The sequence below is a fragment of the Bubalus kerabau genome, chromosome 13, assembly GCF_029407905.1.
Source record: "Bubalus kerabau isolate K-KA32 ecotype Philippines breed swamp buffalo chromosome 13, PCC_UOA_SB_1v2, whole genome shotgun sequence".
Classification (NCBI taxonomy): Eukaryota; Metazoa; Chordata; class Mammalia; order Artiodactyla; family Bovidae; genus Bubalus; species Bubalus kerabau.
Genome location: NC_073636.1, coordinates 41,161,365 through 41,233,453, shown reverse-complemented (window position 1 = coordinate 41,233,453; position 72,089 = coordinate 41,161,365). Strand labels below are relative to the sequence as shown.

At 45.6% G+C, this 72,089-nt stretch overlaps 1 protein-coding gene across 1 annotated transcript; it reads right to left on the bottom strand.

Annotated features, from left to right (window-relative positions):
* Nucleotides 1–46,746: 46,746 nt before the first annotated feature.
* PAX1 (paired box 1) lies at nt 46,747–55,761 on the bottom strand. Its single transcript, XM_055543133.1, has 5 exons — nt 55,488–55,761; nt 54,435–55,064; nt 52,754–52,896; nt 51,994–52,216; nt 46,747–46,838 (listed from the first exon to the last, which is right to left on the bottom strand). Exons 1-5 carry the CDS (start codon nt 55,759–55,761, stop codon nt 46,747–46,749), a joined length of 1,362 nt encoding a protein of 453 aa, XP_055399108.1.
* Nucleotides 55,762–72,089: the final 16,328 nt, after the last annotated feature.

The window sequence follows — 72,089 nt, the reverse complement described above, 5'->3', positions numbered from 1 at the left end:
AATGGGCCTGCTGGCTCCTGAGCTTCCACTCTATCATGGGCTCAAGCGTGGTTTCTGAAAAGCTCTCTCTTCTCAGGCTCACCATGAAAGCCTCTTTGGTCAGAGCTGGAGGCACAAGTAAAGCTTTTGAGAGTTGGCTGCACCTCTTGGTGTATTGTTTCTTGGGGTGGGGGTGGGGGGTGGATCACACATAATTTTAAAAATTGCTTGCAGGCAGTTTTCTGGCAGAGCATGGTCAAGGCCAGTGGAGAGAAGAGTTTTAGAAAAGACCATCTTTGGAGCTCGAAGGGTTTTGGCAAGACCATGTCCCAGCAGGAGCCCCATCGCTTCCGGGAAATGTTTGGAGAACACACAATGTCTTTGGCTTCCACAGATGTTTATGTAGTGCTGACTTCAGGTATAAATATCTCCCACTTTTTTAAACCATCCTATGTCATTTTGGAACATGCTTATTGCCATTTTCAATCTTCTTGCAGCTTTTAAAGTGAAAAAAAGAAGAAATGAAGACTTTGCAGACACTAAAATGAGAATAGAGAATATTTCTTGAACATCCATTAGGTACCGAGCACTTGTGTTTTTATATCTCGTGGAGTCCACACCAAAAAAAGAAAAAGAAAATCAAGGAAGTAGACAGGAATATCAGCTCCATTTTCCCAGTAAGAAAAGTGAGCTTGGGAAAGTTCAACAGCTGGATCAGGTGTTGGGATGCTAAGTTCCCCATCCATCTAAAATCAGGATTGGTTCCCTTAGCTGTGGCATTGAGATGCATGCATGTCATGAATTGTGGAGTGCTCGGAGAACGCAATGGTAACCCACTCCAGTACTCTTGCCTGGAAAATCCAATGAACGGAGGAGACTTGTAGGCTGCAGTCCATGGGGTCTCTAGGAGTCGAACATGACTGAGCAACTTCACTTTCGCTTTTCACTTTGATGCATTGGAGAAGGAAATGGCAACCCAGTCCAGTGTTCTTGCCTGGAGAATCCCAGGGACGGGGGAGCCTGGTGGGCTGCCGTCTCTGGGGTCGCACAGAGTCGGACACAACTAAAGTGACTTAGCAAAAGCAGCAGCAGCCTGTAACACCAGAGAAGGCAATGGCATCCCACTCCAGTACTCTTGCCTGGAAAATCCCATAGATGGAGGAGCCTGGTGGGTTACAGTACATGGGGTCGCTAAGAGTCAGACACGACTGAGCGACTTCACTTTTCACTTTCATGCATTGGAGAAGGAAATGGCAACCCACTCCAGTGTTCTTGCCTTGAGAATCCCAGGGATGGGGGAGCCTGGTGGGCTGCCATCTATGGGGGTCCACGGAATCAGACACGACTGATGTGGCTTAGCAGCAGCAGCAGCAGCCTGTAACACTCATCTCTCACAAGATGGGTAAGAAGAAACCATCTCAGGACAGACCGCCATCTGCAAGTGGTGATGACCCAGATCCCAGCATCAATTAACTGATAAATCCATTAATTAATCCATTAATCAACAAGGAACTAAGTAACTAAGTAACTTCTGTGTGAAAGATGCTGGCGCCTTGTAGACACATTCCTGTGCCCAGCCTGGAGCAAACTTACGTGCAACAGTAAGAATTTATAAATAGATCTACATTTGACATTGTGAAGTTTTTTAAGTTTTCTTATCCGTTAGAAGAATAAGGCAAAATATTTACAGATGAAAAGATTAGCTTCAAAATAGTCCAGATTAAAGAGTGATTAAGCTGGGTGATGACTCTATGAAGACTCGTACTATTCTCTCTATTTTAACATATGCTTTAATACTTACACAAGAAAACTTTTTCTAAAAGTCTTACAGTAGGTCTAATGGTTTTAGAAATGAGTTGAATTAAGGAAAGGCAGTTAGTATATTAAAGATAAAGCTAATTTAAATGGACAATTAAAAATAGATGCATTCAGAAACTGGTTTCTATGATAAACTGAAGACAGTGTCTGAAGTGAAGTGAAGTCGCTCAGTCATGTCCAACTCTTTGTGACCCCGTGGACTGTAGCCCACCAGGCTCCTCTGTCTGTGGGATTCTCCAGGCATACTGGAGTGGGTTGCCATTTCCTTCTGCAGGGGATCTTCCCAATCCATTGATTGAACCCAGGTCCCCTGCATTGTAGGCAGATGCTTTAACTTCTGAGCCACCAGGGAAGCCCCCTGAAGACAGTGTCTAGTTTCATATAATTTTGATGACAGAATCGTAATATGACTTTCCCATAATTCTAAGAAAATCAAATGGCGTCGGGATCTGCAGCAAGAAGCTTCTGTTCAGCTACCAAGAAAAGTAATCTAAGACCCCAGACTCTCCTCATAGTAGGATGACATGGTAATTCCCAAAAGAAGAATATTCAGGTCCAATTTCAGCCCAGAAATAGACAGCTGTGGGACCACCCAGGGCTGGCATGTATCTCCCAAAGGGAGATTCTAGGTGGCATCAAGAGAAGGGACATAGAAAGGAGAGCTTAGAATTTTCTTTTCTTTCAAGATTTTTTTTATGTGGTCCTTTTTAAAAAACCTTTATTGAATTCATTATAATATTGCTTCTGTTTTATGTTTTGGTTTTTGGCTGCAAGATATGTGGGATCTTAACTCCCCAACCAAGGATTGAACCCACACCCCCTGCATTGGAAGATGAAGTTTTAAACACTAGACTGCCTGAGAAGTCCCAGGATTTTCTCATAAATATGTGAATGCAAGTTCATGTTTGAAATACTGAGGCACGGAGAAGCAAAACATCATCTGGTTAGAAGAATAAGATAAATAGCAAAAACTCCAACAGATAAGCCAAAGCCAGATCAGACACATAAACAGTGCAGAGGAAACACTCCCCATTTGTTGAGAATGAGAAGAAGACATCAATTATCTCCAACCACTGACCCCAGAGAAGACATCACACAAAAAGGAGCAGTAAAGAGAAGTCTTGACAAAGGCTTCCCTGGTGGCTCAGACAGTAAAGAATCTGCCTGCAATGCAGGAGACCTGGGTTCCGTCCTTGGGTTGGGAAGATCCCGTGGAGGAGGGCATGGCAACCCACTCCAGTATTCTTGCCTTGAGAATCCCAGTGGACAGAGGAGGCTGGCAGGCTACAGTCCGTGGGGTTGCAAAGAGTAGGACACAACTGAGCAACTAAGCACATGATCAATGGAAATGTGGAAGGGGGAGCTTTCCAGGCTCAGGGAGCTGCATATACAAAGTTCAGAAGCATCAGAGTACAGTGCTGCTGCAGCTGCTAAGTCGCTTCAGTCGTGTCCGACCCTGTGCGACCCCATAGACGGCAGCCCACCAGGCTCCCCCATCCCTGGGATTCTCCAGGCAAGAACACTGGAATGAGTTGCCATTTCCTTCTCTAGAGCATGAAAGTGAAAACTGAAAGTGAAGTCAGTCAGTCATGTCCGACTCTTAGCCACCCCATGGACTGCAGCCTACCCGGCTCCTTCATCCATGGGATTTTCCAGGCAAGAGTACTGGAGTGGGGTGCCATTGTCTTCTCTGTCAGAGTACAGTGACCACTCACAAAATAAAGACTGGCTGATAAGCGTGTACAGAAAAGGGACCCCTCCTACACTGTTGGCAGGAATGTAATTTGGTACAGCCACTATGGAGAACAGTATGGAGATTTCATCAAAAGAAAAACTAATGATAGAGTTACCGTGTGGTCCAACAGTCCACTCCTGGGCATACATCTAGACAAAGCTGTAATTCAAAAAGATACATGCACCCCAATGTTCATAGCAGCACTATATGCAACAGCCAAGACGTGGAAGCAACCCAAGTGCCCATCAACAGATGAATGGATAAAGAAGGTGTGGTACATATATACAATGGAATATTACTCAGTCTTAAGAAAGAATGAAATACTGCCATTTGCAGCAACATGGATGGACCTGAAGAATATTACACTTAATAAAAGAAGTCAAAGACAAATACTATATCACTTATATGTGAAATCTAAAAAATAATACAAAGGGGTGTATATAAAAAATAGAAACAGACTCACAGACATAGAAAACAAACTTATGGTTACCAGAGGTGGGAGGGAAGAGGAGAAAGACAAATTAGGGGTATAGGATTAACAGATACAAGCTACCATACGTAAAATAGATAAGCAACAAGGATATACTGTATAGCATGGGGGATTATACTCATTATCTTGTAATAACTTACAATGGTATATAATCTGCAAAAATACTGAATCACTGTTCTGTATACTTGAAACTAACACAATATAATAAATCAACTATACTTCAATTTTAAAATTGCCTAATAAGAAAGAAAGAAGGAAAAAAAGAGAGATGAGGGGAGGAGGAGCAGGAGGGAATAAGGAAGGAAGATAGATAGATATAGATAGAGAGATAATCAGTGTGTTAGGTCAAGGATGTGTGAAGCAAGCTGATTGGACATCCAGAAGTTGGTACTCGATTCTGCAGGCAGTAGGGAGCCACTACAATGACCTGTGTTTCGGGAGGGCAGAGCTGGTGGCTCTCTGAGATTAAGTGGGAAGGGAGAGATGTTCCTGGAAGCACGTGGCCTAAATGGGTGAGGGGGTGCAGTCAAGGTCCAAAGGGGAGAGGACTGAAGGACTGGCTGGCCAATGAGACGGGTCCAGCAGGGAAGGACTGCTGACAGGGCAGGACATGGCGCTAATCCTCAGGCGTGCTCAGTATCCTTCTCCTGTGTGTGTCTTCCTGGTGGGGAGGCAGCTGATTTCAGGGGCTCTGCAGAATCTCCTGGTTCTAACCTCACCCACTCTCATACCAAGGTCTGCCATGGCCAAAACTGGACACTCAGTTGAGGAACTCTAGGACCAACCTTTAAAATAGATCTCTCCCCTTCCATCAGGAGTGAGTTATGTCTCCTACTCTCTTGAGTTGCCAATGTTCCTGATTCCCTATTTTTCCTGATTAAAGAAAGCCTATTCTATAGCTTGAGCAGGATGAGTAGGGTGCAGGGAAAATCACAAGACTCCCCCATAAATCCAACTTCATCCAACAATATGAAAGACAGACTGAGGGGACTTCCCTGCTGGTCCTGTGGTTAAGACTCCATGTTTCCCGTGCAGGGGGCACAGGTTTGATCCCTGGTCGGGGAGCTAAGAACCCACATGCCGTGAGATGTAGCCCAAAAAAGAAAGATGGACTGAGAATTTTATGGTTTCGTCCCCTTCTTAGTATGAAGCCCTAGTTAAATGTGTTGGACATGTGGGTGTCCAACTGCAGCAGTGGAGATCAATGAGGGCTTGGGCTAGCAGGACAGTGCAGAGATGCCCCCAATTCCCAACCAAGGAGGAACTAGGAAGGATCAACCCTCAGAGAAATCTCATACACAAATTCTGTCCTGTCCACACCCGCAACCGCCATCCCATGGAGGCCTGGATCCAAGACTCCTGTGGTCTGCATCTGGTTGAGAGCTTGGGGCAGGATCTCTGGGGGAGGGGTGGGGGCGGGGAGGGGGAATCTGCTCCTTGGTAGCCTGTTTGGAGAACTTTATTTGGCCAGAAAACAGAAGCAAGCAGGGGTGAATGGGGTAAGGATAAAGCAGGGGTGAGGTTGAAGCATGCTGTGAACTTGGCAAAGGAACCCTGTGAATTCTGAGATGAGAGCTGCAAGAGACAGATGGTGAGCTGATGTGCCACCAGAATCTTTCCAATGAGTGGCAGCAAAACCTGCACTGGAAAACCTGGCATTTCCAAGTGACTTCAAATGACTTGATTGTTTGAAAAATAATTGATAGTTTCTAAACAGTCACAGGAAATGGACAATTTAAACAGAACCCACATGTAGCTTTGGTTTCACATTTGTACTGCCCAAATCAGTAGGATAGCTTTTGTCTAACTCACTGCATACCTGGCCCCGTACATGTGGCAGGGTTAGCAGCAGTATTTAGGTAGCTGAGATGATAAAGTAGTCATTTTAAAAATCCCTTCAGTCTTCACGTGATACCAGGAAAGTGAGTTATCATTTTCTCACTTCTCAATTCCATTCTCTATGAAAGGTGTTTCCCAGGCGCCAGGCACACCTCAGCCCTTTTCTCATTCACCATAGGCTGTGATAGGAAAAAGACAAGAAATACTGCTTTGCATTTAGGATTGGATGTGTTTATGCTGAGATTGTAGCATTAATAGGAACAAAAAATACAGTTTAAAATAAAAAGTACAATTAAAAAAAAAATCAGACTAGTTAACTCCATTTTGTGTGTCACTTCAGGAAAAGACTTCCCAGCTCCAACTTGTGGGGAGATGTCAGCTAGACGTGGGGTCTGCTCTTTTACCACATCTGTTTCCCATAAACCGACGTGTCAGGAGTACTCTCATCACCGCACAGGAGAAAATTCAGTTTGATTTCTACTTTTCTACACCATGTGGACTACAGTGGAATTCTAGAAATCTGGTTATAATTTAATCCGGTGTAGATTACATTGAGATGAGACCTGATGGTTCTTTAGTAACAGTCCTCAATAAATTGATGCGTATACCGATAGCTGGTGTACTAGCCAGAGAACCAACAGCCTACGACAAAACTCTGAAATCACATCATGTGGATTTTCCCTGTGGGAGACGAGAGATTTTTGAGCCACGCCAGAGTGGTGGGTCCAGGCCACTATTGCTGTCAACCTATCACTTCTGAGCCAGGTAAATCCGATGTCTCCTGATCCCTGCGTCTCTGGAAGAGGACCCAGTACCCGGATCTGCTTTGAACATCTTCATCCGCTGTGATGGGAGGGGCCTCTGCTCACCCAGCTCCTAAAGCCCTTCCTTCCCTCAGACTTTGCTGTTGTAGGTGATAAGGGAGGTTAAGAGCAGCCTCCTTCAGCATCCCATCAACTTTCCTGCTTCTTCCCTCTCCCTGTCCTTGGTGTTTAGTGCCAGTTACACACACTCACATAATCATATACACACATTCATACACTCACTCACATTCACATACACACACTCACACAATCACATACACACCGCACTCATAAACTCACTCTCACACTCACCTTCAAACACTCACATATACATGCATACACTCTCACAATAACACATACATACACATACAAACACACACACACACGCACACACCAGCAAGTTGACAGACTGTGTCCAAGTGGGACATGAACATTTAAGCCTCTGAGACCTGGCCCTCTTCTGTGCCCCTGGTTGCTCTCCTTGCCCCTCTTCTCCACTTTCTGCTCTTCCTTCCCCTTAAAAAAAAAACCTGTGCAAACACCAAACGGTCCCCACTGCCTGGACTGCAGTCAGGTGTTTCTACACACCATGAACACTCACCATGAACATCTCCTCATGAACATCTCCTCCATCCACCCACGTGCATCCACCCACAATCTGAGCTGGGCTTTAGACATTATATTCTACACATACAGTTCAACATCACTGGAGATCCATTAAAATAACAGAAATAAATATATAATCTAAAACAGATATAAAATATGCAAATTACATAAATACATAAATTCTAAACCCACAGAGAGAAGGAAATATAATAAGAAAAATAAATCTTGAAACTTTACTCCATCTAATCAGTGGCAATAAAGGAGGAAAAGAAGCATAGAAAATTGGGCCAGAGAGAAATTCAAAAGTAGGATGAGAATAGGCGAATTTTTCAAACATATCAGTAATGACAATATACAACAATGATGTATCATCCATCAAGTGGAACTGGTGAGATTGAAATAAAACAAAAAACAGAGTCCAGCTCTATACTGTTCACAAGCCACACACTTAAGCTAAGGACATGAAAAGGCTGAAAGAAGGATAGAAAAATAAGTGCCAAGCAAATACCAATTACAAACAAGCTGAATAAATTATGTTAAAATCAGGCAAGATGAATTTAAATACAAAAATACAGTAATGTCCACATCTTCAAAAAGCTATGACAATTCTAAACTTGAAGACACCTAATAAAGTAGCCTCAAAATATACAAATCAAACCTTGATAAAACCAAAATGTGACATTGACTTATTAGAAAATTTCAAACTGCTGCTCTCAATTACAGATACGGTCCACAGAACAAAATAAACCATTAAAGACTTAGCAATTAAACAATTGCTGTTGGAGATGTTATACAGTCAATATGGTGACCCTGTGAAAGTGAAAGTGGCTCAGTCGTGTCCGAGTCTTTGCGACCTTAGGGACTATACAGTCCATGCAATTATCCAGGCCAGAATACTGGAGTGGGTAGCCGTTCCCTTCTCTAGGGGATCTTCCCAGTCCAGGGATCAAACTCAGGTCTCCTGCATTGCTAGTGGATTCTTACCAGCTGAGCCACCAGGAAAGCCCATGGTGACCTTATTGGTATAAAATTAGAATAAGGAGGAGAATGAAAAAAGAAAAAGAGAGGTAAGCAAATAAAAAATAAAAAGAATTCCTTGAAAATGTATAGCATTTATCCAAATAGCTACTGCAAAATCAAATTATAAATGATACAGTCTTTCCTAATAAGCTATGAAATATTTGATATCAAAGTGTATGGGATAAAGGACTAAGGTATACTCAGAGGGAAATGTATAGAACTATTGCATTTATATAACAAGGAGAAAGACTGAAGATAAATTATCTAAACCTTTAACTCAAGAAGCTAAAAAAATCAAAATACACCTACACGTAGTAGACGAAAGGAATGAATAAAGATAAAAGTTACTGAAACAGTAAGCTGAACAAGGTAGAATTAATCTATTAAGCCAAAAGCTGCTTATGTGAAAATCAATAAAATAGGCAGTCTTGGAAAATCTAATCAAGAAATTGGAAGTGAAGAAACAAATAATTAAGCTTAGGAATAAGAAAAATCTACAATTGTAAAAGAGACATTTTGGTTATTAAGACTGACTTAAGAAAAAGTTTAAAAGTTAAAAAGTAGATGACAAACCTTGGAAGAAATCACAAATGCAGTCAAAGATTTATTTTAAACGGAAAAAAAAAGAAAGACAAGGCCCAGACAGATTTTATGGGTGAAGTTCTACAGAACATAAAAGAAACATACCTTTCAGACCTCCCTGGCAGTCCAGTGGTTAAAACTTCACTTCTAATGCAGGGAGTGCCAGTTCGATTCCTAGTCAGGGAACTAAGATCCCACATACCTTATGGCCAAAAAGCCAAAAACATAGAACAGGAGCAATATTTTAACAAATTCAATAAAGACTTTAAAAATGGTCCATTAAAAAATCATGTTAAAAACTATAACAAAAATTAAATTTAAAAAGTTTAAAAAAAGAAACAGATCCTACAGTACAGGAGATGTTCATGAAGACAGAAAAAATGAAAAGGGACCTGATTTACCTTACTAATATAAGCAATGTTAGCCAATTCAGGAGAAGACAACTCCAGAAAATAAAATAATATACTCTTCTCTTCTGTGAATATGCTAAGTCACTTCGACTGTGTCTGACACTTTGTGACTCTATGGACCGTAGCCTGCCGGCCACCTCTGTCCATGGGATTCTCCAGGTAAGAGTACTGGAGTGGATTGCCATGCCCTCATCTAGGGGATCTTCCCGACCAAGAGATTGAACCTGAGTCTCTTATGTCTCTTGCATTGGCAGGTGAGTTCTTTACCACTAGCGGCACCTGGGAAGCCCAAATACACAGGTAAAAATATTAATTTAATAATCTAACATTGAATTCAACAGTATGCATTTTAAAGTAATATACTGTATCCTAATAAGGACTCTATTAAGATTCAAGATCAATGCAAAATTACAAGATTTTATGTTAATAAATTGTATTAATAAATTTATTAGAAAAACAATATGATAATCTCAATAGAGGTCAAAAATGATTTGATAAAATTCAAAAGGAATTTTCATTTAAAAAAATTTAGCAAATTAGACATCAAAGAAAACATCCTAACTGCCATTCCCTAGCCATTGCCAACAAGCATTCTGCTTAATGATAACACATTCAGAGGACAAGACTGACCTCTCCCATCCTAACCACTCAATATCCTGTTGGAAGTACTTGCCAGCACAAAAAATATTTTTAAAAAGACGCTAGCAAACAATAGAAAATCTATTATTTTCTGTGTATGGTATGATTATATTGAAAATTCAAAATTAATTAGCCATTTTGTGCATATAAGTGAGAGTCAAGAAGAGTGACTAAACATGAAGATCAACATGCACAAATCATTTAGGCTCCACTTACCAGCCAAACAAATAAACAGAAAAAGAGAAAAATAAGAGAAAATAGAGTAAAGAATTCAATCCATAATGGCAACACCAACTAGCAAATGTCTAGAAATAGAAATAAACAAGAAAATTCAAATCCTAGGTGAAGAAAACAATAAAATTTTCATAAAAGGAAGACCTGAATAAATAGAGAAATAGGCTGAGGTCTGACAAAGACAGATTTACTATGAAGCTAATAAGTTTTAAGCCATTTAGAGATAAAGCTCCAGATCTCAATGGAAGTTCCCATCCAACAAGTCATTCAGGGATTTAAGTCCCTTCCATCCTGTAGCCTACCCTAGGAATTAGGGGCTTCCTTGGTGGTTCAGATGGTAAAGAATCTGCCTGCAATGCAGGAGACCTAGGTTCTATCCCTGGGTCAGGAAGATCCCTTGGAGAAAGGAATGGCTTACCCACTTCACTGTTCTTATCTGGAGAATTCCATGGACAGAGGAGCCTGGCAGGTTACAGTCCATGGGGTCACAAATTTGCTTATTGCTGCATACCAGATTACTTCCAAATTTAGTGGCTAAACACAGCAATAAATATTATCAGTTTCCATGGGGAAGAAATTTGAAAGCAGCTTAGCTGGGTGGTTCTACTCCAAGTCTCTTATGAGGTTGCATTTAAAATGCCAGCCAGGGCTACATCAACTGAAGTCTGGACCACATATAAGCTCCATCACATGACTGAGGGTTTGTGCTGGGAGTCCACAGGGGTCTCAGCTCTCCACTACATGGACCCTCCATAGAACTGCTTGGTGTCTTCATGACACGGCAATTGGCTCCCATCAGAGGGAATGATCCAAGAAGGGCAAGACCAAAGCTTCATGGCTCTTATGACCTGGCCTCAGAAGTTCCATTGCCACTTCTGTAATACCCTACTGTGATACACACCCAATGTGTAGAGGAGGCGTGAACCCCAGGAGATAAGATCAATGGAGGTCATCACATAATTTGGCCACTACACTCTCCTCTTCAAAACATGGCATCCAATGTCACTACAGAAATGGAAAAAGAGCCCAGAGGATTGCCCGGCAGGTCTTAGGGGCCAGACCTGGAAGCGACCAGCATTGTTCCTGCTCACACTCCTTGGCACATGACCCCACCTAATCCTAAAGGAGACTGGGACATGAACCCTGGCTGCATGACCTCGGAGAGGACAGGGGTTTGCAGATCAGCCCATGGTTGGACTGCATGTACATAATCCAGTGGTCAGAGTAACACCAAGTGAACAGGAGAGCTTGGGTTTCCTGTTCAGCGTCAAGTTGACAGAGAATCACAAAAGCAAGTTCCAGCTCACATCTGCTGGGATGTAGGCAGAAGATGGCCACTTCTTAAGATGAGGACTTGAAACAGACCTGGGAACACAAGCTCATCAATGTTCAACCGTTGAATAAAGCTGCCCACCCTCGAGGCTTTGGGGGAAGTTGAAGGAACCCCCCATGGGAGCAGGGACTGTGGACCAGGACCTTCTGGGTGATGAGCCTTTTGCCCTGACTCACCAGGCTTCACTTCAAGGAAGGGAAGGCATTTGATGGCTCTTGGTATGGAATAGATTTAAGTCAGAGGGAAGTGAGATAAAAGATAGTCCAGCTTGAGGGTGAACAACAAGGACCACAAAAGCATGGCTGTGGGAGGCCTGAGTGATGGATGGATGCAGAAGGGGAGCAGGTGGAGATTGTGACTGGGTGGATGAACATGAGGGGCTGTGAACACACCCAGATAGCCCCATTTGGAGTTCACAGAAGGAGGCGCCATGCTCTGCCCTGGGATTACAGACCTCTCAGACCAAGGGCGAGGATGGACATGGTGGGATGAGTGGCCCGCACAGGAGACAAATCAGGGGTTTTCCTGGGGACAGGTAAGGAGGAGCAGCCAGACGGGCCCAGCCCTGGGGACACCACAGGCCATTGACAATGACTCACCAGCTTGGCTCCGTGTCCACCCAAGCAAAGACCTGTGGTTGCAGCTGCTCCTGCACTGTTAGGACCTCCATTTTTTCCCAGGTACCTTTTGTCATAAGTCTCAGAGTGTTCAAGAGGGAGGTTTTCTTGCTTTTTGTTTTTTAGAGGAAACTGGAATGACAGGCCCTGGTTGAATGAAGCCTTCCTTCCCTCTATGAACAGCTCATTCAGGATGCCTTGAATTTGCATAACTGCCAGGTGGCAGTTCCCCATCCAAAGTCCTTCATCATCTCCTAGACATCATAACCACAAGGACATCAAGCATGCCACCCACCCCCCAAACTTCTCTCGAGCCCCTGTGGACTCTGGGCTTGCTCTTCACTTGTGTGGTCTCATTAATTCTCAGAACCTCTTGAGGTAAAAATACTATGATTAACTCCACTTTACAGGTGAGGAAAGTGAGATTTTAACAAGATTATTCTGCCCCAGACCTCACAAGCCAGAAGTGACAGTGACAGATGTGGGATTCAACACCTGTCTCCGTCCCTGGACACCGCTTTCTCTGCCGAGTCCCCCATCTTTTGCAGCCTCTGTGAATAAAAATAACACCTAATATGTATTTTCACCACCTCAGTCTGCAGTGCAGTGTGTTGGTGCCTCAGACCCTGGGCTCTGGGGTAAGATTGAAAAGCTCAGATCCTAGCCTCGATTCTGTCCCCTGTGACATGGGAACAATAACACGTGTCTCCTAAGACTGCGGTGAGGATGTAATTGACTGATGGTTGCAATGTGCTTTGTGAATGCATGTCACCCACTGCCGCGGTCCTGAGACGCGCTGGGTTCCAGATCCAGTCTAAGTCCCTCCCACATACTGGCTCCTTGAATTCTCACAGTTCTTCAACAGGCCCAGAAAAGCTCCACAGAATGTCAAGGTCCCAGCCGCCCTGCTGAGGTTGGCATCAGACTGAACTAGGCCAAATTATGCTCCTCTGTTGCTTACATGGACTTTACAAGGAATAATGAAATGATTGTGAAATCAATCCAGAAAAAAATAAAAAAGAAAACTTGCTCATGGATACTTTGGGGTTAACACAGCTGCATAGCACTGTAGGTCACATTTCAGAAAGGAAAAATGAAACATTTTTGTCTTCAAAGACCTTGAGTTTGAACAGAAATGTGAGTTAATTATACTGCAAAGCAGAAAGAAACCCCTCCAGTAATAATGGTACTGGGAGGGAGCAAGGGAGGGCATGAATGAGGCTGCCTGGTGCAGGGCATCGGGCATCTGAGCTGGACCCTGAAGGCTGAGTCAGGACTTTGAGAGGCACTGGGGTAAAACCATTCCTGAGTAAGAGAACAGCTTGAGAGAAAAAACAACAAACAAATACAACTCTAGTCCTGGAGTTTGACGTGTGTTTCAGATGTCAAGTCTGGTGTGGTTAGAAAAAGTGGCGCCCGTCCCAGGAACACGAACTCTTCACAATATGAATAATAGCTGCCATTCTGTACAGGCAAGAAAGAAGTCCATGGCCAAATACATTGGGGAACACTGAGCGAAGCAAAATTCAACAGGTTTCTTTATTTCAGAACTTCTCTGAGTCTAGAATGTGCTGACGGACCTTTTGACTATCCAAGAGTGGGACAAAGTGGGCTGTGTTGTCCGAGTTCTTACCCTGAAACTCTTAAGCAGAGGAGCACCCCCAAGGTACTCACGCTCCTTGGAATACGCTTTGGAAAATGCATAGATACTCAGGCAGAGCAGGAAAAGAGGCTGGAAAAGAAGTAAAACTAAGACCTGGAATGACAGCCCATGTCATTGAAACTTGTATTTGTAGATGATGGAGGGCTTTCAAAGGTTTGAGGGGCAAGGAGAGAGGATGACATGATCAAACTCATCACTTAGAGAGACTATCCTGGAAGAATGAATGGGCTGATGTGTGGGAAGACTTTGGAAAGTTGAAATGAGGGATAAGATGGCTGAGAAGAGGCAATGTGGGGAGAGGGCTCTCTCAGGAAGACTTAGAGGACCAGCTTAGGTGGTTTGGGTGAAGAGAAAGACAGGGAGTGGAAGACAGGGAGAAGGAACAGCCTGCAGCTTGGAAGTGTGTGACTGGCTTTTCATTGAAGGAAATGATGCTGAAGACAGGAAAGATGTGGGGTTTGGGGGCAGGATGAAAAGGAGGATTACAGAGACACAAAATATGAATATTGTTCAGGGGGTGCTGAGTTTGAAACACTTATAGGGCATCCGGGTACAGGTATTGCCAATTATTGTGAGGCGTGCTGGAAAAATTCATTTGGGGCTTTGCAGAGGTGGGCTAGGCATTCAAGAGTTGTCACCGTAGATAAGAATCCCCTTGCCAATGCAGGGGACATGGGTTCGATCCCTGGTTCAGGAAGATCCCAATTGCCACAGAGCAACTAAACCTGAGTGCCACAGCTACAGAGCCCACATGCCCTAGAGCCTGTGCTCTGCAACTAGAGAAGCCACCACAATGAGAAGCCTTAGCACCACAACCAGAGAGTAGCCCTACTCTCAGCACCTAGAGAAAAAGCCTGCACAGCAACAAAGACCTATATATATACATATAGAAAATAGAAAAAAAAAGAGTTATCAACTCACAGGTGGTGAAAGAAGAGACAGAGGAGGATGAAGGACCTCCTTGAGAATGTGGAGAAAGAAGGACTTCTGAACAGTCCCCTGGCCAGTGTCTTGGAGCCCTTCAACCTCTGCTCTCAGCCTTCAGAGTTCTATTTCTCCTCATTCATCCCCTGCCATACATATGCACAGTGAATAGTATGGAGGTTCCTTCAAAAACATCCTAAAGGAAATTAGTCCTGAATATTCATTGGAAGGACTGATGCTGAAGCTGAAACTTCAATACTTTGGCCACCTGATGTGAAATACTGACTCATTTGAAAAGACCCTGACGCTGGGAAAAATTGAAGGCAGGAGGAGAAGGGGACAACAGGAAGAGATGGTTGGATGGCATCACCAACTCAATGGACATGAGTTTAAGTAAGCCCCAGGAGCTGGTGATGGACAGGGAAGCCTGGTGTGGTGCAGTCCATGGGGTCGCAGAGTTTGATATGACTGAGTGACTGAACTGAACTGAACTCAAAAACTAAAAATTTTTAGAATTACCATATGACCCAGTAATTCCACTCCTAGGCATATACCCAGAGAAAGCTATAATTCCAAAAGATACATGCACCAGTAGCCAGGTCAGGGAAGCAACCTAAATGTTCATCAACAGAAGAATGGAGAAAGAAGACATGGTACACCTATACAAAGGAATATTATTCAGCCAACACCTGCGGATAAGCACCCAGGTCTCCTCTCTCATCTCTACATCCTCTCTGCAGAAGCTGGCCTTGGGACTCAGTTCTCCCAACAGCTCTTGGTTGGCTCCTGTGCAGATGGGCCCTCCAGTCATCACCCACTCACCTGCTCAGCACAGAAGATCTTGCTCCTGGGGCTGAGCCCACAAAGGCAGCCCTGGCAGGACTAGGCAATAAAGTCCACTATCTTTATTTGGGTTCCCCCAAAGCAGAACCTGAGACAAGGATTCACATCCATAGATGATCTGGGAGGCAACCAGAGGAGAGGGCAACTGAGTCAGGGAAGGGAAGGCAGCCAGTAAAGGGTCACGTTAATAAAACAGAAAAGTTTTGTGGTCAATCGAGTCTCAGTCCCACTGGGGAGCCTTGGAGAACCGTACACAGAGCCTCTCATGGTTGTCCATCGTAAGGGGCAGCTGTGCATCAATCTGCCATCTCCTGTCCACCATGGTTCAAGGGCTACTTCCTGATGTATTAACTGCCTAGAATTTACCACTTGCATGTGGTAAGACCATCCAGGGCAAGATGGTCTTAAGTCCAGGAAAAGTTCAGGAAGAGTGACAAAGTTCCCAGTAGGAAGACATGGGTTTTTAAGTTTATCAGAGACAAGCACTGGGGAGGCAAGCATGGGACACTCATAGTGGTGCTGAAGCCACTAATAACCGAAGAAATAGTCTATCCAACAGGAGATAGAATCTTTGGGAAGAGAAAAGTTTCTCCCTTGGGAAGCTGGCCAATCCCATCCCAAAGGAGAAACCTGAGTCAAATGTGCTTATTTCATGCAGTTAGCAGTATATTTTAATGATCCCAAAAGTTCAGCAGTCACCAGCGGCACCAAATTTCTCTTGTGTTCACCCTCATTTTCAATACACAGGTCAAAGAACTCTCAGCCTCGAATGAAGGCATGATTGGCCAAAATTGTTTCAAATGTCAAATACACATCCCAAAAATGAAAACCAATCAAACCAAGGCTTAGAGAAAGTATGTGTATGTCGGACTTACCCTATAAATTACTTTTAGCTTTGATTAAATTCCTTTCTCTCTAACAAGTTTCTGGACTATCAATTATTATAATGGACAGGGCAGCCAGACTTCTAAAGGAGGCTTAGTAATTGCATTCAAATGTATTCTTTTCAAACACGCTTTAGGACCTGGCATTTGAATGCCAGCCTGGAGGAGTTAAAAAGGCATGAAGAAGACTGAACACAAAGAAATGGGCAGCCAGCTGGTCGACCAACAAGCCTGATTCATGACGGGTTATGCTTAATATTCAAATACACAACCTGGGTAAACTTCATTTCCATGGAGGTGATGTTTACCAAATTGAGCCAAGCACTTTTCTGAATTCTGGGAAATGAATATACAGCTATAGAATCTTGTAACCCATGTATCCCAAGCATCTTTGGGCTACCACTCGCTTTAGAGAAATAAATGGGCAGTCACAGGCCTCAGAGAGAGCAAGAAGAAAAACCATCCCTGTTGGGTTTTTTCCAAGTCAAAAATTTAAGTGAAAATAAGTCAATGTTGCCTTTTCCCAGTCTCAACAGGGTGCTGAAGTTTCTGGCTTGGCTTCTGGTATTTACTGCTCTCTGAAAATTTGTCTCCGGAGTCATATTTTTACAACGACAGATTCTCCATAAAAAATAAATTTTGGACATCAGCTTGCACTAAGGCAAAAAGAAAATTATTTGGAAAACTGGCCCTAAGAAAAAAGGGGCTGCCTCACCTATAAAATTGTAATAATACCTGTTGTAAAGATTAAATGCATTAACAGCACAGAGTGCTGGGCCCATCATAGGACAGGAGTTAAATAAATTTCACTCCCTGTTCTCAGGTCCCCTAAGGATCTGTATATCCCAGTTCAGGGAGCATCTGCTCTCTGAATTTAGGACTTCTGTATCAGTCAGGGTTCACTTAGGGGTCACGAGCCTCATGAGTGACATGGAATAGGGAATTCATTACAAGGATGATGTCTAGTGTATCTTGGGTGGAAAAGTCTAGAAAGGCCATTGCTCCTGCATCTGGTAGTGGGCTTGAAGTCACCCCGTTATCAGAGGGAGACATCTGGAAGAAAAACTGGATGTGCAGAAGGTACCCAGGAGGACAGACAGGAGCCCACATCACTTCTCACCATCTGCAATCTTGATGACACAGGGGACCTTCCGAAGAAATTGGCACCTTCATCATAGAGTTGCACCCATGCAACCCAGGCCTAGGAGAAGACGAAGGAAATGGGTGGGAGCTGGGAGAACCCACACCTACCAGGTGAACCTGCACACCTGTGAGCACCCAAGGACCACTACTGCGCTTCTGCCTTCTGGTCTCACACAGCCAAAAACTAGAACTATGCATGGGAGGGAGTCCTGGGAAATGTAGTTTTGAGTCCATCGTGCTGACGGGGTAGAAAGCCATCATAACTTCCCCTCATAAAGGCAATCAATGTGCCTGCCCCAGGGACTGCTGGGAAGATGAAACAAGATAAGGCATATGACTCCCGTCCCCCTATAGCATCTAAGTCAACACACCAACTCGAGCTCCCCATTATCCCCAATACAATATCCACCCCCATAGAGATCTATAGCACCCAACAATCCCCCACTTAACAAGTCTATTCTTGAAAACCTGTCCATAGTGAAAAGCCATTATCCCTTAACTTTTTTCTTTAATATTAATGCAGGGTGGGGGGGAATACAATGCCATGTGTCCTAATCCAAGTTAATAAAAAGTTACAAGTGGCACTGAAACATGTATAATATCGTATATGAAACAAGTCGCCAGTCCAGGTTCGATGCATGATACTGGATGCTTGGGGCTGGTGCACTGGGATGACCCAGAGGGATGGGATGGGGAGGGAAGAGGGAGGAGGGTTCAGGATGGGGAACACATGTATACCTGTGCCGGATTCAGTTTGATATATGGCAAAACCAATACAATATTGTAAAGTTAAAAAATAAAATAAATTAAAAAAAAGTTACAAGTAGAAAAATATATCACCTGAACCACAAAAATAATTTTACCTAAGTAATAAACAACACTGTGAAAATGACAAATTGAGTCTTTACATAAAATATAAAGTGATAAAGATTTATTACTCTTTTCTCCTTCCTTTTTCTGCACATTTTTGTCACTAATTTTCCAACTTCGGGGGGTAGGATGGTTATCTCGCACAAATTGCACTTAGAAGTAAATGCTCAGTGCAGGGAAACCCAGGGCAGAATGAAGGTTGAGCAGGAAATGTGCTTCAAAGCACACGTGAATGGGGCACACACCCAAGAGACCCAACACTTAATGAAATGCTGCTGCTTCCCCCCTTCACTCGGGCTGAATGCAGGAATCAAAACTTTGTGGGTTCACCAAATAGGGCACTCAGTTTAAATGCATCCTGTGTAATGTTCTTAGGCTAGTGACTGTGGTATTGAGTAAATTGATAAGCATACTCATTTGCCTAGAACTGTAGTGTCAAAGAAATACTTCTTACAGTATATTATTCAGTGCATTTTGGGGTAAGAAGCTTATTATTTTTTTAAGTGGGGAAAAAAGCCTAGAAAGTGATTAATTTTTCAAGAGCTGTTAACAGTGAAAAATTGACATCTGTACAGTCATTATGTGAAGGAGGCCTGCATAAGATCTTTCCACTCCATACCTCATTCAATTCTCAAAGCCCTGGTTGTACTGCCAGAAATGTCTTCTGCGTTCAGAAATCTGACCAGCAAGCAAGAGGTTGAGGAATGTGGCAAACCCTGCAAGCTGCGTCCTCAGCATCGATTCTCCCCGAAGACTTGACTTGACTTGGTACAGCAACGTTCCCTGGTGGCTCAGTGGTAAAGAATCCACCTGCAATGCTGGAGACCCAGGTTTGATCCCAGGGTCAGGAAGGTCCCCTGGAGAAGAAAATGGCAATCCACTCCAGTATTCTTGCCTGGGAAATCCCATGGACAGAGAAGTCTGGAAGGCTATGGTTCATGGGGTCACAAGAGTCAGACACGACTTAGCAACTAAAAAACCACCACTGTGTCTAGTTAAATACTATGGTTACTGGTGGGATTGAGAGGGGGAAGGAGGGGGGATGGATAAACTTGGAAACTGGGATTAACAAATGCACACTACTGTATATAAAACAGATAACAGATAATAAGGACCTGTTGTATAGCACAGGGAACTCTATTCAGTGCTCTGTAATGACTTGTATGGGAAAAGAATCTTCAAAGAACAAATCAGATAGATAGATATGTAGATGTATGTATATATATAAAGCTGATTCACTTTGCTGTACACTTGAAACTAACACAACAATGTAAATCAACTCTATTCCAATTTTTAAAAGAAGAAAAAGAACCATAGAAATGGGAGAAAATAAAACACTCAACCTCCCAGACTCTCTCGCAGCTCAGGGTGCCCAGGTGACCCAGTTCTGTCCAGATAGACATAAGCCCAAATAGCCAATTCAAGCTTCCAGGGAAGGATCGTTTTCCAGAAACTGAGATCCGATTCGGCTGATTTTTACCACTTGCCATCCTTTCTCTCCCTGCCTGGAATATATCTCCATGCCTAAAGATGAAGGGCCCATCCTATGACAGTGAGCACAAGTCCGCAGCTTAAGATACAGAACATTAAAAGAAGGGAGCTGAGCACTGACTCCCAGACGCCCACGCTGGCCCTGGACCACCCACCTCTGCTTTGCTGCTCCTTGAGAAAGTCCTACTCTGATTTATATCTTTTGTTCTTGCCACTGAATGGAGTCCCTAATTATTACAGAAAACAGATTCTTTGAGTTTGCATTTTATATTACCAATGTTCCACATATTACAAATAGGGTTTACTGTTTTGAAAAAGTAAACTGGCTCCATAATAATGTGAAAAAATGCTTCTCTTTAAAACAAAAACATCAATGTTAAGAGATATGCATAAAATAAGAAAGATCTTAAACCCGAATTAACAATTACTTTATTTTCATTGCCCCCAAAAAAACAACTTTGAAAATGTTCCTTTTAATCTGAGTGAAAATTTCATTTCAGGTTAATGTTAATAAAGTATGATAATGACCTCCAGATGAGATGGGTCATGTTTATGGGATTTCTTTGTTGGTTCACTTATTGATCCATAATTTATTTGTAGATAGAATCTTCAAAAAAAAAAGACCAAAAAATTTGCAATGAAAAGTGAACATACAAAGATGACATTAAAATCAAGATTCAAAATTAATAAAACATTTTCCTAATAAAATTCTTGATTGTTTACTGTGACAATATTTGAGTTTTAGTCTCTCTGCTGGAAAAAAATAGAATGGATAAAAGAGAATGTCATGGACAGCACGATGACTACAGTTAATAATGTGTGTGTGTGTGTGTGTGCACACACCCGCATGTGCGCTCAGTCGTGTCCGACTCTTTGAGACCCCATGGACTGTAGTCTGCCAGGCTCCTCTATCCATGGAATTTTCCAGGCAAGAATACTGGGGTGGGTCACCATTTCCTTCTCCAAGGGATCTTCCCACCCCTGGGATCGAACCCAAGGCTCTTGCGTCTCCTGCATTGGCAGGCGGATTCTTTACCACTTGCGCCACCTGGGAAGCCCACAGTTACTAATACTGTATTGCAAATTTGAAAGTAGCTAACATAGTAAACCTTAAAAGCCCCCATCACGAGAAAAATAAAACAAAAACAACAAAAAAATCTTTGTAACTATGTATGATGACAGGCAGTAACTAGACTTCCTGTGGTCATCAATGTACACAAATATTGAATCATGGTGCTGTCTACCTGAAACTAATACATTTTTATGTGTCAGCTATACCTCAATTAAAAAAACTCAATACAAAAAACTCATTAAAGCACTTCTCAAATATATAAAAATGTTTTGTAATAGAAATATAAATAATAAACCAATAATTTTCTTTTAAAAGCTGATTTTATAAATCATCAGCTGGTTTTTAAACATGCCCATTTTATAATACTGCCTTTGAATATTTTTAAATCTAATAATTTTCATCACTAACAAAATGCAGCGCTTATTAGGCATCTTTTCCAGATCATACACCTTGTACCAGCCTTTCACTGTCTCCTCCAAAGAACTTTGTAGTGAAACCATCTACCTGAAGCATGCAAGACTGACCTATTAATAGAAGATCACAGGACGCCTATCGGCTGGTCCCATCCATTTGGTATCATCAAAAAAATATCAGATGCTCAATTGCACTGACCTGCTTCAACCAGTGGTCAAAAGGTCACATTCCAGAGACCAAGGGGTCTTGACCGAAAGATAATGTAACCAGTGGTGGCCAGCACACCAGCCCTTAAGCCTGGATGTCAGCCGCCCCTGTGATGAGCACTTTCTGCCACAAAGGAAATCCAGGTAAGTGTGTTCAGAGGGAAGGCTCACCCAGCAGGCGTGTGAAACACTCTCTATTCTAGTGTGGTCCTCATTCTGCACTTTTTAAAAATTGAAACATGGTAGATTTACAAAATCTAGCTGTAGCAAAAGTGATTCAGCTATATGTATATATATATGGGGCTTCCCAGATGGTGCTAGTGGTAAAAAGAAAAATTCTCCTGCCAATGCAGGAGACAGAAGAGATGTGGGTCTAACCCCTGGATTGGGAAGATCCCCTGGAGGAGGAAATGACAACACACTCCAGTATTATTGCCTGGAAAATTCCATGGCCAGAGGAGCCTGGTGAGTCCATGGGGTTGTACAGCGTGAGACACAACTGAGTGACTGAGCATATGTATATATTCTTTTTCAGATTATTTTCCATTATAGGTTATTACAAGATATTGACCATAGTTCCCTGTGCTATAATAGTACACCCTTGTTGTTTTAAATTTCTTTTAGATTTCACATATAGGTGATACCATATGATATTTGTCTTTCCCTATTTGACTTATTTTATTTAGTATGAAAATTTCTGGGTCCATCCATGTTGCTGCCAGTGGCATTATTTCATTCATTTTTATGGTGGAGTGGTGTTCCATTATATAAATGTTCCACATCTTCTTTATCCATTCATCTGTTGACAGGCATTTAGGTTGCTTCTATATCTCAGCTATTGTAAATAGTGCTGCTATGATTATTGGGATGTATGTATCTTTTTGAATTATAGTTTTGTCTGGATATATACCCAAGAGTGGAATTTCTGGATCATATGGTAGTTCTATTTTTCATTTTTCAAGGAACTTATATACTATAGTCCATAGCGGCTGCATCAGTTTACATTCCATCAGGAAGGTAGGAGAGTTCTCTTTACTCCACACACTCTCCAGCATTTATCATTTGTAAACTTTTTGAAGACAGTCAGCTGACCGGAGTGAAATGTAGCATCTGCTACAAGTACCCTTCTCCTGGACTCTTAGGGAACCGTCTCCCCATCTCTAGGCTCACCTTAGTGAGATTAAGAACCTTCAGAAGATTCACCCTATACACTGCTGCATTCCATGAAGGAAGGAGTCCAACGTAATCCACACTCAAGGAGAGAGGACTTCAGCTCCATCTTTTGAAGGGATGTCAAAGATTCGTGGATATACCCTAAACTCTCATAATAACCATCTTTTGCTTCCACCCTCTCTAACCCTGTACTTCCGTAGTAGCTCAGATGGTAAAGCATCTGCCTGCAATGCAGGAGACCCAGGTTTGATCCCTGGGTCAGGAAGATCCCCTAGAGAAGGAAATGGCAACCCACTGCGGTATTCTTAGCTGGAGAATTTCTTGGACATAGGAGCCTGGCAGGCTACAGTCCATGGTGTTGCAAAGAGTCAGACACGACTGAGCAACTAACTCACACAGCTTTCTCTAAGCTACCAAACAAACACATCACTCTCAGCCCACATTCAGATCCCCCAGCCCTGTCATCCTGAACGTACCCACCCCAGCCACTCGTTCATACTCCCTCATACTACCCCAAGTGATCTGCTTGTGGGTCTTCACACGTGCACAGGGCTTTCCTATCTCTGAACCTTTCTTGCCTCTCTTCTTTAAACAAGAATGTTGTGCAGACATTTTGGCATCGTCCATCACCTGCCACCCATCCATCAAACTGAACTTGGCCTTCATCTTCTCCTTGATGCCTTACCAGTGCCCCCATGGAAATCCTAAAGCATGCCATACCCTCTATGGCACTAGTCATTTTCTATGCTTAAAACTGTATTAATGTCCATGCCTTCTCTTTCACAATTAGACTGTAAGTTCCTTGAGGTAAAGCCCAGGCACATCACAGTATGTTCAAGAGCGAATGTCCCGATAATCTAATCTTTATCAGGTGGACAAGAGCAGGAGTCAGCAAATACATTCTGAAAAGAGCCAGGTGGCAAATATTTTAGGCTTTTCATGCCATGTGGTCTCTTTCACAGTTACTCACCTCTGCGGTGTGGTTCCCAAGCAGCCAGAAACAGTCTGTAAACATACTGTTGTATGTTTGTGTTGTGTTTCAATCAAACCTTACCTACAAACAGGCAGCCGGCTGAATTTAGCCCATGGGCCATAGTTTGCCAACTCCTAAACTAAATATTGCCTATGGATTGTTAATTTCTACAATTCTAAAATCCAAATATAGGGATTACTATGACTATTTTTACATTAAATTTTTTTAAATAATTTTTCTATTGTGGAATTTTGTATATTCCCTACTGTTTCTATAATCTGGGTATAACTTCTTTCATAACAACAACAACAACAAAAAAGATATTTTAACTTTACAAATCTTTCACAGTTTTTGAGAGAATAGAGGCTGGAGGAGGTATGCACACACAATTATATGTTAACCATTTTCTTCCCACTCTTCTAATGCAAAGTCTCTAATTGTTTTATAGTTTTACTATCTCATCTGAAAAGCAACTTTTCATCCCAGTTATAGCAAGACTACAATTCGGCAATGGATGAACAGTAATTTCTATTTGAACCTGAGTTTTAGATCCTTGTTCTGAAGATTTGTCTTAATTTCATCTTTGACATATATTTAAATTATTAGTTTCCTGTGTAAGAAGAGAGACTCATGAATAGCATTCATTTAAGAATTAGTGATTCACAATCACATACATGGGTATAATATGATTACTTAAGCAGTGAGGTAGAGCTCAATAAATACATAACACAGAAATAAATAATTGTCAAGTTGTGTTGAGACAGCAAGAGGATGTGAAGGGATGCTAGTCTGAAAAGTCTACTTATGGGTTTTCATGAGAAAGTTACAGAGCTCAACAGAACCACTCCTAAAAGACTCAGCTCACCTTTACAACAGTGGATATGAAGCTTGGAAACCACCCCGGTGATAAAAGAAATTTGCTGTTTTCAGGGAAATGTCAGGAGGCAAACGTTATTCTTGTTTGAACAGAGCTAAAAGAGAGGCCACTGTGTGTGCGTGACAGTGACAAACGGCTTCCAAAGTAAACGGCACTGTCTGCCCACCCCCGCCAGCCCTGAACCTGTTTTGCCGGCTGTCAAATCTTTGGCCTCCGTTCCATCTGTCTCTAGTGATCATGGGAAATGATCATGAATTACTTACTGTCCTAAATGGTAGACAGACCTCTTCATTTCAAATATTTCACATCACCTCAAACTCTGTACACAAGAGGAGACAAATGTTGATGTAATATACAAATAAATGTAAAAGACTTTAAGACCAGCTTTTGACTGTCTTCTCTGCCTTTTCAGAGCACAAGCCTTCTCGAGTTGTCTGCTGAACTTTGAGGAGAGTGTTTTTAAGCCTCAGCATTTCAGAAAATACTCAGAAGAAAAAGAAAGTGGAAAAGATCCTTATCTGGCAAGTGAGAAGGTAATACTTAGGGCAGATTCTTTGACCGTTTATTTCAAAGGATGGTCCAAATTTGCTGAGTTAGATCTGGAAAATGATGGAAGGATCTAGAAAGTCTTTTTTAATACTGTGCAAAGACCTCTATCTCAATTAATTATGAGACATTATTTATAGGTAATAAGGTTTACTAAGTAGTCATTCAAGAATATGCTTGTCCCAATTCAATGATGGTTCAGTGGTTAAGACTGCACTTTCACTGCTGAGGGTTAGGGTTCAATCCCTGATCAGGAAACTAACATCCCACAAGCTGTGCTGTGTGGCCCAAAAAAAAAGTTATTGTAAAATATTGGCCATATTCCCTGTGCTATACATTTATCATTTTATCTTATCTATTCTATAGCTAGTAGCCTGGACATATGAGGGCAAGTGGGTGGTGCAGTCAGAGGAGGCCGCCTCCCAGGGAGAAGCACCCCTATGGCCCACTGTCCTTTTACCCCTTCAAAATGTAAATTCCCCTTCTTTCCTGTGTATCAACATAGGTGGCATCTGGTAGGTAAATTGCTCATGCCTTCATTCAGCAAATAGAATTGCGTGCCTGTTACCTGCCAGGTGCCGAGGACTCAGTGCCCAGATAGACCCATGTGCTCAGCAGAACAGGTAGTAAGCCTCGTATGTGGGCAGAGCTTCAGAATCACTTAGCATCATCAATGAAGAATCCACTCAACCACTACAATTTAAGTTAGAGGAATGGGGGAACTTCCCTGGTGGTCTTGTGGTTGGGAATCTGCCTTCCAATGCAGGGAATGTGGGTTCAACCCCTAATTAGGGAACTAAGATCCCACATGCCAGAGGACAACTAAGCCCATGAGCCATGACTAGAAAGAAGCCTGACCACTGCAATGAAAGATCTTATATGCTGTAATGAAGACTCCATGGACTGCAGCTCACACCAATTCAGCCAAATGAATAAATATTTTCTAATTTAGAAATTAAAATAAATTAGAGGAATGCAGTCCAGGTTTCCAAGAACAAGTAATTTCCATTACCATGACTGTAGACATATGTCCCAGGATAAGGTAATGCTTCAAGTCTCTGCCCTAAATGAGGCCATTTGACAATGCTGTGTGCGTGCTTAATTGCTTCAGTCCTATCCGACTCATCGCAACCCTATGGACTGTAGCCCATCAGACTCCTCTGTTCATAGGATTATCCCAGCAAGAATGGTGGAGTGGGGTGCCATTTCCTACTCCAGAGGATCTTCCTGACCCAGGGATCAAACCTCCATCTCTTGCGTCTCCTGCATTGGAAAGCAGATTCTATACCACTAATCCACCTGGAAAGCCCCTTTGACAAGGATGCAATGTGGCGTATAGTTTTGAAGTTCCTCCTCCAAAAACCCCCAAAGTCACTTTCTGAAGTTCCAGTCCTTGGGCCTGATGGAAAAACAAGGTGGTTTTAGGAGATCCCAGGGGATCCGCCCCGAGTTCCCCCAGAGGAACTATTTTGAAGTCTCCCATAATAAAATTTGGTTGAACGGTAACCTAAAGCCCTATACATTTTGTGCCCAAGGCCGGAAAAAGGAAATGAGGAGTGTGGGGAAGTTTTCTATTTTTATTTCTATTTCAGGTAGCCCCTTTCTCCAAGGAGCGCCAGCGGCTGCTTGAACCCTGGTCAACTTTATATATGGTGCTTCTGTTCACACATGCTTTCCTAGATTGTCCAGTCTGGCTTCTGCTGTGGTTACCTTTTTTTCCTTTCTTCCTCTTATTGCCACTCACAGTTGTAATGTTCTGGTTTATTCATTTACTTAAGTGACCTGAGACTTCTGTTTTAGAAATCTAGAATACCAAAACGATGTGCTTAAAAATAGAATCGTTTTTACGATCGCAACACGTTGATCCGGGCTTTTATATATTACATGGTGAATAAATGCATCAACACACGAAGAAATATTAACAGTGTGTCCTGCTTCTGTCAAAGGGCCAGTGAATGCATATCCAGCCGCGGGGAACAGAGTGCCTGCAAAAGTAAGGACAGATGTTCTTCCTGTAAAGGATTGGGTTCAAGGTGATTCTCCCCAGAGGATGGATCAAAATAACAGTTTTCATAGGAGATTTGGCAGTAGTTGGACAGGAGGCTGTAGCTTGGACGTGTGGCTACAGTGGGCTCCTAGGTCTACCATGAAGTGAGAAAACCAACCCACCACAGCTCTGTCATCAGCTCCAGGCGGGGACTGGGTCCCCTGCCCAGGGCTTCAGAAGGGTGGAAGGAGGAGCAGAACTTGTTCTGAGCTGCTCATGACACGGGAAACTGGATGTCCGGGCATGTTTTCCTGATTCATGAGACACAGAACAAGAGACAAGGAGAAGGCGGGGGCTTTGGCTTTGTTTTCTTGTTGCTTCTTTTTAAATTTTTATTTATTTCTTAATTTGTGGAAAATTGCTTTACAGCTTTGGCTTGATTTCTGCTATACAGCAACACAACTCAGTCGTAATCATGTATATAGATATAGATAACCCTTCCCTCCTTCTTATTGTTTTGTTAAGTTTTTGCCATTTAGGCCCAGTCACCCCACCCTTGGACAGTGTAGATCTAAAATACCAACAAGCTGTCACCAGTCATGTGAGTTCCTTCTTTGGGGAAGAGGAAGCAAGAGAGAGGCTGAAAGTTTCCTTTCCATGTTGCTCCCCCTGAAAAGTGAGGAGAGAAAATGTGAGGCTAGAAGAAAGGACTCATCTCACATGTGTTGTTCAGAAGACAGGGTCATCAAAAACACTATTCTGAGTCTGGATGATACTATTAATAATATTCCTTAATCTCGAGGCTGTGGAGGGAAGAAGCTTGAGCAAGACCCTCACCCCAGCCTCCATCTTGACACCATGAGTCAACTGCCATGGCTTTGAGGGAGAAAGAAGGGAAATAACCATTACTGTGTCATCCCCAGCCTCGAGGCATGCTGCTGCTGCTACTGCTGCTAAGTCGCTTCAGTCGTGTCCGACTCTGTGCGATCCCATAGACAGCAGCCCATTAGGCTCCTCTGTCCCTGGGATTCTCCAGGCAAGAATACTGGAGTGGGTTGTCATTTCCTTCTTCAATGCATGAAAGTAAATAGTGAAAGTGAAGTCGCTCAAGGCATGCAGGGGACACTAAAAACAGGCTTATACTGTAACCTCCTCCACAGAATAGCAGACTGGCTCCACTCATCAGCCCCCTGCTGCCTTCCCATCCACACCAGCCCTGGGTGGCATTTTCTGTTCAGTGAGGGTCAGACTTGGAAGCCTCTCTGAATCCTGCCAGCTTATTTCCTCCAGAAAGAGAGCTGGTAACTGCAGAGGTTTGTGGCTAGGACTTCCTAGTGTTCTGAATAAAGCAATTTATGCCCTCAATTCCTTTGAGGCCAAGCCAACGGTCTTCAGCCCCAAGGTGAGATTGGCCTTGCTACATACATGTCCCTGGGACAATAAAGATCCTTGCCCAGTTCTCTAAATCAGCTGACCACGGGAGACAAACATAGACTGAGAAGCCTTCCTACTGTATATATCCATGAGGCTGCCAGTTGTAGGCTGTGTCCCTGAACGATGGATGAAGGTGATAGTCTCCATCACAAGTGAGGCTGCAGCCAAGCTCAGGATAAGAAGAGCGACCAGCAAGGTGAGCGGACAAGCTGGGTGACCCTTCACTCTGTTCTTCAGCTCACTTCTTCCCTCCAGCCATGTCCAAACACTCTCTCTAGAGCCTCGACTAAGGTATCAACTCTTAAATGTGGCTGCTACAGGGTGGCATCTTGAAAGGAGCCTGGACAAAGATTGGGCTCAGATCCTGGTTCTTCTCTCAACTAGAGAGTTCACTTTGGGAAATCATTCAGTCCTCTTAGTCCCAGATTTGTGACCAGCAACATGAGGATAAGCAAGAACTTTTTCTGAAAATGTTATGTATATGTGATTCCAGCTATGGTAGACTAGCTGATGATAAACCAAACCTCTCTCTCAGATGGAATGATTTAAAAGTTTGGATAGAGAATTAAAAATACCTGAACTCAGAGGCATCAGAGAGTTGAGAAGGCAGCAGGAATTTGAGGGGCCATGATCCAAGACAGAAGAAAAATAGAAGTGTGCCTGCATTTGGTCCAGCTGTTCTCCCTGAGAGATTTCTGGTTTCCAAAGCAGCAGTTCTAAGGGCTTGGAAGCCTAGAAACTGGGTGTGGCGTGGGGTGGGTTGGGGGAGCGGTGGCAACCAGCAGAAAGTGACGATCTGAGATATGCTAGATGCAGCTTTAAGTGGCCTTGCACAGTCTCATGAAGCTGGATGGAGGGAACACAGATCCCAGCAAAGGGGAGGAGCCCTAGACGAAGACACAGGCTATGGGATGAACCATGTCAGGGGCACACCCCGGAAGTGAAGGCAAACCAGGCACAGACCAGCTGGGACACATGCTAGGACCAATGCTGTGCTCAGCTCCTGCCTGGATGAGGACCGTCTCCGCCTCCTTCAGCAACCCACAGTAAGAGAGGGAGGTAAGACTGTCCAATCCCCCAAATTACCTCTGACGTTTATCAATGTCTGGTATTTAAGAAAAATTACTTAGCACACCAAGGGTCCAGACAACATGACAGGACACACATCTGAAAAAACAGACCCAGACGAAACAGGTAACAGAGTTGCCAGCAAAGGACTTTAAAACAACTGGGATAAATATGTTCCAGAAAATAGAAGAGGGAAATTTTCAGTAGATAATTAAAATCAATTTAAGGAAGAATTAAATGCCGATTCTATACTGAAAAATAACCTGGAAAGAAATACTAAATAGTTGGGTTCAAAAGCAGGTAAGATTTGACATGTTGGAAGAAAGGTTAGTAAAAATTAAGTAAACTGAGGCACAAAGAAGAAAAAGATGGAAAATACGAAAAAGAGCATAGAAATATGGGACACAGGGAAAAAGTGTAACATCATATAATTGGAATCCCAGAAGCAGAGGTGAGAGAGAAGGTGGCAGAAACATTACTTCAAAAAAAAAATAATAATGACCAAAAACTTTCCAAAAGTGATGTAAGACATCGAATCTTAGATTTAGGAAGAGTTATGCACTCTAACGGAGAAGGCAATGGCACCCCACTCCAGTACTTTTGCCTAGAAAATCCCATGGACAGAGGAGCCTGGTAGGCTGCCGTCTATGGGGTCGCACAGAGTTGGACACGACTGAAGCGACTTAGCAGCAGCATGCACTCTAAGGGGCTTTCCTGGTAGCTCAGATGGTAAAGCGTCTGCCTACAATGAGGGAGACCTGGGTTCCATCCCTGGGTCAGAAAGATCCCCTGGAGAAGGAAATGGCAACCCACTCCAGTATTCATGCCTGGAAAATCCCATGGACCAAGGAGCCTGGTGGGCTACAGTCCATGGGGTTGCAAAGAGTCGGACATGACTGAGCGACTTCACTTCAATTCATGCACTCCAAGAGAAAAATCCTGCAAACAAAACCACATCTAGGCTTATCACAGTGCTGTTAAATAAAGCAAACAGAAAAAAAAAAAAAAAAAAAGAACAGAGGATACAGAAGTTTCAAATGAGAAAATTAGCAAACTTAACTTATTCAGTATATACATAACACTGCAGGATATACACTCTTTCTGAGCCCTTGTGGAAAGTAGAAAAGTAAATGTAAATGTGAAAGGAAGTATGGGATCTTTAAGAGAAGTTTTAAAGCACTTCAGAGGTTTTAAATCAGAGAGGGATATGTTCTGATGAGAGTGGAATTAAGCTAATAGTCAGTACAGAAAAGACAACTCTCAAAATTCCCTTATGTTTTCAAATTAAGTAATACACTCCTAGGTTCCTTATAGACCAAAGAAGAGGTCACAGTGGAAATCTGAAATTATGTAGAACTGGATAGTCATAAACGTATAACATACTGAAAGTTGTGGGATTCAGCAAAAGTCATAGTCGGAGGAAAATATATGGCCTCAAATGAATATTTTAGAAAAAAAGGAGAAAATTAATGAGCAACTCCGGAAATTAGGTAAAAAAGAGCAAATTAAACCCCAGAAAAAAGACAGAGCTGGGTGGAAATTAAAAAAGTGATAACAGAAATTGGTCAAATGAACAAATGACACAAAAATCTAGAAACCAAAGAGTTGTTTCTAGAAAAGAGGAAGAAAGGAGGACAGAGAGTACCAATATCAGGAATGAAACAGAGAGCGTAACTGCAGAGCTTAGGACTTTTTTAAAAGTGAGAGGATGGTATAAACAGCAAATTTTCAAACTCCTTGCAAATAAAAATATGAATAGTTTTATAACAATTAAAGAAAATATTAAATAAATTGACTATATAATAACAAATTTCCTCAGGGAAAATACAGACTGAAACAGCTTCACTGGTGAAATCTACCAAATACTAAATAAAGATATAACATCAATATTATACAAATGCTTTCAGTACACAGATGAAGAAAGATTTGTTGTTCAGTGGCTCAGTCGTGTCCAGCTCTTTGCAACCCCATGGAATGCAGCACTCCAGGCTTCCCTATCCTTCACTATCTCCTGGAGTTTGCTCAGACTCATGTCTATTGAGTCAGTGATGCCATCCAACCATCTCATCCTCTGTCCCTGCTTCTCCTCCTGCCCTCAATCTTTCCCAGAATCAGGGACTTTTCCAATGAATCTGCTGTTCACATCAGGTAGCCAAAGTAGTGGAGCTTCAGCTTCAACACAAATGCTATCAATACACAGATAAAGAAATATGAGTCCCTAAATAATTTTATGAAGCCAGGGTAACCTTGATACCAAAATCTGAAAACTCTATTACTAAGAAGGAAATTTTCAGGTCAATTTTACTTGTAAATATCAGTGCAAACTTTTTAACAAAATATCAGAAAACCAATTCAAGTTACATGTAGAGAGAATAATGTATCAAGACAAACTTGCATTTATTTCTGAAATGCAATGTTAATTAACATTGAAAATTTAGCAAATGTAATTCAGCACATTGTGAGAATAAAGGTACAATCATATGACTATACAATAGAAGCAGAAAAAATTCAATACCCTTATGATAGAAAACAAAAATGGTGTGCACATTGGAAATATAAGGCAGATTCTTTTACAGTCTGAGCCACCAGGGAAGCCCCAATAAAAACAGAATATAATATAAAAACAGTACATATGAAAATCTAGAACAAACATGATTCATAATGCTGAAATACTGGACATTTTCACCTGAGATCAGATGCCCATTATTAACTATTATTCTAAAAAAGATTTTAGCTTATCTCTTTGGGCGACACATTTGGGTAACCCATTCCACAACATGCAGGTTTCAGTAAACAAATTTGGTCATTTCCTCTGGGAACTTAAATCTTCCTAAGGAGAAGACAACATTGGTACATTTTTAGGTTTGTTTTCTATGATGTAAATAAGACTTTATGATTTGAGGGGCATATTTCTGGGTTTCGGAGACAGTTTAAATGCAATACCTGCCCCGTTATGTGGACTGAAAGGGGTCAGTTGAGAGGGGTGCCATGTGGGGGTCTCAAGGACTTTTAGATATGTTATCACTGATGCTAATATCTGTGCTGTAGACTAGAAAGGGAGACTTCTGGAAAGACAGAAAAGGAGAAAGGAGACTGTGTAATTGATAGGATGGGCGACCTAGTCCCACACCCAATCATCATTTCTCCAGTCCCTGATGCACACATGGGGCTTCTGCAGACAGATTCCCTCTGGAGAAAACAAAAACTGTTCTCCCACTCAAAGCATTTGAAAACCAATGGCTTAGATTGTTGGGAAATTTTTCAACATAGCTAAATTTCTTTCCTTTTCTTTCCAACTGGTAATGTTTTTCTTCCCTCTTGTCATCCCAATCAAATTAAGCTGGTCAATTATTTACTTTCTAGTTTAAATTATATTTTCCATCCTGTTGTTTTCTCTATCCTGGGTGAATAAAATGCTATTGTCGTAGGTCCTACTGATGGCAAAATGTTTGAATAGTGGAAGACTATAACATTTTGCCTTGATTTTTTTAACAAAAAAAATTCTTAAATATACTTCTTTAAAAAATCAATAACTGACTTTTAAAACTGCAAATTCCAGAGTTGATTAAAACGTTACTAACATTGATGTGTGAAATTCTTTGATTCACTTTCTTTCTCATTCTAAATACCTTCTCAATAACTTTAGCCTTCAAAGATAACCTTCTGTTTCACAGAAGAAAAATTGTATTAATAAAGAAAGTTATTCTTCTCAACATAATTCTCTATATACTTTCTTTTACTTATTTCACCTTTTTTATATCCTCCTTTATTCTTTTGCTGATCTCTTCTATCACAGTTGTGCTTCTTGAGTTTTTACTTCCTTTTTGTTGCAGACCTTCTTTATTCTTAATGGCATTATCCCACATTGTTTTAGTCTCTTATAATTTGATTTGGCAATTTTTCTTTATTTCCTAGTACTTCACTTTTGGTAGAAATTAAAATATGTTAATACTTTGTCTTAGTAAATGAACATGATCTTTATTGGAAAATTTTCAAAATGCAAATAAAGATTTCTAAAAAAAACTCCTAGGCTATCACTTTGGACAATGTGCTGTGTGTGTGCTATCTGACTCTTTGTGACCCCATGGCATGTTAGCATGCCAGGCCCCTGGGTCCATGGAATTTTCCAGGCAAGAATACTGGAGTGGGCTCCATTTCCTACTCCAGGGTATCTTCCTGACCCAAGGATTGCACCCTCATCTCTTGCATCTTCTGCATTGGCAGGCAGAGTCTTTACCACTGCACCACCTGGGAAGCCCCTTAACCAAGCATGAAGTCCTTCTAAGCACAAGACCCTGTGTGACCACACAGGTCAAAAGCCTATGAACACTCTGTCCAGAACATATAGCCTAGTCCTTCCAAATCAACACCTTTGACCAGTTAGATCAACCAAGTCAGTCCAAAATGTTTCATCATTTCATGAGCTTCTCACTTGAGTTGCTAAATGGTCGTGACTATTTTGGGATTTTTTTTTTTTTTTTCTTTTTTGGATGTGGACCATTCTTCAGAGTCTTTATTGAATTTGTTACAAATTGTCTATTTCACGGTTTGGTTTTTTGGCTGCAAGTCATGTGGGATCCCGGCCCTCCAACCAGGAATTGAACCCACACCCCCTACATTGGAACGTGAAGTCCCAGCTACTGAACCGCCAGAGAAGTTCCATGACTGTGTTCTTTATGACCAAATTAACTGAATCTACTAGGATGAGGGGGTGGAGAGGTGGGGGAGGGGGTGCGTGGGGAGGGGTGGTGGGCGTTACATAAGAAGGACAATATCAGGCTAAAATTTACACAGACAATTGGAGGGTTATATCCGAAGTCTGTTGTCTTATGATCTGAAAGACATTGCTCTAAAAATAAATAATAACTGCCAATGATGACCATCCTCTAAGATGCTGGGCATCTCCTTCCAAAGGGCACTTACAGGGAAAGTCAGTTGTAGGCCTCAAGGCAGCTCCATGGGGTGGGCACTGTACAGACCCAATTTACAGATGAGGAACCAGTCCTGGGGAGAGATAGATGGAGTAAATTCTCCAGGTAACACAGTCTGTTAGCAGTGGTATTGTTAGTTGCTAAGTCATGTCTGACTCTTTGTGACCCCAAGGACTGTGGCCCTCCAGGCTCCTCTGTCCATGGGATTCTCCAGGCAAGAATATTGGAATGGATTGCCATTCCCTTCTCCAGAGGATCTTCCCCACCCAGGGATCAAACCTGGGTCTCCTGCATTGCCGGCAGATTCTTTACCGTCTGAGCTACAGCGAACAGGGGCTAAAATCAGGTCTGAATCGCCAACCCCCTCTTGGCCTCCACGTGATTCCAGTACTGTGATCCCAGTCCCCATCTTCTACAGACACAAGCAAAGATCTGGATTTGGGAAGACGGTGGGAAGGCTCATGTGGTGGACCTGCACTTCACTCTCCCTGAAAATGGGCCTCCTGCTTGTAAAAGACCCCGAACTCTAGAATATACCTGAACTTGCAAGCCCACATCTCAGGGCCGAGGGAGGTAAAGCTACTCTGTTTTCAGCCACAGACAAGGATTTTTTTTTCTCTTCTCTGTATAAACAGCAGGTTGTTTTCCTAGTTCTTAGCTGAATGCCAAGCCTCCATAAAAAAAATAAAAGAAAAAGGAAATTCTTGCCTAGAACATGAAGGATTCAGCAAAACGAATCTCAAAAACCTAGGTGTTCAGGCTCTGTGGACATAGCCGGCATTTTGCAGACACACTTAAGCCCTGCCTCCACCTGTTTAAAGGCTGGACTTAAGGGCTTTGGAATTTGATGAACCCTCTGTTTTCAGTCCTCCTAGAAACATAGCTAAAATGACCTGTCTGCAGCACTAGGTGTTCCTTATCTGTTTTCATGGCTGCCTTCAGACTCAGGGTAAAGTCTGAAAGCAAGAATTGAACTGATTACAAGAGTGAAGTCCAAACCAGGAGGTCTATGTGTATATAGTCATGTACATATCTATATGACTTCCTTTGGAGAAGGCAATGGCACCCCACTCCAGTACTCTTGCCTGGAAAATCCCATGGATGGAGGAGCCTAGTGGGCTGCAGTCCATGGGGTCGCTAAGAGTCAGACACGACTGAGTGACTTCACTTTCACTCTTCACTTTCATGCATTGGAGAAGGAAATGGCAACCCACTCCAGTGTTCTTGCCTGGAGAATCCCAGGGACGGGGGAGCCTGGTGGGCTGCCATCTATGGGGTCGCACAGAGTCGGACACAACTGAAGTAACTTAGCAGTAGCAGTAAGTTCTCCAGTTTACTGTCTCTATATAGATACTAAGATAAAACACCGAACATCACTAACTTTTCATACTTCCCATGTTCCCTCCAGGATTCAGATAACTGGACAGAAGGTTTTTTTAAAAAATTATTTATTCTTCTCACTCAGATTTAATTTGGTTACAATCCAGGTGTGTCCCCCAATTCCATATCTCATGTTTGTTTTAAACAATTATTATCAATGCTCTTAATGAGAACCCTGCAACATGTCAAAGTGACTTCCAAGTGATTAAAGATGGCATTGCCAGTATAACATTGCAAAACCTATATTTTCTTATCATTACTTAGGAATTGGTAATCCTTTTAATATATAGCATATATTAATATAAGTGGGCTTCCCAGGTGATGCTAGTGGTTAGAAAAAAAAAAAAAAAAAAAAAACCTACTTGCCAACGCAGGACATGTAAGAGATGAGGGTTTGATCCCTGGGTAGGGAGGATCCCCTGAAGGAGGGCTCAGTAACCCACTCCAGTATTCTTGTCTGGAGAATCCTATGGACAGAGGAGCCTGGCATGCTATAGTACATGGGATTGCAAAGAGTCAGAAATGACTGAAGTGACTTATCACAGCACGTTAATATAAACATATAATATACATTATTTATAATAAATATTTATGATATATATTACATAAATGTATTATTATATATAGGCTTCCCTGGTGGCTCAGATGGTAATGAATCTGCCTGCCTACAGATTCATTGGTGGGACCAATATTTACCGCCGTTATAGCAACTGATAATATCACAACCAAAAGCAGAGCTTGCAAGAAAAAAACTTATCTAAGCAGGAGACCCAGTTCAATCTCTGGGTCTGGAAGATCCCCTGGAGAAGGGAATAGCTACCCACTCCAGTATTCTTGCTTGGAGAATTCCATGACAGAGGAGCCTGGTATGCTGCAGTCCATGGGGTCGAAAAGAGTCAGACATGACTGAAGCAATTTACCATGCATGCATATGTCATAAACATATATGTAATGTATATTGTACATGTAATGTCTACATACATAAATATATGTACATAAATGGTGTCTGCTGTGGTAGACTGCAGTAGTTGATCGTAAATTGCTCCCACCCAGGTATGCAGGCCCCTTTGCAATTGACTTGGCTGTTCTCAAAGAGGTAGAGACTATTTTATCATCTCGAGTACCTGAGTTGGCCTTGTGACTTGCTTTGACCCATAGAAGGCTATGGAAGTGATAGTATTCAACTTTCAAGGCTAGACTTTGAGGGACCTTGCAGTTTCCACTCGTGCTCTCTTGGACTGCTGCCCGGGAACTGCTCGGTAAGGAAGCTGATCAGATGTGCTACATGCTGGCTTTAGAAATTATGGTCTCCACATGAATGTCATCAATGCTGAGTCTTTCTGTCTCTGCTAGAAAAGCTGGGAACAAACGACTCCACGTTTCCACTTATACCAGAGTGTCCCATTAAAAAATGATGGTTCTTTCAAGACTAGAACTTTTTCTCCCAATACTACCTCTCTTTTTCCCAACCTAATACTTATTTTGAAACAAGAATACTTCCCAGGGTCTGGGAATTTTATTTTTATCCAAGGAACCCCAAGTCTCCACACTGATAAAAACGGATGGAAGTTAACTAGACCATTTATCATTTTCACGTATATTAAACCTTCAAAAGAAATCTCTTAAGGGACCAATACTTAGCAACGTTACAGCAACTGATAACATCACAACCAAAAGCAAAGCTTGCAAGAAAAAACCTATGCTAATTTGTTTTCATTTAACTCAATGGAATGAAATTCTTGCAGCCAAAATTTCTTCTGATGCTGAGCCTAGGACAACCTGAATAATTCTCAGAGGTTAGGTTATCATGACAATGCAAAATAAACTATGAGCTACGTTCTTGACAGAACTGATAGATCTTTGATTCTAAGCCCAACTCAGGTATAAATGTTATTTTACATTCTTGTAAGAATTGATTCCGTGGAACCATAGGAACCCAGATATTGCTTTCTTTCACTTTTTCCCTCGCTCACACCTCTTCTGCCTCAGGGAAAACTTGATCGAGAAACCTCAGTTGCTTTGATGATGGTGTTCAGCTCAGTTCAATTCAGTTCAGTCACGCAGTCATGTCTGACTCTTTGCGACCCCATGAATTGCAGCATGCCAGGCCTCCCTGTCCATCACCAACTCCTGGAGTTCACCCAAACTCATGTCCATCGAGTCATTGATGCCATCCAGCCATCTCATCCTCTGTCATCCCCTTCTCCTCCTGCCTCCAATCCCTCCCAGCATCAGAGTTAACTCTTCGCATGAGGTGGCCAAAGTACTGGAGTTTCAGCTTTAGCATCATTCCTTCCAAAGAACACCCAGGACTGATCTCCTTTAGAATGGACTGGTTGGATCTCCTTGCAGTCCAAGGGACTCTCAAGAGTCTTCTCCAACACCACAGTTCAACAGCATGAATTCTTCAGTGCTCAGCTTTCTTCACAGTCCAACTCTCATATCCATACATGGCTACTGGAAAAACCATAGCCTTGACTAGACGGACCTTTGTTGGCAAAGTAATGTCTCTGCTTTTGAATATGCTATCTAGGTTGGTCATAACCTTCCTCCCAAGGAGTAAGCGTCTTTTAATTTCATGGCTGCAATTACCATCTGCAGTGATTTTGGAGCCCAAAAAATTAAAGTCTGACACTGTTTCCACTGTTTCTCCATCTATTTCCCATGAAGTCATGGGACCAGATGCCATGATCTTTGTTTTCTGAATGTTGAGCTTTAAGCCAACTTTTTCACTCTCCTCTTTCACTCTCATCAAGAGGCTTTTAGTTCCTCTTCACTTTCTGCCATAAGGGTGGTGTCATCTGCATATCTGAGGTTATTGATATTTCTCCCGGCAATCTTGATTCCAGCTTGTGCTTCTTCCAGCCCAACGTTTCTCATGGTGTACTCTGCATATAAGTTAAATAAGCAGGGTGACAATATACAGCTTTGACGTACTCCTTTTCCTATTTGGAAGCAGTCTGTTGTTCCATGTCCAGTTCTAACTGTTGCTTCCTGACCGGCATATAGGTTTCTCAAGAGGCAGGTCAGGTGGTCTGGTATTCCCATCTCTTTCAGAATTTTCTACAGTTTATTGTGATCCATACAGTCAAAGGCTTTGGCATAGTCAATAAAGCAGAAATAGATGTTTTTCTGGAACTCTCTTGCTTTTTCCATGATCCAATTTAAAAGAGAGTGACAGTGTGCTGAGCAGAGCAACTTGAAAGTTTGTATAGGAAAAAATGAGTCGAATTCAAATGGCAAGTGCCACTCTGGAGCTTCTTTCAAAAAAGCACTCTTGGCAGGAGGGTGGCCACATTGATCACTATCCCATGGCTCAAATGACATGATAAGATGCAGGCGTCTGCTTGGTTTTGAATATTTCAGGCATCTCTGATTATTTTTCAAGTTTCAGTGAGAACTAAAAACACATTGTTACCAGCACATTTTCTTTTAATTTTTATATTCATGCATATTGTAAGAAAAATGAAATCCATACGCTTATAAAAATTCATTTACACTTTGCACTTCACAATGTGTGACCGAGTCTTTTTATAAATCTTTTAATGTCTTTGTTTACTTTGGAAAGCATCCGGTTTGTGAGAAAAAAAAATGTCCAAAGAAACACATCAGAACCCAACTGCTGTATTCCATTCACGTGCACTCTGATACACAACCAATGAGGCTACAGGCTTGAGAATCACCCTCTAGAGCAAAAAAGCATTGCTAGGTAGGAAGACCTGGACAGATGGATGGATGGATGGATGGAGGCGAACGTCACTAAAATACTTGATCCTACAGCTACCTTTTAAATATTACTTTGTCACACACACTTGGTGTGTGTTTTCCTGAGGCTCTGAGCATTTGTGGATTTCCTTTAACTAAACCTCAGCAGTAGATGAAGACTTCACCTACACTTCCAACTCCAAAGTGGACTCCTGAGTTGGACAGGGCATTTCCTCTCCTAAAAGTCTGACGGGATCTTCCAAAGGAGAAGACCTTCCATGTAACTCTTCCTGAAGATACCGAGTTGAAGGCTTTAGTGCTCTCTATGTCCCAGCCCAAAGGATGGAGTCGAGAATGGGGTGACTTTGTCTCCAAATTCATTTACTCAGCAAAGAGCAGAAAGACACAGCCAAAGTCCACCATGGCTGCCATAGTCAGTGTGCCAAAGTGGGCAGCTGAGACAACAGGCTGTATAACCAACCCCCTTGAGGGGAACAGAGTAGGTTGAGGTCTCTCTGCATCAATTTCTAGCTTCCTAACATGAGGAAACGTGGTCGCATAACATCAACGTAAGTGGACTTGTCACAAAAATCTTCTTCAGTGCAGTCAAGATGGCTCCTGGGCTGTCATTGGTCCCACAAGTCTAGCTATAGATTCATTAGTATTCCTAAGGTCTTGGTGAATGTCTCAGGACTGTCGGATTTGATAAGTAGCAGACAACAGTGGCTCCTTCTGAGGTTATGTAAAGTTCTGGTCAGTTCAGAGACTTGCGTGAGCAGTCGCAATGGCCTCTGCGCCTTTCACAAACCCGAGAGATAGCAAATATGTTCTGCAGGGCTGTGACGTGATTAAATTCACCCTAGAATGTTGATGGGAAGTGCATGGGGAAAAAAGGAGGAAAATGATGATAACAGCCCTAATAACGAATGAGCATGACCCAAATCAAGTCTCCATTCTTTACATATGATCCAACTGAATCCTCACAACTGCCCAGGGAGGGAGCTATCAGTCCCATTAAACAGACAAGGAAACGAAGGCTGTTGAGTTTTGCCAAAACTTGCCCAAAGTGACACTGCTGCTAAATGGTAAAACCAAGATTTGAACCAAGCCAAATCTGCCAGCTTCTAAGCCCCTGAATACCCCATCTCTTCCTAGATCATCTCCTTCAGGGAGCTGTCCCACAGCTTATAGTCTGAATTTAATATCTATAAAAGTACAAGGTAAAGACAGAGACCCCCCCACCCCCACCTTGTTTAATCTAAGGAAAAAAATCCTCTTTACCCCACCTGTAAGTGACCTTTCAGGATTTTATCATAAAACAAATGCAAAAGTGAGGAAATAGTCAATTTCTACCTCTCTACAAAAGATCAGCCCTTCTTTAAATGTGAATCATGATTTTTAAATAATTAAAAAATTCAAAAAGATGACTAAAATGCTTAAAATTGGGAAGATTCAAACCCAAACTAATCTAAAGTATCAAAACTACAAAAACACAGATTAAGTTTATTTCCTGAAGACATCAGTTTTGACTAGGTTGCTTTTTAAAACTCTTCTTTGCTCTAGATTTAAAGCATTGAATATATATGTATCTATTAGAGTCAAATTTAGAAGTGAAATTTATCTCTAAGGTGATCTTGAATCTCATCTAATTTATTTGATAATTCCCACATGGATGAGCAGAGAAAATCTGGTTTTCACTCTATGACCAGCCTTTCCTGTTGTTCCAGAATCAATGCATCTGATTATCAAGTACAACAATAATCACAACGGGAAGAGCACTCTTATTGTAAACAGGTGTTGTTCACAACTGGACAGGTTACCACTTGAAGAGAATGATGAATTTTTTGTATATTTAGTGTTATCTTTGTATTCATCTTCATCTTCCTGGAACAATGCGTGCTCCCCCTCGTGGCCAGAATGATACCTTCACTTCTTAGCTCAAGTTAAACCTATTACAACTCTGCCAAAGCAGCTTTTGCTTGTTTTTTGTTTTCTGTTTCACAAGCTTCAAGTTCCAATTCAACTCTTTTAAAAAATCAATTTTCTTTAATTCATTCAAATATCTTTCTCATTTTTTTCATCCAAGAGTTTTGTTGTGAAATTAAAACCATCTAGTTAGAGAATTTTGTTTTGTTATTTGTTGTTTGGGGTAAAATTAAATCTTATAAAACTAAAACCACATCCACCAGTGACTGGGAGAACTTCCCCAAAGGGAAAATTGTATGGCTAATATAAGACACTGGAGATAATCCATTCAGTCAATATATCTCACTAGAGAAAAAGGAAATAGAATGTTACAGGATGGAAATGTAATTTAATAGCTGAGTGAGCACTTGATCAGCTTATTTTATCCTCAAGAAGAAAAAGAGTGAAGGGAACCCAGGTGGTTAAATTGTAAGGCAGTTGAAATTCCATCACCCATGAAAACTGTAATTGGGATTCCACTTTTGGACTTGGCCAGCCCAGAAACAGATGTGTGTTTCAACGAGGATCACAGAATGCTCTCCTGGAGAAGAGCTCTTTAGAGTGAAACAGGGGTTTCAAATGGTTTCAACTCCAAAGAAGAGACTAGACTAAATTGAGTATAATTGTTCCAAATGTTTATAATTCCCAAGTTGGATTGTTACTAAATGTGTGGTTTTCCTTTTATTGCCTTGGAAAAAGAAGACAGTGAGATTCCTCCTTGCTCTGTCCTTTAAAAAAAAATCCAAAAACAGAAGAATTTTTTTTAAGTTGAGATCTAACAGTTTGGCTAGAAATATCTCAGCCACAGTGAATGAAGGTATAGTTCAAACAGCAAGGTCAAGGTCAAGACCAAATACCATTTTGTGCATAATTCTGCCCATTAAAAGAAGAGAATCAAACTTTCTCATTACACAGCTCACCTGGATGCACAGTCCTTTAGGCTGAGTTCCTTGGGCATTTTCTGGCAAGATTCTAAATTCATATTATCCAAGCCTCACATGGAGCAGGTAGAGTTTCTTTTGAAAAAAAAAAAAAAAAAAGATAACCAATGTAATTCTAGCTAGAAAAACTGATGCCAGAAAATCTATAGCAGGCTTTAACCCAGACCACCACTCCATTAAATAAATCTCACCCTCCTTAACAGGAGTCAAGAAACAAGCAAACAGGGAAACAGTTGTCAGTAAATGGGGTCCACCCAGCAGGAGATTAATGCCACATAGATTTTGAATTACTTGAGGGAGAAGTAAAAACAATGCCCAGGCCAGTGTTGGATGTTTACATTTTATTGTTATCCAGTATTTCTTCAAACAAGGGTCTTCCCCACCCCTTTGCCTCCATCTCTCTTTTCTGACCTAGAGGGACAGTCTCCTTTAGAAGGAAAGGAAAAGTGCATTCTTCAACTCCTGGCAAGTTTAAGCATCCTTCGGTGACCCGCAGGACACACCAGACTGTGTTTAGGAAGGATAAAATTCTGTGTCTCCTGCCCTTTTGTTGGCTTTTCTTCTTCCTTGCCCCAAAGCAGCCACCTTTCCCAGGGAAGTTCTTACCATCCATTTTAAGCCCATCCTCCAATCAAGAATGCCACAAAATTCCATCTTTATTCATTTAAAGCACGGAGCTGGCCCTTTTTACAAATACTCTGTTTCTAATAAAACCCTGTTGATATGCATCCTTTCACAAGAATCAAGTGGATATGCTGGAGCTGGTGATGTGCAAAGATCAGACCTGCAGACCCCACCCGTGTGCGCCCAGCACAACACTAGATGAACCAAGAAAGCACATAGACAGAAACAGAGTTCTGTTGTCTGCATTTTTTTTTCCTGGAAGGAATCATTAAAAAAACAAAACAAAACTGTAACAATGTTCACCTTTAAGGACAGGGATGAGGACTGGAAGCTTTCCCTTTTCATTTCAGTGTTTCTGTGCTGCGAGACTTTTCTAACAATGTGTGTGTGTATATATATATATATATATATATATATATATATATAACTTTCATTCTTTCGACAAATCAAAGGGTGACTTGAGTGACTGCATATCTTGCTGATTTTATTTTTCGGTACTTCTCTTCATTTAAAAAAAATTATTCTTAAATTAAAAAATAATAAAAGGCAGGTACTAGTGCAAATTGCCTCTGAGAAGTGATTCTTTCTCAAATTATTCTATCTGACACAGTATTCTGTAATCTTACCATGAGTCCCCAATACCTCCACAGAGCCATGTGGACAGAGAACAAAAAAAAACCAAAAATCCAATCCTTAATGGGCTCTTTTGAAAAGCGTCTCAATTCTGGGTCCTTCCATCATTCATAAAAATGACTCTCCTGCCCTTTGTTAACAGCGAAAAGAATAATCATCTTCAAACAGGTGAAGCAACACCAGGGCCGGGCTTCCAGGGATGTCCCGACCCAACCTGGGAGGGTACATTTCACACTCAGGAGGAGGCTTGGCAAGGGTACAGGCCCCCTCCCTACCCGGTAGAGTAGAGGCTTCACTTAAGCCCTCTGGGACTTCCCAGGACCCACAGCCTCCAGGAAGGAGACAGGATGGATGTTACAGAGCACGCTGGCCCTGCACCTGGATGCTGCGCGTCCCCCGTGAATGTGCCCTCAGAGTCGGGGACCCTGGAAGACCCTCCTCCAGCAACCCCACAGGAGGAACCACAGGGGACAGACTTGGAAAATGCCACCCTTTGCACGGGGCATCCTCCAGCCTTCCTGGGCTGCATTTTCCAGCTCTTCTCACCCATAATCCCAGTCAACCCAAACACAGAGTGAGAAGTGGCAGAGCGGGGGTGGGGATGGGGGGTGTGGGGGAAAGGATGATAGCAATGAGAGATGGATTCTTCTCATTTCTTCGAAAAAGGTAAGGTGCCTTCTTCCTGGCCCGAGGCAGCCAGTCCTCCAGGCAACAAGGTGTGTGAGATGCTTGGATGACTGAGCACATAAGCTCATCTAAATGTTTTATTCCTGTTACCATTATGAGCAGCCTCTCTGCAGAAAATGCTGGTACGGAAGGCTGAGAACCCCAGGCTCCAAGTTCGAACCCCAATCTTGGTTCTCTGATGAAATAATGTCACCCAGTTTCCTTGTCCAGACCTTGTGATCCATAGCTTGCTGCATGTGGTCAGGAGAAATAGACTAGGTCTCTAATCCTTAATACTCCTGTCTATAAAATGGAACTTTTTGTAATAGGCAAGAGACTTTGAAGACCTAGGAATAAAAGCCTCTATATGAAAAAAGGCAGATACTCTTTTCATTGATTTTGATGAATACCTCCAGCAGGTACTATTGAAGTAAGATGCATTGAAAATAATTTCCCCACCAGTTCCCTCCAAACAGACAGCTCCTCTTACAAGCAAAACCTTCAATTCAAAAATCTCTGTTGTCAGTTTTAGAGAACCAAACAGGGAGGAAAAATAAAACAAGTAGCGGAGACTTCTCTGCACTGAGAAATCCCTGGGTTATTTGATAGTGTCTTATAATTTTCTTTAGCTTTAGAACTTTTTTAAAAGTGTTCTGAAAAAGTCCTTACTGCCTTCTTCCCATTTTTTTCCCTCCATTCTGCCTTGCTACCTTGTTTTCAGGGACCATCCCTGAAAACGGTTGTCTCTTCTTCCTTTCTCTTCTACCTCAATCTAGGTGGCAAATGCTAAGGAGTAAACCAGTAAAAACAATTCCCTCTTAATACTGTTGATGCTGGAAACCCAGAGGCTAAGTCAGTGAGACATACCTACACAATACTCCAGGCTGGACACAGACTGGCTTGCCCTTACAAAGCAGACTTTTAGATGCCTTCCTTTATTCAAAGGTAGCCATGGTTAACAGGTGATGTCAGACTCTCACCAGTAACATTTTTCTGACCACAAAGATTGCAATTTTATGTCCAGGGTACTGCCTCCAGAGTGCCTGAACTTGGAAGCAGTGAACAGAGCTTGTGTTCTGCTCTAGAGGACACTTTCTGGGTTTTTCCAACCCCATCCCTTTGCAAACCAGAAGTCAGATTACACCTTTGTACCCAGAAGCAGTTTGTGGTTTAAATTAACAAATGGGCTGACTCCTGAATACAAAAATAAAAAACAAAAAAACAAAAACAAAAACAGTGCAGACATGTCTACCATATGCTGGACTCCCTCCTATTGGGTGTGGAGGAGTGGGAGGGGACACTTCCAGGGTAGGAATGGTTTTCTAACCACAGAAAACACCAGTGGCCACAGGTGCCCCCCTGCCCTCAACCTTATTTGGGGTGACATCACCTCAGAAGAAGCAAAGAGAAACCCAGTCCTTAGGCACTGAGAAGATATCCAGAGAAGAATACTTCCAGATAATGTCCTTGGGAGAGGGAGGAGAAGGGACAGTTCACCGAGGCTTTGTTTGGGTTCATTGTGATAAAATGTGAAATAAATGCTGCAGCTTCTCCAATTCCCAGGTTCGAGCCCCCGCCTCGAGTAGGCATGGGGGCCCCTGAGAGGTGGGGGCTAAAGACCAAAGGATCTGTCCTGTTCACCTGTCCAGCGGGTGGTTGGGGGGGGGGGGGGGAAGGGGGGCTCTTGGCAAGGTGATAGGGCTGGGGGGAGCCGGGCCAACGAAGAGAGGCGGAGTAGTGACTAAAGGCCCAGGAGAGGAGGTGGCCGATGGGGCCGGACACAGGAGAAAGGGACCACGTAGACGGGGAAGACGCAGGGGGAAAAGGAGACGAGAGAGAGAGGAACATAAAGAGGGCGAAGGTGAGGGAAGAAAGGAGGGTCGATAGGAAGGAGATAGAAAAGGGAGAGAGAAAGGAGGCGCGGGAGAGCAGGCACGAGGCGGGGAGTGAGGCAGGGTGCCGATAGGCCGGGGACGAAGTCGAAAAGACGCTGGAGGCCGGCGGGCGAGGGAGGCCACGTCGGTCGAAAGGTCGAGACGAGGATGTTAGACTCCGAAGCCTAAGTTCAGAGAAGCCGAAAACCCCGGAGGATGGAGGACGCGCGGCCTCCGGGCGCGGGGCAGAGCGAGGCCAGGCTGATGGGCACTTCTGCGGCGGCGAATCCTCGGGTGCGCGCTCCGCCGCTGCCTCCGGGCTCGGGCTCGGGCTCGGCTCGCGGAGGCGCGGCCCTAGGAGGTCGAGGCCGGGATGGGTAGTCCGTGTAAGCTCCCGAGGCCGTCTGGGGCCTTGCCGCCGGGGCTGGGCGGCTTCCGGTCGGCCACTGCGGGAGGAAGCACAGGGCGTGGGGTCACTGTCGGGCACGGCGCGGAGCAGGAGACCCGCGAACCGCGATGCCCAGCTACGCGGTGGGTAGCGCGGGGTCCCGGGGGGAAGGAGCGGCGCGCGCTCCACAGCCGGGCACTGCAAGGAGGCAACGAGACTGAGCATCCCCTGTGCCCTCGACGGCCACCCGCGGGAGCCCCTCGCCCGCCCAGCCCGGGCCGCGGCTCTCCGCTCAGGGCACTCCGGCATATGCTCCATAACGCAGACCCCCTGCCCTCCGCGAAATGGCCTGGTCCCCGCGCTGCTCAGGAAAGTGGGCCCGGGGCGCAAGGAAGCGCTGCCGAGCGGGACGGCCCCGGGCGAGGCGGCTCTCGGATCCCAGACGTCGCGGGAAGGGAGCGGGGAGTTGAGATGCTCGCACGCAGCCTCCCAACATTCCCCGCCCCCCAACCCACCCCAGACTCCAGCCGGCACACCGGCTGGAGGGGCTGCCCGCGGCCAGGTCACTATCCTCCAAACAGTGCAGAGCTCTCGATGGGCCGGGGGAATCGAGTCGGGGCGGGTCACCAAAACGCCCCTCGACGAAGTCCCGGGCGGCCTGGACCGACGTGGGCGGTGGTTGCGCATGAGGCGGGCGGCAGACCTCGTTCTACCCTCGCGGCCCGGGTACCCAGCTGCGCTCGCTACGGTAGGCACACCGCGTCCTGGGCCGTGGGGCCTCCGGAGTCAGTGACTGTGGTCTTGCCAGATCAGGCGGCATTTTGCTCGTTGCTCTGTTGCTTAGGGTTTTGGGAAGGGGCCCAAGTTTTGCTACTGGAAGCCAGAAGAGTGACGCCACTATTGTGCAACCCCTGTTTTTCCTTTTCCCGACGCCCGGCCGCTGGGCTTCTGCACAAGGAGGCACAGGATTGTTTACACCTAAAGACGCCTATTCTCAACTTTCTTTTCCACTCCCCCCCACCCATGTCTTCCTTTAAAGGGGGGACCTGGGGACGCCTCAGTTTGGGGCGAAGGGAAGCTCCCCATTATTTACGCCCGCAGCAGCCGGCGCCCGGCGGCAGGCGCACTGCGCCTTTAGCGCGCGGAGCCGGGCCCATACTTATGCGCGAGGGGCGCGCGCGCGCACCGCTTTGCTCAGAGGTGGCGAAAGGACCTGAAGATCTTTCCAGGACAGAACCCTTGCTCCCCGCTGCCTCTCAGCTCTCTTTCCTAAACACAGTTGCGGCCGCTCAGCCGACTGAGTTTTCAGACTTTTTCATTCCACTCACTACACACACTTGGAGGTGAGGGCCGGTTTAGAAAACATCTCCGGAGTAGGTTTCTCAGCCAAGGGCCGGTTGCCTGAGAGACAAGCGAAAAAAAATGAACTCGTGAAAAACAAACACCCGGGAGGCCAGAGACATATTGCACTCCACTCTACGGGGGTCGATCCTGCTGAGGTATTTTTAGCTCTTCCCCGACCAGTCCCTCCCCATAAGACCTCTCCTCCCCTCCGTCCCCACCTCCTGGACCCCGGGCGCCAAGAGCGCGTACGGCGTGCTGGCTTCGCAAGCTCGGGCCGGCGTTAGGCGCGCTGCAAGCTCATTTAATCATAATGGGCAGGATGGGGACAAGCTTTTTTAAAAAAATATTGGGACTTCGATTACAAGGCTACCGGGACCCTGGGGCGGGGCGGGGAGGAGGAGATGTCAAGGGGATTCTGGAAAAGGGTCTCCCAGGTCTGCTGCATCAAAGGAGACGCCGGTTGGCGGCGGTGGCAGGCTCTCAGGCCGACGTCTGCGCCCTAATATTCCTGGCAAAGTTAGCTTTTAGGATCCTTCAAGAACTAATCCGGAGCAGAGATGACTGAAACAAGCCTTGAATTGTCTCTAACAAATACAAAAGACACATTTTCTTTGAGCCTATGCAATATCTTATAAATGTGATTTCCAAATCTTTAGTCTTTCCAAAAACTGGCTGGGAAGGACCTCAGAGCCGGGAAACTTTGAGTTTCTGCAAACCCTGTAAATACCATTTGTCTAGTGGGGTCTGTCACCTGTCTGGAGAGGGAAGGAGACGGTCTTGTCTGGATAAGATGGAGGTTCCTACACAGAATGTTGTCACCCATTCACATGAGATGAAGTGGAACTTTCCTATGCTCACAGCCCTCAAGAATTAACGTTCCCTTTCACCAATGGGAAATGTTAATCACACATTCTTACCTAAATAATAGGGAACCTAGACCCCCAACCCTTTACCAAGATAAAGTTAATCAATTGCGATCCATAATTTGACATCTGAGTAATCTTATCTTAGCATAATAGTTAATGTTCACCTGCACCTGATTTGAAGGACATACTGAAATATATGTATATACATATATAAAATATAATATATATTATTATGTGTATATTGTCCATGTATGGACTAGATGATCAAATGTATTTGTTTTTTACTGAGCATTCATGACTTTCAGCTAAAAAACTGCTTTCTTACTGAAGAAGTTCAATAAATGTTATTCCTACTGTTCTTATGAACTGAACAATGAATGGTAGTCAACTGTTTTCTGGGATAGATTTCTTTGAAGATAATTTTGTAAGCTATGATTAGAAAATTAAAGGCAGTGATTTGCATTACTTTGTAATTTTTAAAAGGCCACTTGGAGGATGGGGGGCAATTTTTCAAGTCCGTTTTTTTTTCTGCCAATGAGAAGAGTAAAAATCCATAACCCAAGTCGGTATGTAATTCTCATTGTATGTTCCCGTTCAAACGCAAACACTTGTATGCCAGCTAAAGAAATCATTCTTAATGATGGACTTGATTTATTTGATGACCCTTTACCTGGATCTTTAAAGAACTGTCAGGATCAGGAAATTGTTATTAATTTAATAACGAATGTAGCTGATTACTGCTGCAGATTTGGAAAATGGCTGGGATGCTCCATGATAGGAAGTAAAAATAATGGTTACAGGGACAGGAATGCCAGGGTCAGTCAATGGCTCTGGATTTTTTGTTTGTGTTTGTATTTGTTTTTCTGGCTGCTCCATGTGGAATTTTTCATGTTTCAATTCTCCAACCAGGGATTGAACCCATGCCTCCTGCAGTGGAAGCGTGGCATCTTAACCAGGAAAGTCCCGGCGCTGTATTTCTGAAAGGAAGGTATCTTCTAAAGAAAATCAACCATCAATGAGTTCCCCCTTCCACTTCAAATTAACTGGATTTAGCAGCTTCCCCTCTGGACTATTACCTACATTTCATAACTTGTTTCTAATGTAGTGCTTGACATGCTCTGCGACAGAGCAGCTCTGTTAGAAAAGGACCTCATTGTTCTGAAGTTAGTGAATCCTTTTTCTAAGTCTTCCTGCTCCTTGGGGTCACCCCAGGGGAGATCATTTAAATTTTTGGCTACACTTTTCTAAATCAAATGAACTTACTTAAATGTTTAGTCTCATTAATGTAATTAATGTAATTTGGAGAAGGAAATGGCAATCCACTCCAGTACTATTGCCTGGAAAATCCCATGGACACAGGAGCCTGGTAGGCTACAGTCCATGGGGTCTCAAAGAGTCGGACACGACTGAGCAAAGGCAATTTTGATTTCTAATTTGGCAGAGAACCTCAGGTGTCAAGAAAACAGTGGACTGGAGTCCAAGGACAAGGCTCTGAGCAAAACATTCCCCTGAGACCCTTTATCTGTCCTTAAAGGGAAAGCTTGGAGGAGTTCTGAGTCTGGACTTTTAAAATTCCCTTTACTTGGATTTTCTTGTAAATGAACAGATGGAATTTAAATTATTTAAATTAAATTTGAAGCTTAAAGGAGTTCTCATTCTCAGTATCTGTAAATTGATATCCCAGAATTTGTGTGCTCCAAGAAAGGTGAAAATATTTTTTAAAAACTTTTGTTCCTCTGCGTGACTGTTAACAGTGACATCTAGTCTCTGCCCCTTCTCTTTCATGGATTGTGCTATTATGTCTCAATGAAACTATGAAACTACTTGGAAATAAAACTTTTTGCCTGGGCGTCACCAGACACGCCTGTCCTCTACCTATGGATGCCACCTGTCCCCACTTCTGCCTGGGTGAGTATGAGGCAGGTCAGCTGCTAAAGGTCCCTTCGGTCATCTGGAACATCCCTGTGGCCCATGCTGCCCCAGGTTTGTCTTCAGCCTCCTCTACAGGGAGGCTGGCACACCCCGTCCTGGGATGACTGCTTCCTTTCTCTAGAGGAGCCGAAGTTGCAATTTTCTGGTGCCCAGAACCTGGAAGAGGCAGCTTCAAAACTGGCAAATCCTGTCATTCTTTTCAGGGTGAGGAAAATGCAGACTCAAGGGCAGGTGAGTTTTTCCCAAGTTGTAGGAAAAACTAGAACCCAAAGATCAGTGTAAGAAGAGGCCCCTCACACTGTTGACTGTCAAATACCTCAAATCTGTTAGTTGGCTTATCAGAGAGCAGATTTATGGAGGAGGGGGAGGGCGAGATGGCAGCGGCAAAAGAGGTAGAAACCCCCAGCCACATTTCCTGCAGAAAGATGGATCCCCCAAACCACCACAGAGTTCAGAGTCTTGCCTGTCTAGCCTTAGAGACTTATAATAGAAATGCTGTCTCCTTTCCCAAAGGATGTGTTTAAGGAGAGACCAGGGCCTGCTTGGGGGGAAAAAATTAAAAAAACAAACAAACAAAAAAAAAAAACACTCGGACCTGGAGGAAAATATGGGCAGGACATGGAAGAGGCCCAGAGCAGGTCCAACCCACCTGCGGGGCTCAGGTGCCACTGGCAGATCCACAGAAAGTACAGCCCTGCAGGCCACAGGAAGCTGCCCCTGGAGGGTGCCTTCTAGACCTTTCTAGGGACAGAGAAATGACACCCAGAGAGGGGTTCCTTTTTTCCTCCATACAAGTTGGGCAGACAGTCCTAGCTCCTCTCCCAACCTCCTCCTGCCTTTCTAGGGACACAGTTTACACCTGTTTACTCTGAGAAGTTAGAAGTTAACAGACTGAAAGCATAAACCGAGCGAAGAATCTAGGCCAGTACCCACTCCAGCCTCTCGCTGTCGGTCTCGCTGTCTGTCTCCCCCTCCGTCTCCGTCTGTCTCCCCTCTTTTCTTCCAGGGACCCTTCCTAGCGCTCCTGCTCGCTGCCCTCCTGCCCGCCGCCCGCCCGGCCGCACCCCTCACCTTCTCGGTTGGGATGCTTGAAGGTCACGGCTGCCGCGAGCTCCCCGCCGTGCACGGTGACGCTGGCGCCCGGGGGCGCCAGCGGGGGACCCTGCGCCGGCGGCCACGGCGGGCCCGGGGCGAGGTAGCCGCCGGCCGGCGAGCTGTACACGCCGTGCTGGTTGGAGGTCGGGTAGGCGCAAGCCGGAAGGAAGCCGCCCACCGCGGAAAGGCCGGAGGCCGACTGCGAGGAGAGAGCGCGACAGCCTGTCACCAGCAGGCGACCCCTCAGGCTTCCCCCTCACAGGCAGTTACGGGGGGGTCGCGGGGGGATCCTCATTCCCCCTGCTGTCCCAGCCATGATTCCCACACGAAGCCTGGCCTCTAACTGTCCTGGAAAGAACTCCGGCAAAGTGATGCCCACTCCAATTCTTTAAAAGTGCTCATAAAAGGTGAAGGGGTCAAGGTAGTCATCATCCGGAATTTAGAGAAAGGGAGTCAGTCTTCGATCTTTTGTGTTAACTCGTCCCAGCTTTTTTAGCAAAAAATGTCTTGGCCAAAATGCAAGTCAATCCCCTTGAAAGCCAGCGCTCCTAGGAAAGAGAGAAATTTGCCCGCAGATGCCGGGCCAAGCAGCCAGACCCTGACTGTCTCCCCAGCTCGCTTCCCCCAACCCCGGATTGGGTGGGGGTGGGGGGGGGTCTCTTCTCTTTCTCTCTAACCCGCCCCCAACTCCTCCGCTCCCCTGATGAAGAACGGCTCCTTCCCCGCGCTCGGTTACCTGCGTGTATTTAATGTCCGTGTCTAAGGCAGGTTTCTCGAGCCCGTTCACAGCGGGGCTGGCGGGGAAGGCCGCGCGGTTCACTCCCGCCCAGTCTTCCATCTTCGGGGAGTAGGCGGCGCCTTCGCTCCCCGCCAGGGCCCCTGCGGGGACACAGGACGGATTAGAAGGGCATGTGGGCAGCCCTCCGCCCGGACAGGCGCTCTCGGGCCTTCAAGTGCCCACCTGGAATCCAAGGGAGAGTCCAGGGCTCCTCTGAACCCCCAGGGGTCAGATGCTCCGAGGCCCCAGGTTTCGCTTTTGCTCCCAGCGGCGCAGAAGGAGGGCGGATGGGCCTACTCCTCCCTCCCCTCAGCCCTCAACCCGCTTCCCGCGAAACAAGGGATCTCCAGCAGGTAGACAGCTGGCAGCCAGAGCTGGCGACCTCGGCCCAGGCCGCCTTTCTGCTGTCCAGAGATGGTGCCTCAAAAGGTCCAAGTTCAAATCCACAGAAGGCTCAAGAAAATTACACGGGATTTCTCAATGTCTCAAAAAGCGTCTGGAAGGCTAGAAGCTGTTTCTGTGCAGAACTCCCTGCAAAGACATCCTGGGTGTCCCGAAATAAGTGTCAACTCAGCCACCCAAGAGCGTCGGGGCACAGGTCTGCTCCTGGTGCAGAAATGAAACCTAGAGAAAGCTCCAGAACTGAGCTCAGGCCTGGCCAGGTCACCTCCCTGCCAGTTGCCCGTGGGCTGCTCCATACAAAGCTTTGGCCTGAGCCTGAGGCCCAGGCTGAGTTTGAGCCACAAGGAGAAACAAAGCCTGTGCACGGGCTTGGAGATGTGGCCCAAGGCCGCTGGAGCTAAGCCTTTGGTTTCATCCAGGACTCCCCTCCTCTCTCTCAGGCTATAGTGAATTTTGCCTCTTACCCTCCCGCTGAGTCTGCTCACCTAGGAACACACCATTCTGCTAGGGGCAGGGGACAGTGCAAAGAAACTCAGGGCTCAGGTCTGGCCCCCACCCACTCTCCCGAGCCCCGCATCAAAGCTGCCCCTAACCCACCTCCTCTCCTGGTCTCCTCCCTCCACACCCCGACAGATTGCTGAGAGTCTCATTGTAGGCCGAGGGCAAATCCATGGGCGCTTCCACCCTAAGGATGGCCACAGCCTGTAGGCGCCTGTGACCCGAGGACTCAGTCTCAGAACCTGCAAGGCTGTGGGGCCTACTGGAGACTCAAGTCACTGGGCCAGGTGGCCCTTTCACCCTTTACTCAAAGAGTCTTTGGGCCTGGGAGGGACAGAGCCCTTTCAGGAATGGTGAGGGGCCCTGGAAGAAACTAGTCTTAAAGAAAAGGTCGCAGAATTGACTTTGCGGTTTGTTTGGCTTAGATCTGGCGATAGGGGTTTGCATACTTTTTGCAAGAATGAAAAAGCGCAATTTCAGGGCTCTGAATTTGTGGTCGGCGATTGCTCTTCCATTTGGGAAAATATTTTCCATATTTGTCATAAAAAGTTCAAGATGTCCGAGGACTCCCACAGAAGGCCCCAGGACCCTCAGCCTCCCTGGCCAGCCCGGAGCCCTCCCCTGAGCCAAAAGCGGTTGGAGGAGGCCGGGCGAGAGTGACCCCCTCACCCACACTCCTGCCCCCCCTTGCTCCATTCCGCCCCTTCCAGGAAAGCTACCGAAAGCCGGCGCCACTGACCTGTTTGCTCCATAAACGTCCGGATGCCCAAGATGTTGCTGACCGAGTGAGCCGAGGGCCATGAACGGGGGATGCTGACGTGGCCGGCTGTGCCCGGGACCCCGTGGTGGCTGCCCATCTTGGCGCCCGTGGACGACACGGGGCTGGGGTAGGGGTACTGGTAGATGTGGTTGTAGGGGAGCGCCGGCTGCGGCGGCGGCTGCTTGCTTCCCTCGTAGGGCCCGGGCTGCGCAAGGCTGCCAATCTTATTGCGCAGAATACGGCTGATGGAGCTCACCGAGGGCACGTTGTACTTGTCGCAGACGCCGTCGGCCAGCAGCCGGTCGCGGATCTCCCAGGCGAAGATGCCGGGGTCGCCCTGCTTGTAGTCCCGGATATGCTTGACCACGTTGGGGGTGGTGACGCGAGGTTTGCTGCCCCCAATAGCTCCGGGCAGGATGGAGCCCGTCTCGTTGTAGCGCGCCAGGATCTTGCTCACGCAGCCGTGGGACACGCGAAGCTGCCGGCTGATGTCACAGGGTCGGATGCCCAGCTGCGCCAGCTCCACGATGCGCAGGCGGATGGCGTTGGGCAGTGGCCGGCCGTTGACGAACACACCGCCCAGCTGGTTCACCTCGCCGTAGGTCTGCTCTGCGGACGCGCCCGGCCAGAGTGAGGGGAAGGGAGAGAACACCGGCGGGTGAGCCGAGAGTGGCCGCGCGGGGACAGGGGCCGCACCCAGAGCGCCTCCGACGGTGACCGGCGGCTCCTCAGAATCCCGGCGAGCGGATCCCGTCCGGTCCCGGGAGTCGGCATGCGCGCAGGGGCAGCGGAGGGGAGCGCCGTGCGCTCCAGCCCTCCACGCCCTTTTGCGATCTCTGGCGCGTCTACTTGAAACATCCCCTCCCGATACTAGCCGAGCGCCCCCTCCACTCCCGGGACTGGGGGCGTGTGGAGAACGCGGCCGGTCCGGGATCCCGGACCAGGTCTCCCCGGGAAACCTCGGACACGAGGGAAGGGAGGCGCCGGGACACCGCCGCCCCCTCGCCCCCGCCTCGTCCGCCCGCCCCTTACCCATGGCGCGCGGGCCGGCCGGCTGCCTGGCGCCGAGGCGGCCGGGGTTGGGCCCGGCGCGGTCCGGGAGAGCTGGGGCGCCGCCGCCGCGGGAGAGGCATAGAGGGAGGGCGCGCGCGAGCCGAGAGCCGCGGCGGCCGGGCCGCGGACTGGAAGAGCGTCGTGCGCCGCCGCCGAGCGCGCCGCCGCCCGCCCCCGGGCCCGCTGCCGCCGCCGCCGCCCGCTCCCAGGACACTCTCCACGCCCGCGACCCCAGGCCTAGGGTGAACTTCATCCGATTAGGAGAAATTCGTCTGACCGGGAGGCTGCGGAGTGCGGGGATCAATTTGACGTGTCCTCCACGTCAATCTCGACAGTCACGCCGGAGACTAGCGAGTTGGCAGCTCATTGGTTCCCGTCACTGCGCCCCGGCGCCCCCTTCCCCGCCCTGAAACTCTACCCCTCCTTCCGTCCTCCCCCCTCGGCCCTCCCTTGGAACCCATCCCCCTACACACACACACACACACACACACACAGTCCTAACCCCCACCAGGCCTGGGTCCTTCCACTTGTTCCAGTTCCCTGGAAGCCCCTTACCACTAGAGTTTTGAGAATGATGGGATGGGCTAGTCATTTCAAATTGATGAGTATTTATTAGCAGTAGTACTAGTCTTGGTTTTGGTTGTGTTACTAACCTCCCCAGCCATTACTAAGGTAGCCAGGGATTAAAGTTGATGGTGGCAGGGTGCTCAGTGTGGGGCTACCCCTCGTTTCCCTTTCCCTGGGCAGCCGCTAGTGCCCCAGCCCGGGTCATGAGGGCGCCCCAGTAAAAGCAGCAGGCTAGTGCAGGGTGCCTGGTCAGCGGACCTGAGGCATTTGGGATGGAGTGACTCTAGAGTGTTCCATTTCTGGCTAACACCTCAATTTCGCTCTCAGAAAATCTTTACAATGTGACAGTTACCCACTCCTTGGGGGTAGTGTGATTTCAGTGATGTGAGAGACACGCATTCTAGACTCTGTCTCCCTGAGGACTGGCCCACCCACTTGAATTCTGACCTACGGCCTCCAGAACAGGGTCCCGGTGCTGTGGAGACCCCAGGGGCAGCCTGGTGGCCCACTAGAGGACACAGGCTATAGCTCCCATTCTAGGCCACTTCCTTTCTTCCCAGCCAGAATCCAGCATCTTTCCATGCTGAGGCGGCCTGGCCTCACCGTTCACTCTGCGTCTGCAGCTTCCAGGGGGTCTTTGTTAAACCATTGAGTGGTCCTTTCCCTGTCAGGTAAGTTGGGTCTGTGCAGCCCTGAACTCTGTCCTTAGCATTAACCGTCACCTCCTTTCTTTCTCTATCCTAAATTGTAGATTTTCCAGCCTGTGTCGCTAACTGTGGCAGTCCCAAGGGGAGCCTAGAGGTGGGGACCAGGAGAGAGGAGGTGGAGGAGAAGACCAGTCCTGGGAGTTCTGAGCTTGGGGCCCTGCAAGTTTAAGGGCACTGAGCTGAAGAGGGGGAGTGGGGTTGGAGGGAGCCTAGGAAAAGTGCCGGTTCCCAGGGATTCCCATGGACTACCAGCTCTCCTGAGGAGGAGAAAAGAGTCTCCCACCCCCTTGGTCTCAAGAGTCCAGTGCTTGGGAGCTGGTGGAAAGCTGCACACAGCTGCAGTGATGCTACTGGAGGCGCAGACAGACCCGATCAGCGCATCCTGGGGAGCAGCGAAGACTGAGTCCCTGGGAGACAGAAAGCCTGCTGGCTCCTAACCCAACTGTCCGAATATGTTAGTTAGGAGGGGTTGAATTAATCCTGGCTCTGGGAAAGCAGTGTGCGGGCCCGGCAGGTGATTTCAAGAACCGTCTTTGAAAAAAGAAAAGCCAGGTTCAGAAGAGGTGAGGACTCTCCCTTCCCGGAGCACAAAAATCGTGGTGCAGCCTTGGGTTCCGGGTACCTCAGGGAGGACACCGGACCGGGCAGAAGAGCATCAGAGTACACTGGTGAGAGGTGGGGTGGGACTATTTTAGAAGATTAGGCCCCTCCACGACCGTACAGGGTCGGGTTCGGAGGAGAAAAGGTGATTTGGTTGAAGGTGGGTAACCGAAGCCAGGAGCTCTGAAAAGACATCGAACGAAGAGGACTGAGCACGCAAGGGACCTGGGGCCCTCCGAAGCCACCAGCAGTGGGGCAGCCCCGCTCAGGTATCTCCAGGTGGTTTTGGAACCTGTTAGCCCCCTGATCTAGACTTTTGTTGCCTGAATTTCAAGACGGGCGCCGCGGAAGACCGAAATCGTTTATCCCTAAACCCAGGAAACGCAGCACCCATCACCCGGTGTGCCCTCAAGACAAGGTGAAGCAGCTAAAGCCATTTCTAACCCCCGCCCGCGGCAGGCTCACTCAGAGAACAAATAAAGCTGGATACCCGAGTGAGAGCCGGTTCTCCCCAATCGTCCCATCAAGGGAGCATCAACCTCCACTCCTGTGTCAGTAGACCGCGAACCCGGGAGGGCATCTTGTCCCCACTCCCCTTGGAAAAGACCTTTGGGGCTGGAGGAGACGCCAGGAGGATTGAGCCCGGGGTCTCTATGGGGTGTCGGAGCCCCCCACCCGGGCCCCCACTTCACATTCCACATCTCTTGCACCCCCACCCCTCCAGCTGCCCGCCGCCTGCTGGGGACCACACAGCGCTCCCCACGGCCCGCTCCCGGCCCACCGCCGAAAAGCTTACAGTTTGTCGCCCCCTGACGGCAGGCAGCACTGCTCCACCGGCTCCCGCCGCGGCAGCCGGGACTGGGGCGAAGGGCCCCCAAGGTGGGCTCACGGAAGGAAAGGAAAAGACTCTTCCCACCTCTCGGGATGCAGCCTGGTCTCCTCGGTGGCAGGGGGCGGCGACGTGGTCGGCGCTGAGAGCGCAGAGGTAGAAAATAACAAGGCTTGCGCGGGTTCCCACGTCGCCGCTGGGCTGGGCTTGGCTCTGTTGTTTCGAGAGCCCGGGATGCCGAGTGGAACAAAGTCAAGAGAGGCTAGGCTCCTGGGCCGCGGGGCCGCCGCCGAGCACGGGGCGCCCGCTGGGACCAGGGAGCCGACGCGCCCTTCGGGGCCCGGACGCCCTCCTGGCGGAGTACGGCTTCGAGGATCGCCGAGTGGCCTTGGGGACTGACGCGGGTTTCTTGGGCCAGAAGAAGGAGAGGCAGCCGCGTGCCAAAAGATTGAAGAAAACAGGAGGCTGCCGGTCTTCCCGGGAGGCAGGAAGGGCGGCGAGTGAGTACCTCTGCGCTTTGCCGCCTGAGCCCAGAACATGAAAGGTAAGGCTGCGAGAGTAAGAGGTTCGGTGCCAAGGTCGTCCTTATAGCCACAATCACCCCGTTTCATGTCTCCTGAGCCGCTTTGATATTTGATAGGGTTAGGGTTAGGGTTAGGGTTAGGGGCTGTTTCGGAGAGCTATTGGGGGGGTGCCAACGAAATGTGCCAGTCACAATAGAACCGGGTGTTTCCCGGGGCCCGTGCATCGCAAAAGCTTCAGGGAAAACCTAAACCTGAAGAAGGAAGTCCCGCTCGGCTCCCGCGAGGCTGAAGGAGCGACCGGGCGCCCTTCGGTTAGGCGACCGCGACGGAACAGAGCGTAGAAGATAGAGACGGCATCCCCAGAGGACCCCGGGCCGAGCCCGCCTACTAACAGCGGACGCCAGTACCCGGCCGCCGCCTGGCTGGGCCGCCGGACCAGCGCCCGCTCCGAGGGAGATGAGAACGGATCCCAGGGCCTCCCTCCGGCTCGCGCGCGCCCCAGGCCTGCGAACTCGAGCGCGCTCCGGGAGAGTCTGGGCTCCACGCACGCTTCGCGCTTTTGCTGGGATTTTAAGAACACTGCCGGGAGTCGCGTGGTTTTGAAAGCAAAGTCAACAAACCGACTCTCTTCGCTTTCTTTTTAAATTTGCTTAAAAAAAAAAAAAAGACAAGGCAAGCGACACACGTGTTTTATGCACCAGGTTATAGTGTGCCCCACCTCGGCACGGACACAGTTTTGCAAAGGCGATCCCACGCACCACACTTAAAAACAGGAACGAGCAAGATGTGGTCAGCTGCACCGAGACCTCAGGGAGGAAGAGCGAAGCCAGGTCAGGGAACTGCAAACCCCAGGGAACGCGCTCACAGCGCACTAGCTCACTGGATAAGGGACTATGAGATAAATCAACGGAACCCCACACAGAGTGACCGCGGCGTTGGGGACCTGGGGGCGAGTAGGAGGGAGGAGGACTCGCGGCTGAATTGGCCCCTTTGCCGGCAGCCGTGCGGACTCACAGGTAACGGGGGCGGGGGCGTCTCTCCCTGCACCTGCTCCTCCACACTGGAACACACACACACACACCCCAGACCCCACATGGAAGGTGTTGAAGATGGTGCCAATTGGCAATAAAATAGAGCTACAAGGACAAGAAATATCGACGGCTTCCATTGGGCCTGCTAGTGCCCGCGCTGGCCTTGAAGTTGGTTGCCTAGCCTCGCGTTTCAGTCGCCAGCTTGGAACTGGATCGAGCTGGCAGTGATGGAAAGAAGTGCCATATCCCTGGGAGCTGACGGCGGGGTTGTCCTTGGAAATGCAAGGGGAGAGGAGCAAAGAAATGTCTTTTTCATTTTCCCCAAATGAAATAAACAGACAAGAATACGATGAATACTGTCCGCTGAATAACAAAACAGTTCCCCGATTCCGTTCAGAGGCGGAGGGGAAAAAATCAGAAAAACAAGACCTGCCCTGAAATCCTCATTAGAAACACATAGAGGGAAATTGAACTTTGCAAAGGAAGATCTGAGATACTTCCTACCCTAAAATGCAAGGATCTGCCTTCTACATTTATAACATTTCTTTTGGAGTAGAGACATTTTAAATGTTGCATTTGGGAGATAAAAATGAACTACAAGAAGCCGGTGTCCCGTGGGAAGAGATGGTTTCTTTGAGCTTTCTGAAAGAGCAGCATCTCTGCGATTCTTGTATGCAAAATCCAGCATTTCCCTCCTTTCCCTGGCAATGGGCATGTCAAATAAGTTTCAATTTCCACTTAAATAAAATGATCTTAGATCTATTTCATTTCATTCCAGCAACCAAAAGCCTCCAAGGAGTTCTCCAGGCACTGGACAAAATTCCACCTCTGCAGTGAGCTCTCAAAAAATGTTTATATGGCAGTGCTAAGAGCGTAAACAGCACTATTAAAATGGAAATATTTGGGAAATTTAAAATGTCCATGGGGCATATCTCCTGTACTGGGTCTGGGCACTTGGAGAAGGAGAGATCTAAGAGTGGCCACAGGAATAGAGGACAGAGATGGCATTTTCAAAGGGGACCGAGAGGGTGATGGCAGCTCCGCCACAGGATGACTCGCACAGGTGGCAGTGGGCGAGTGAGGGTCTCTCACCGCCTGGTGGACGCCCTTGTGGATCAGACTTGATCTGCTACAAATATTGACATGTGTGAGACATCCATGCCGGCCAGCCTAATTGGAACCAGCTTGAAGTGTGCTGCCCCTTGAATGCTTTGGAAATTTGTGATCCTCCATGGACATGAAACCAGCAGAATGCATGGAGGACCTGGAAATTAAAGGACAGGACGTGCAGAGCCTTTTTCTTGAACTAAAAAAAAAAAAAATGCCCATTCAGTTGTGATTTACCTGTATTTGTCTGATTTCTTATTAAAGATCAGTCCTCTCCAATCTTAAACACACACACACAGACACACACACACACAAACCATAATTCAAGCACTGGAAACAGGGCAGTTAGGAGGTTTGCTCTAAAGAACTCTGAAACCTGCTGGTAGAGGGTTTCCACCTTCTCAGACAGACAGTGAAGCAGGCATCCTGCTCCCATTTTCTGTTATCCGTTTCTTGCGAGCTTAAAATTATCATTCATTATTTATGGTAATGATTTTACCTGTTGAACCCAGCATACTACTTGGAAATATTGCTGTTTTGGAATAAAGGCTTTGTTCCAGGCTTGTGGATTGATTTGTTTAGTGTAAGCTTAGAAGTCTTGAAGGCCTCTGGAATTGCATGTTCTCCTCAAAGTAGGGTCTCCTTCACATTCATTTCACATTTCATGCACACATCCCTATGTTATCTCTCCCTGCAGTGCCATTTACATCATTTTCTTGCCAGAAGTCATGTCTTTTATGATGAACTTTCTTTTGGGCATAAATGAGATTTTAACTTGTAACTTATTTTTCACTGCCAGGCTACTTGATCACTTTTAACTAGTTATTGCTTGATATCTTTTTCTCTGTAATTGCTGCAATATCTCAATGCCTGATATATATATATATATGTATATATATATATATATACATATATATATATATATATATATATAACATGTCCGCAGCTCGGTGATGGTTTTAATTTTCTCCCCCCTCCCCCTTGCGTATGGGCAATGGAGTTTTATTGAAGACCCGTAATGCCTCCGGTTTTGATTTAGTGTTTTGGAGTTTGTGATCTCATTGCCCGGTATGGAAAATATTAGACAGGGTCTGCAGATTGCATGCAGGAAAAGACCCGCATCACCACAGTGGGCTAAGCATTCGTCCCCAGCGCCCCAGCGCCCCAATAAGCCAAAAGTGCAGCCATTGAAATAAATGCTGAGATTTGTGCCTTGGATAGAGGCCCCCTCAGCCAGCCCTGCTGAAGCAAGCCTTCTTGAAGACACTGATTCTCCCCAAGGCTGCACTTTGGTCACCAAAGGAGCCTTAGAATGTTCTGATACCCGGGTCCCACTCATAGAGATTCTAGCTGAATTTTTCGGGGAGCAGACTGGGGTTTTTAAGAGCTGCCCAGGTGATTCCAATGTGCATTAAAGGGTTGAAAATCTCCACTTTAGGGAGGGGATGATGTAATTCGATGCTTCCCGCTTTGCAACTGTTTTCCAGGATGTAGGACTGGCCGGCAACTGACCTGCCTCGCTTACCTCCGTGGGTACTTTTAACATGACACATGAAAACGTGTTTAACTCCATGGAGCAAACGTCTTTCCTGTGCATTTTTGTACTGTGCCACTTTGGCCCCTCTCAGAACGGGCTGAAGAGGGGGAAGGCTGCCTTCTCAGACTTGCTGGGCTTCTGCAGGTTTTGCTGTCTTTAAAAGCAAGAACCCTGTCTCTCTGTGCTCATACAGGTGATCGCAGCCTCCCGTTTAAGTGTAACCATCTGCACAGGGAACTGTGGTGGGGAGGGATCATGGAGACAGAGATTGACTTAACCCTTGGCCCGATGAAGAGGGACTTGGAGAGAAGTGGCAACGAATTTAAGCACTGCCCAACGGGGAGCTGGAGAAACTGCATTGCCCAAGGAGTTGGGAAATGAACTGCCCCTTTTAACAGGGTCAGTTAACTCTGCCCTTTTGCCATGTAAGGTAGCAGGGCAGGCATAACCCTCCAGGTTCTGGTAGCATCGAAGACTGAATCTTCGTAAGGGCTAAGCATAGCTGAGTATTCTTATGACTGTTTCCATTCGTCACATTATTTAATGGCCACGCACATTGTCAGGGGAAAACGTTTTCAGAGTGGCTGCTGCAGGGTTGCATTTGAGATCTTAGAGCTTCTTGCCCCCCCAGATGGCTGGCTTGTTGTGATAATGACTAAAGTGTCAATTCGTAGGGAGGGTAAGGGGGGGAGGAAATAGAAAAATGTTTCACTTATCCTCTTCAAAGTCTGCGAAGTCATTAAAAGGAAACTCCTTCTTTTCATTTTTAATTAGCCCTGTCTTGCTAATAAGGGTGAAGATTTGGACTGCTTTATTTGATCTAGATTGTTTTCTAAGTTTGTGCATATAATATGAACTGCATTTCATTTTTAAACAAGTTCCAAGAAAATCTGAGGTTAACTCTGTTGCTGCAGGGCCTCCAGCTCCTCAACCTTTAAGGTACATGTTTTTAAGATCCAGTTTAGCCATAACATTTGTGTCTAAGTCACTACAAGATCAAGAGGACAAATACATTCTGGTGGGGCTTTTAGATCTAGTTCATTTTTTAAGATCTTAAGTGGGCACCTCTTGAGAAGATCTTAAAATATCTATTTTAGGAATCACATCCATTTTTTAAAGTGTCTTGTAAAAACTTTTCTGTGTTCATGTATTTTAATAAGATGATACTGTTTCTGTTATGTTCTAAGGTAATTTTAAAATACCTTAAAGGTACAGGGAAATTAATCATAATAATAACAATAAAAATTAGAATGCCTTCAAAATGATTCGGCATTTCTCAGCAACAACCAGAAGCTTAAGGTTTAGAGAGTTGTACCCAAGGCAATACCAGATGTAGAACTCGGCAACAGGACACAGGCCTTCCAAATGGATGTGCTGAGAAAACGAGTTTTGACAGGGTTTCTTAGCATCGAGATGTTGGCAAAGTGGATACATGAATTAATATCCATCCAACTGGGAAATGCTCAGCATTGGGAATATTGCCTCTTGACAGGCCATCCAGGGAGAGGTTGCCTCCCCCGTGACCTGGCAGCATAGAGGTGCTGTCCATTTCACTTTCCGTAATAACGCCTCCAGCTGAGCTAAGACTCTGCTGGGTCTAATCTCCTTCTGTAATTGTATCTCACAAAATACAAGCCAGGCCGTGATATGAGAGGCTGGTCTTTGCATGTGTGGGACATGTGTTCGCGTTTGCCATGTCAGCCGACTGATGTGGGCAGAACGAATCTGGCACTTTCATCTTGGTTTCTCTTTAAGCTGGGGCATAAGGTAACTGGAAGGGGTTGGCTGGGGCTCAGGGCACAGCGGAGCTTCAGTCTGAACAAGTGGCGCTCCATGAGGTGGATGGTGGTTTGATTTCCTCTGGGTCCCATGTCCTCCTGGCTTCTTAGGCTGGGTTCCTGCTGCCCCCCATTACGGAGAGACTGGGATTTCATCGGAGGGTCTTCTGTTCTCATTGTGCCTCTGGAGCTTCTCTTTGTGTAGTAGTTTTGAAGCTGCTGGGAGGTTGGAGGAATTTATGATCAGATGGGAGCCGAGCTGAGCTGCTATCCACAGCGAGAACACATGTGTTAGTGCCATCATGAAAATAGCACACAGAGGTGGACACGACCTCTTCATTTTTATCTTTTTTCATTGGAGTATAGTTGCTTCACACTGCTGTGTTTGCTGTGTAGCAAAGTGAATCAGCCATACAAATCCATATATCCCCTCTTTTCTGGATTCTCTTCCCAGTTAAAGCACCATGGAGTATGGAGTAGAGTTCCCTGAACTATACAGAAGGTTCTCATTCATTATCTATTGTGTACATAGTAGTGTATGTATATCAATCCCAGTCTCTCAACTCATCCCACCCCATCCTTTCCCCCTTGGTATCCATATGTTTATTCCCTACATCTATGTCTCTATTTCTGCTTCGCACATAAGATCATCTATACCATATTTCTACATTCCACATATACATGTTAATATATGATATTTGTTTTTCTCCTTCTGACTTACTTCACCCTGTAGACGTGTCCTCCTTAAAGAGGATTCATCTAAAGGTCCAAAGTGCATATGCATCTCAGATTCAGTAAAGGACCTGGCTACAGAAAAGTTCAGTATGGCTGAGTCGAGCCTTTTTATTCCCTCTGAAGTCTCAGGTTGGAATCCAGGCTCTGCCACTTCCTGAGACCTGTGCTCTCAGTCTCTCCAGGATAGGGTCGTAATAAGGATGCGCAGCCTGACCATGGAAAATGCTTCACAGCAGCAGCTGACTAATCTGTGGCCCTTATTCCCTTTATATTGGTTTTCTGTATTTTTTATGAAACTCACGCATTTTAATTTTTTGTCTCTTTGATAGGACATCTGTTACACACACAGTGGGTGATTTGCTGATAGAAATGTTTTATAAACCAAGCTGTCTTAAATCAGGTCTGGGGAAGGAAACAGCTTCAAGGTACTTTCCTGAGTTTCTGTTTGTTTGCCACGTGCTTTTCGTGGTTCCTCCTGGGAAAGGGATGCTCCTGGGGAGCCAGAGTCTGCAGTGAAGAGGTGGTGAGTGGCGGCTGTAAACAGTCCAGTCTGTGGAAGCTGAGGAAGAAGGAAACTCACCGATGGTCCACGGTTTTCCTGAGTCCTGGGAGGACAGTGGTTCTTAACCAGGCTGACTTCCTGCAATGCTGGCCCCACACTCACAGGACTCCAGGCTTGTTCTGGCTTTACCCCTGGAACACCAAGCTCTTCCTTTGTCAGAGAGAAGAAGATCTTATGTCTCTGTTTGCTTTCTTGATTTTTTTTGTCCTGAGTTTTTTCCTTCCTTGTTTGCCTTCTGAACATGTTCTTTCTGCTCGAGGACATGCGGGGGGCTCCCTCCAGGGGTGGGCCCTGTTCTTTGTGAAAGAAAGCTTGGGCCAGGCTGTCGAGAGACTGTCTCTGCGGCTCTCAGTGTTAAGTGCCCCAACAGAGTGAGAGTGGGGTTTGGGTTCCTGCCTACCACAAATTACCATTCCTCTCCCCCAAATTTGCATCTTTCTCACATTTTAACTTTTCCCCATTCCCTGAAATGCTTCAGCTCCAAGATGTTGGTGAAATGGCCACTTTGATTCCTGAAAAGGTCACCCCTTTGGGATAACCAGGCTGTTCCTCGTTCCTTATTAATTTGGGCGTGTGCTTGAGTAACCTGATGGCCTCAGTTGACTCTGGGGCCGGGCACCTTCAGTACAGCCATCCCCCGACCCCCCAACACCATCCCACCCCAGGTCTGAGCCCTCACCCCTCACTGCTGGCAGCAGCCTGGAGCTCCCAGCTGAGGGCCCACCCCCTGCTTCGACTGATGACAGCCATCCCAGGCAAAGAGACACCCCTTCCTGGGGCTAGCTCACAACCCATGACTGTGCATATGAGGACACAGAAACCTCAGTGGGGACAACTGTGAAGGGCTATCCCAGGGCCAGGGCTTGGCATGGGGTCAGCAGAGTCCTTCTCAGCACAGTCCCTTCTCCTCCTCCTGCCCAGTCATGGCCTGTCACCTCGGAAGATGTTGTTCACAGCAAGAACACCTCACAGCAAACATCCTGCCACAGATCCTGACTCAGCCCACTTCCCGGGGAACCTGGACCGTGACACGCAGTTACCTCCTTTGCCAACCATGTGGGTTTGTTCCAGCCATGTCCTTGCTCCAGAGATGAAGCTTGGAGGCATGGAGATAAAATCACGGCCACTGAGTCACATGGTGAAGGAAGCCAGGGTGGCCGCCCCGTCATCCTCCTGGTGAGCTGAAGGAGATGCTCCAAGCAGGTGGGATGTCTACCTGGAGAGGTGACTGGACTCAGGTGCCCTGGAGCCCACAGTGGGCTAGCTGGACTGCAGCAAGACCATCTCCGATTTGCACCACGGATTGAGAATCTAAGAGGCACAGGGAAGGTAACAAATATAAAGTGAGAGGGCTCCTTCCCTCCCACCTTCAAACGCAGTGATTTTAAAATGTGGTCTGGCTCTGTTTCCAGCACATGTGAATTTCTGGAATGGAAATACAACAGAACCTCCTAAGGATGCCACAAATTAGAACTCAGGAACATGAACTGTGTTGGTGGGCTAGTGCCAGCTCTAAAAAATAGCTTCATTGAGCAAATTAATCAAGTAGCTTCAATTACAACGGAAACATATCTACTGGGAAAGAAATTATTTTCAGACTTTTAGGAGTTTATGTTAACATGTAATTCATGCGAGCAAATGTGAAGTTCTTTCTACAATCAACACACGGTGGTAATTCAAGGATTGGGAACAAGATGCAGTTTTCACTCGTTATGGACTTTATGTTCTGGTTACAATTTCTGAAATTTGGGTATGTATCCTCTGCTGGGGCTGGGCAGTGAGAGAGAAGGCGCTCCCAGCCAGGCAAAATCACGTCTTCCTAGACTTTGCTTTCCAATGCAGAGAGTGAAGATTCAACCCCTGGTCGGAGAACTAAGATCCCACAGGGAGCAAGGCCAAAACAAAGCAAAACAAAAAACTAGGGGGAAAAAAAAAAGCACATCTTTCTAAACTGTCAATCTCACCCAATGATTTTGGAAAATAACATGATTTTGATATCCAAACAAGCATGAGTGGTTCATGGCATAGGAAACAAGATCCCTTTTTAAGAAAAACAGAAGATATCAAAAATGCAACCTTGGCTCCCTGGAGCCGGTGGCCAGGCAGGGTTCTGGCCCGGGGCATCAAGACAGGTGCTGTGGAGGAAAACTTGGACCCCTACTGTGGGCAGAGCAATCAGAGGTAAAGCCACGGTTTCAAACCAGAAAAGGTCATGTATGGTCAGGGGCCACTGAGTGTTCCGGCGGGGAGTCAACATCTGAGATGTACCTGGAAAAGTGGGTTTTGACAAGTGGAGGCCCAGAGTGTGAAGGAGGGGCAGGAAGGGCCCTTCCAGGAAAGAGAAGGTGAGCAAAGGAAGGTCACAGGAAGGCAGGGGTGAAGAGGAAAGAGTTTGGCTGAGACAGGAGCAGGGCCCCAGCCAGAGAGTGGGGGCAGAGAAAGCAGGAAAGAGGGTTAAGGCTATGCAGTGTTGAGCCTGAAAGTTAAAGGACAGCTATGGAAGCGGGCATGCCAGGGGGTGGAGGCTGAGGAGTTCAAGCCCGTGTCCTGTGGGGAGTCCCGCAGGGACTTTAGAACACAGGGTGCAGACCAAAGACACCACCTGCTCAACCACTGTCACCCTGGGACACGTCATTGAACCTCAGTCTTTCCATCTGGGGAATGGAGACACAAGAGAATGCATTTCTTTCTTTTTTTTTTTTTCCATAATATTTTCTTTATTTGGCTGCTCTGGGTCTTAGTTGTGGCATGTAGGATCTTTAGTTGCATCTCTAGTTCCATCTCAACCAGGGGTTGAACCCACGCCCCCTTCATTGGGAGCATGGAGTCTTAGCCCCTGGACCACCAGGCAAGTCCAAAGAATGCATTTCTGGAAGTCAAGAGGCTTAAATGAGACCAGGAAGACAAGGCAGGCTCTTGGGTTGGTGTCAGCTGCATAGCAAGAGCTCAATAAATGATTTTTGTTATAATAATAATCATTAATGATTATAATCACATATAACAATTTTACTATACTTGTCATCATGGGTCTCAACATGGATCAGAGAAATAGTGAGAAATCAGGAGGAAGCCAGGTGAGCTGTGACCTGGGAATGCTGAAGGGGAAAGACACCCAGGCAGGCATTTTGCTCTGCTAATTGTAAAATGATCTCAGTTATGCATGAAGGCAGAATTTCTGCAAGCCATGGCCTGCTGGCCTCCGATGTATTTTTTCCTGGAAAACAACAGAACTTCATTCCTAAGGACTCCTCACAGTCAGGTGTGTTTTCCCAGCATTCTCCTCCCCAAATCCTGGCTTCCCCCCCCCCACCCAATTCCCACCCAATTGACTCAGTACTGGGAGCAGCCACTGGGAAAAAGGGTAGCTTTGAGCTTCACCTTCAGGGGCCAAGAGAGAAAGAAAGGCACCCTGTATGGGACTTCCCTGGGATCCTGGGATGGATGGTCAAGGTCTATGGGTCTTGACAGCCAGCCACACCTACCAGTAACTGGCCATCTCTTCCCAGAAGTGACCATGGACCTTTGGGACCATGGACCACTCTTTTTAGAATTTCATTCTTTTTGTCAATAGGTAATACATTCATGTGACTCAAGTTCCCAAAAGATTTAAAGTGGTCACCTTTAAGTAGTCTGGTTCTCACCCACATCCTGCCCTGTTCCCTCCTGAAATACACAGGGTCCCACTTTTACCCACTGTTTTTGTCTCCTTTGATGCAAATAAATGCAAACACATGGTCTTTTCTACCTTTTATTTCACAAAAGGAAGCATGCCAGTCTCCCTGTCCTGCACTCAGCTGTTTTCACGCATTCTAGAGAACTTTCTATATCAGAGCAGAGAGCACCTCACGAACTTCTTTTATTAGCTGCATAGTATTCCGCCATCTGAGTTCAGCATTTATTCAGCCTTTTAATTGTGTCTAATCTTTTGCAGTTTTGTGGCCACACTGGTACACCTCTGTGGGGTCAATTCCAGAAGTGCCAAAGGCTACATACATTTGTCACCCTGATAAATGTTGCCGAATGGTCCTCTACGGGAATCCTACCATTTTGTACTCCCAAGAGCAACTTTTTCAGCCTGTCTTTTAGGGGCTGGATGGGAGTATTATGTAGAGAAGGATATGGCAATCCACTCTAATATTCTTGCCTGGAAAATCCCCATAGACAGAGGAGCCTGGCAGGTTCCAGTCTATGGGGTCACAAAGAGTCGGACACAATTGAGCGACTAACACTGGGGGGTATTATGATAGTTATAGTTGGCGTTTCTCTTTGTAGGAATGAAATGGAACATTTTTTCATATTTCAGGCCTTTTCATGGTTGTTTTTTTTTAATTTGAAATGTCTTTACCCATTTTTTTCTGTTGGATCTTTTCTCAGTTTCTAGAATATCTTCACGTACTGGGGAGATTCACAGTTTCTCTGCAATGTGTTTCTTCCCAGTTTCTTACTTACCTTTTTTGACTTTGCTTATAGTGATATTTTTCATCCAGAAATCCTTGACTCTTAAGAGTCAGATTACTCTTGCTTTGTTTTAATTTTCTGGATTTGGGCACCAGAACATTTGGCACTCTTAGAAAAGTTTTCCTTGTTCCATAATGTGCAGAATTCCTTCATGTTTCCATCTGGTACTTTCCTAGTTTCGCTTTCTTAAATTTAATCTGTGACCCATGGGCATGAACTCAAGTGTATGGGGGGAGGTGTGGTTCTGACTTTCTCCAGAGGGTTACCTGGTAAAGGAACCCCTCATAAGAACCCAGGCAATTCTTAGCCTGACAATAACTGAAGCCGTTTACCTGCGCACTCATCCTCCTGTCACTCCCTGTGTATAAACGATTGCCCAGGACTCGTTCTAAACTACCTCTCTGACCACACTGTTCTCCAGTCTGAACCAGCCAGTGCTTTGCCGTTCTTGCTCTGCAGCCCCCGCGTTTGACCCACCAGTCCCTTCCACAGATGGCCCAGCTCTGGGTCACCAAAGAAAGAGGTTCCCCTTTCACAGTTCTTGCCCCCCAAGTCATTCTGCTCCCCAGGGGTGGTATCCTCCAGGGGTGCCCTCTCTCTACCTGGATCACCAGACTCTTGGAGGGAGACACAGAAGGAATAGAATAAAGTGGCTCAAACAAACAGCAGCAATAATATAATTTATTATGCAATCTCGTTAAGCCCAAGACACTGCTCTTGACACCTTGCATGCATCCACGCATTCAGCACAGGGCCTAGGCTCTGTGTACTCAAAAAACAGCATCTACACTTCTGGCTTCCTCCAGCCTTTCATCCTCTATGAGGTCTCAGTCTCTCTCTTTTTCTTTTTTTTTTTTTGGCTGCACTGCATGGCATATGGGATCCTAGTTCCCCAACCAGGGATCAAACCCTCGTCCGCTGCAGTAGAAGCACTGAGTCTTAACCACTGGACTTCCAGGAAGTCTCTGAGGTCTCTGTTTTTGTTATTGGTCTATTAGCTCTTTCTGGAACAAGATGGAATTAAAAAATTGTCTTTGAGTCTTTTATAGCTCTAATGAAAATCTGTCCATTAATAAGACTGGAGACATCTGAACCTAGTAGTCAGTCTTCATAGAAGAGAGGCAGCCAGACCTGTGTGCCTCCCTAGGATGCAATAGGAGGCCCCGGGCCCTAGGAATGAACCGGAATCTGATCCAGACCCTAGATCTCATCACCAGCCTACTGTAGGTAGAAGATGAAGGTTGTTTAAATGACCTTATGGGGATGTAATTAGCCCAATCTAAAAGGTGGGAAAATCTACAAAGCAAGGACTTGGTTTACTCAATAAATAAATGACAAAAGAGAAAGAAGGGAGGGCATATAATAGACAAAAATAAAATTAAAATGCACAAAGGCGACCTAAGAGATGTACCAACCAGTGGAAAGGGTTGACTTTGTTAGAATCATAATTCAAACAAAACAACTGCAAATACTCATTTTTTTAATCAATCCTGGAAATGTGAATACTGAAAAAATATTAGAAGATGCTAAGAAATCATTTTTAGGTGTTTAGGTGTAAATGGTGTTATGATTTTTTTTTTTAGAAAAATTCTCATCTCTTAACTCTACATTCTTACTTACATACTTATATACTCTTACATAAATACTTAAATGCATTCTCTTAACTCTATATACTAAAATATTTACTAAATATTACTAAAATATTTACCAATCCAATGGTATCTGGGATTGGCTTTTACATAACCCAGCAAATACACTTGGTGTGTTCCAGGACGCCTCTTAAACCATGCCTGCTAGGTCCCAAGCTGCTCATGGGCAGGGACCAAGCCCTACACCTTTGTCCAGGGCTGGCATTTCTGGGAGGTATTTGCTGAATTTCCTGAGCATGGAGCCACTTGAGCACAGGAGCTTAGCAAGAGCTATCAACTCCCCGTAAGCGTCTGGAAAATAAAAAACTAATGTGATCCACTTCAAATGGTCCTTAAGTTTTTTACTATCTCATTCCCAGACATGGCTGAACTCAGACAGCTCTCCAAAGACGAGCCAAAGCCAACTTCTCTGCTCTCTTCCTAAATGTCCACTTCCTGCTCACCTGTCACGTATAGATCTACAGTTCTTGCTCTTGTACAGCATATAGATCTAAATT

What these genes read in the sequence shown, in the direction of transcription:
- PAX1 (XM_055543133.1), bottom strand. Translation starts at nt 55,761, where the DNA reads ATGAAGTTCACCCTAGGCCTGGGGTCGCGGGCGTGGAGAGTGTCCTGG. An exon ending in GACGTTTATGGAGCAAACAG is followed by an intron (nt 52,897 to 54,434) that starts GTCAGTGGCGCC and finishes GTGTCCCCGCAG; the next exon opens with GGGCCCTGGCGGGGAGCGAA. An exon ending in CAAGCATCCCAACCGAGAAG is followed by an intron (nt 46,839 to 51,993) that starts GTGAGGGGTGCG and finishes TTCCTCCCGCAG; the next exon opens with TGGCCGACCGGAAGCCGCCC.